The sequence below is a fragment of the Herpailurus yagouaroundi genome, unplaced genomic scaffold, assembly GCF_014898765.1.
Source record: "Herpailurus yagouaroundi ecotype Mexico unplaced genomic scaffold, PumYag 162, whole genome shotgun sequence".
Taxonomy (NCBI): Eukaryota; Metazoa; Chordata; class Mammalia; order Carnivora; family Felidae; genus Herpailurus; species Herpailurus yagouaroundi.
This window is the reverse complement of record NW_024412403.1, coordinates 75361948-75434036: the sequence shown is the minus strand read 5'-3', so window position 1 is coordinate 75434036 and position 72089 is coordinate 75361948. Positions and strand designations below refer to the sequence as shown.

At 47.1% G+C, this 72089-nt stretch overlaps 1 long non-coding RNA gene across 1 annotated transcript; it reads left to right on the top strand.

Annotated features, from left to right (window-relative positions):
- Nucleotides 1-48886: 48886 nt before the first annotated feature.
- LOC121036437 (uncharacterized) lies at nucleotides 48887-55355 on the top strand. Its single transcript, XR_005793357.1, has 3 exons — nucleotides 48887-48997; nucleotides 50561-53968; nucleotides 54800-55355. It is a non-coding gene; the product is annotated as an uncharacterized LOC121036437 (long non-coding RNA).
- The last annotated feature ends 16734 nt before the right edge of the window (nucleotides 55356-72089 follow it).

Sequence of the window (72089 nt, the reverse complement as noted above, 5' to 3'; positions counted from 1 at the left end):
AGGAGGCCAGAGAAGGGGACAGTGGCCATGTTTTGCGGGGCTCTGATAGCTAGGGTATAAGGCTGTCCTTTCTTCTACTTGCCAGAAGTGGTTGGAGAGTTTTGAGCATAACATAGTCTGATTTTTACTGTAAAAGAAGAATAGATAGGGGAGTGTGGGGAGGAGAGTAAAAGTAGGAAGGAAAAGGAAGTGGCTGTTGAAGTATTTAGTTGAGAGTCAGGGGTGGCTGGATTTAGGTGTGGGATCAGAGGTGGAGACATGCATGTACAGAACTGGCCTGTTTACACTCTGGAAACCTCTTGAGACTGGCGGCCGTGTCTTTACCATTCTCTGTCCTTTCTTTTTTCACTCAGACTTCATGAAAGTTAATACCCCTGCTGTTCTATCGAAACTGACCTCCCAGAGCCACTGGTGACCTTTGTTGAGTAAAATAATTCCATTTTCAAACTCTCTTCCCCACTCCTATTGTACTGGAGGTCCTAACCAGTTCAATAAGGTATGAAAAGAAAAAAAAAAAAAGGCATACATGTTGGAAAGAAAGAAGTAAAACTGCCTTTTTGTGAACAAGGTAAACATGTATGTTGAAAATCCTAAGGAGTGTTCAAAAAAACTATTGGAACCAATAAACAAATTTATCAAAGTCACAGAAGATCAATATACAGAAATCAACTGTATTTCTATGTGCTAGCAAAAAAAAAAAAAAAAAAAAAAAACTACCAAAAATAAAACTCCAGAAATTCCATTCGTAGTGCTATAAAAATACTCAGGAATAAATGTATTAAAGATATTTAAGTCTTATGCACTGAAAATATGAAACAGTGCTGAGAAATTAGAGACTTGACTAAACAGAAATATGCCATGTTCATGGTTTGAAAGTCTCAGTATTGCTAATTAGAAAGAACAATTCTCCCCTAAATTAATCTGTAGATTCGGTGAAATCTCAATAAATGTCCCAGAAGGTTCTTTGGTTGAAATTGATAAACTGATCCTAAAATTTATTTGGAATACAAGTGACCTAGATTAAACAAAACGTTAAAAATTTTTTTTTAAGTTGTGGCAAAATACACATAACAAAATTTACCACCTTGCCAATTTTTAAGTGTACCGTTCAGTAGTGTTAAGTATATTCATATTGTTGTGTAACCAACCTCTGTAACTCTTTTCATTTTGCAAGACTAAAACCCTAAACCCATCATACAACTCCCTATTCTCCCTTTCCCCCAGCTCCTGGCAAACACCATTCTACTTTTTCTGACTCTATGAATTTAACTCCCCTAGGGACTTCATGTACGTGGAATCATACAGCATTTGTCTTTTTGTGGCTGGCTTATTTCACTTAACGTAATGTCCTCAAGTTTGTAGCATGTATTAGAATGTCTGTCCTTTTTAAGGCTGACTAATATTCCATTACACATATATACCACATTTTCTTTACCGATTCATCCATCAATAGACATGTAGCTTACAAACCTTGCAGTCATTGTGAGTAATGCTGCTGTGAACGTGGGTGCACAAATGTCTGTTAGGGATCCTACCTTCAGCTCGTTTGAGAATATCCCCAGAAGCAGGATTAGCTGTAGGATCACATCTATTTTTAATTTTTTGAGGAGAAGCCACTCTGATTCCCATAGCACCTACACTGTTTTACATTCCCACAAACAGTGTACAAGGGTTTCAAATTCTCTCCGTCCTCGCCAACACATTATTTTCTGTTTTGTTTTGTTTTCATAGTCGCCATTTTAAGGGGTGTGAGGTGACACATCATTGTGGTTTTGATGTAGATTTCTCTGATGTTGAGCATCTCCTCACGTGTTTATCGGTCATTGTATATCTTCTTTGGAGAAATGTCTGGTCCTTTGCCACAACCCAATTTTTTAAAATAACAAAGAAAACTTCTAATATATAACCTTAAGACCTACTTTAAAGCTACAGTAACTAACGCAGAGTAGTATTAGATAATAACTGACATAGAGGCACATGAAACAGGCTTGAGAGTCTAGAAATACACTCTACGTCAATTGATTTTGATAAAGGAACCAGGATAATCCAATAGGGAAAACATCAGTCTCTATAAATGCTCTTAAAGTGGATAGTCAGTTACAAAAAAAAAAGATATTAACCTTGTTCTTTCCTCATACCATACACAAAAATTAACTCAAAGTGGATCATAGACCTGAATGTGAGAGCTAAAACCATAAAACTTCTAGAAGAAAAGACAGAAGAAAATCTTGGTGACCTGGGGGTAAGCAAAAACTTCTTAGATGACACACAAGAAGTTCAAATCACAAAAGAAGGTCCTGAGTCATTGGACTTCCTCAAAATTTTAAAATGTCCTTGGCAAAAGAAATGGAAAGGCAGACCACAGACTGGGAGAAAATATTAACAAACTCTCTGATGTATTCAGAACGTATAAAGAACTCCCAAGTATAAGAAGACAAACAATGCCCGTAAAAAATTGGCGAAATATTTGAACTATTTCAGCAAGGAAGAAGTGTGAATGGTCAATGAATACATGAAAAATGTTCCTCACTGATCATCTAATGCAAATCAAAAGCACAATGAGATACCATCCTATGCCCACCCAGAATAGTTTAAAAAGCCTCACCAGGGGCGTCCGACTTTGGCTCAGGTCATGATCTTGCAGTCCGTGAGTCTGAGCCCCGTGTCGGGCCCTGTGCTGACAGCTTGGAGCCCGGAGCCTGCTTCAGATTCTGTGTCTCCCTCTTTCTCTGCCTCTCCCCTGCTTCTGCTCTGTCTCTCTCACTCTCAAAAATGTATAAATGTTAAAAAAAAAAAATTTAAGGGGCTCCTGGGTGGCTCAGTCGGTTAAGTGTCCGACTTCAGCTCTGGTCAGCCAGATCTCGCGGTCCGTGAGTTCGAGCCCCGCGTCAGGCTCTGGGATGATGGCTCAGAGCCTGGAGCCTGCTTCCGGTTCTGTGTCTCCCTCTCTCTCTGCCCCTCCCCCGTTCATGCTCTGTCTCTCTCTGTCTCAAAAATAAATAAACGTTAAAAAAAAAATTAAAAAAAAAAAAGAAAAGAAAAAAAAATTTAAAAAGCCTAACCATACCAAATATCGAGAAGGATGCAGGGAAAATGGAATCTCCTTAAACTGCTGGTGGAAACGTGACGTAGGGATAGGCTCTTTGCAAAATTACTTGACTGTTTCTTTTAAAAGTAAACTCATGCTTCCAATATAATCCGGCAGTTGCATGCCTATGGTTTTGACTCAAGAGAAATAAAAATACATGTCTTCCTAAAGAACTGTAAGTACATATCCATTGCAGCATTATTCATAATAATCCAAAACAGCAAACGGTGCAAATGTCTGTCAACTAGTGAATGGACGAACAGAATGTGATATATTCATATAGTGCCTAGTTTCTCTCACCAACAACGTTTTGCCATTCATCCGTGTCACTGCATGGATCAGTAGGTTGTTCCTTTTTAGTGCTTAGTAGTATTCCATCGTATGGATATACCACAGTGTGTTCATCCATGCCTTTGTCGATGAACATGTGGGTTGCTTCCAGTTCTGCAACATTTGATTAAGGCTGTGGCAAACTCTTTATAATTTTACTGGGAAAATTTCTTTTTGGTACAAGTTTTGGGGAACATATTTCTCTTGATTAAATATCTAGAGGTGGCATTCTTTGGTCATAAGATAGATATTTAACTCTGTAAGAATCTGTCACAGAGTTCTTCAAAGCATGTGTACCATTTAACCCTCCCACAAGCCGTGTGTGTGAGTCCCTTCCCCACTTTCCCACCAGCATGCAGTGTGGTCAGTCATTTTGAATATAGCCATTCTAGGGAGCTTAAAGGGCTATCTCATTGGAGTTTTAATTTGCATGTCTCTGATAACTAATAGTGTTGAACACTCTCTCACTTGCTTATTAAGCATTCACGTATCTTCTTTTGTGAAATGTCTGTTCAAGTCTTTCTCTGTTTTGTTGAATCATTTGTCATTGTAGCTTTTATTTGTTGGATAGCCTTGTTGGAGTTTTAAATTTTTGAATTTCTCCTTTTGGCCCCTTCCTTTCCACGTTACGACAACTGCACTGGTTCAGGCCCTTCCCAAGGCTCAACCAAACTGTGACAGGAGAATTGTGACCAGTGCTTTTGACACTGGTTCTGCCCCCCTCTATATTATGTCTTTGATGAAAGGCAGAAAAATCCCTATAAAGCAATCCACATCATCCTCTGTTCCCATAACCCATAGGAAGACATCAGGCCCCTTAAAATGATAATAAAGCCCTTAACATGTGTCCAGACTGACTTCTCGGCCCCAGCCCTCCCTCCTAGTCTCCTAATTTGCAGACTCGAAGAGCTAATCACTTACAATGGCTGTCGTGAACCTTCTCTGTGCTGGGCCTTTGCTTGTGCTGTCCCCTTTATAGAATACCCTCCCCACTCCTCTTTCTTGGACCTGCTCTTTTCTCCTTGAAGAGCCAGGTCAAATAGCAGCTCCTAGGAAGCCTTCTAGAGATCCCCAGACTGAGGTCCCTCCTCTGTGCTCCCATAGCAACAGGGGGTATATCCACCCAGTGACCCCTGGGCTGTGTTGACACCCCCAGCTTCTCTGCTCCTCTGTGGTTGGGAGGCCGTCCTCTTGATCTTTGAACTGACAACCCCGACCTGTGGCAGGAGCACAGCAAATGCCTGCTGAATTCACGGCAATTCATTCATTTCTTAGACAGTGCTATCAAGAAAAACTACTCACATTTTCAACGAAAAAAAAAAAGACGCAGGTGTGTGGAGGGGCCGGCTGGAACGAGGGAGACTTGAACGGCAGGTACCCCCTCTGCTGTGAAAAGCTGGGGATGTGAGCAGGGTGAGGGTGCTGTGCCCATCTGTGGAGTGGTGCCATCTGCCTCATGCTGAAGGAGCCAAAGGTGGCCCGGTGCCTGTGTGCCCCACTCTCTGGCTTCTTGCTCACCACCTGTCACCTCTGAAAGAAACAGCAGAGACTCCACCCCAGGCTGAAGAGCGACTTTTCGGCCCCAGACGAAAGGAGGCTTCACACGGGGTGAGGAGGAGGCTCACAGGACAAACGCAAGCCCTGCAGAATGTTCTAGTTTCCTTCCTTTCCTCTCATCCTTGTGGTCATTGGTGACTCCTGGCCTCCCCGCTGGCATCTAGGACTGTTCCAGTAGGAACAGCTCATCGAACTGCAGTGGGAGGAGGAAAAAGCCAAGGCTTTCAGGCAGGAGGGAAGCTTAGGGGGCCACTCCCCTGGATTCTTCTCGGTTCCTCTCTTCAGTAAGTCTGGTGGGCTTTCTGTCCCCGACTTCCGGCCCTGTGGTGGCAGGAACCTGCCGCCTCCCAGCGAATGCCTCCCGTCCACCTGGGGGCAGCCCTGACCAAGCGGGACCCTCCATTTGGAACTGCGGTCGCTTCTCTGGGCCTCATCCCCTATGTCACTGCACACTCTGCCCTGGGCCTTCCCCACCACATGCTTTCAGGTATGGGAAACCAGCTCTCTGGTCCCCCAAGTCTTTCCTCTCCAGGCCAAAGGTCTTCCACTCCCACCAGTCTCCCCCCCATGTGACATGTTTTCGAGTTCCCTCAGCAACCGCCCTGCGGTTACCATGCCATTTGCAAACCTTCCTCGGTGTCCGGGGGATCCAGGCTCTGACACTTTCCTCAACCTCCTAAGTCTGGCCATCTCACCGAATCAGCTTTTCTGTTTTGTTTTTTTTTTGTTTCCCTTTAGTTGGCCATGCTCTTGGCAAATAGACACAGGCTACGAGCTTGCTCAGCTGCAGCAGCAGAAAGGGCCACGTCCCATTCAGCTCTGTCTCCCCCTACCCTGCCCCAGGCACCCACTACAGCCCTTGGGAATGGGTGGGTGCTGAGGAAATATTTGTGAAAGTGGACTGAACTGAGGGAGCTTTTTGGAAACTTGGAGAAGAGATTATAATCACAAAGACTATAGTCCACGCAATTGACCAGGTGGGTTTTTTGCAAAGGCCTCAGCTCTTGTCACCAACTCAGTCACTCTTTACGGGTCTTTAGGTTGGAAGGAAGGTAGAGAAGGTCCGTTCAGCTGAGACAGATCTGTGGAGTGCCTGCTAAGGGGGCCAGTTTCTATGCCAGATCTTACTGTCCTTTTTCTCAAGGACAGCTCAGGCCCTGCGTCTTGCTTTCTTTATCTCCTTTTTGAAACATATCTGGGGGTGGGGGGCAGGGAGGGAGTTTAAATAAATCAGTTTGGAGAACCCATTCCTGGATTTGGGGTTTACATGTATATTGATGGCCCCTCAGAAAGGCAAGGGGTCGGCATCTCCCTCCCGGAGAGGATGAATATTTTCCCAAGAGATCTGTAGCTTGTCTGATGTAGCCTGCAAGGCCACTGGTCCACCATCCCTCTCCGTTCTCCGTGCCCCCCTCTTTCTGGCTCTGGGCTCCAGACCTTGACTTTCTCTTCAAAATAAATTGCCAGGAAGATTAGCAATCCATGGCAGGCCCTCACAACTTGTGGAGGGGAGGAGAGGCTGTCCCTGCACAAGTCCTGAGTCTGAGGTCAGCCTGTGGGACCAGGCTTGTGGCATTTACCATCAATCTCCCTGGAGACCTCAGGCTTGACTGTCCTCAGGCTTGACTGCACTGCAGGGGCCTAGAGACTCTGAGGAGTTGGGAACAGTCCGCTGATACGGATTAAAGGCACTCGGGTGTCTGGAAGAACTCAGGATCTGAAGACGGGGAAAAACAAAATCTCAAGGCCAGGGTGCAAACTTCAGAATCAGAAATATTCATTTACTTCATTTATTTGCTTTTTAGTCATGAAAGTCTTATGGCAAACACAACCTTCTACTTCTGCAGGAGTAACGAAACCTCAGGCGCTAGAGCTCCTTGTTCTGAAAATCTTTCATTTTTTTTTTCCCCCCTCTAACTTTACGGAGCGTTGAGGAGAGTTACTGAGTTTGTGTGTATACCGTAGGGCCCTGGAGGAAAAGATCTCCCGAAACCTCACTAAAGTACTATACAGTTTTAAGACAAAAAGCCCATGTGATTTCATACAAGCCTTCGATGCTAAGGTTTGATTCCATCCATTCTCTCAGCAGAGCGGGATCTTCCTTCGTTTCTCAGATCTGGAGGAGTGAGAGACCCAGGGGTCTGCGCCGACCAGGATCACTCAGCAGAGAAAAATGCCCTTTGTGACATTCAGGTTACATTTGTCTGGGGTTCCCACACATGTCCATGGAATCTGGAAGATTAACAGTGAAAAATGACCTATTTTAACAGGTGCACGCTTGTGTGTAAGTGGAATTTAGCCGAGCGTGGAATTATTTTAGCATGGAAATAAGTTGTGGACATTGAGAACATCACTCTTTTGACCACACAGGAATCAGACACATGGTCAACATTTGAGAGTTTCTCAGGCCTGGAAACGGATGTATTGCTTGGATTTTTCCAGAGGAAGCTACAATATCACAGGGAAATAAACACTAATGTCTACAAAACATGACTGTTCAGATTCACATTCCTTCTTTAATTTTTTTTTTTTTCAACGTTTTTATTTATTTTTGGGACAGAGAGAGACAGAGCATGAACGGGGGAGGGGCAGAGAGAGAGGGAGACACAGAATCGGAAACAGGCTCCAGGCTCTGAGCCACCAGCCCAGAGCCCGACGCGGGGCTCGAACTCACGGACCGCGAGATCGTGACCTGGCTGAAGTCGGACGCTTAACCGACTGCGCCACCCAGGCGCCCCACACATTCCTTCTTTAAAGCATGTCTGTTTTCTCTGAGGAACAGAGAGCAACACTTTAAATTATTAAAACTGCTTAGGGAAGGTCATTTCAAAGATACCAAATAACAACAGGTAACATAAATACACATTTGTCAGCGCAGTGCTTTTAAAAGGTGGAGTGGTCCAGGGGTGCCTGGGTGGCGCAGTCGGTTAAGTGTCCGACTTCAGCCAGGTCACGATCTCGCGGTCCAGGAGTTCGAGTCCCGCGTCAGGCTCTGGGCTGATGGCTCAGAGCCTGGAGCCTGTTTCTGATTCTGTGTCTCCCTCTCTCTGCCCCTCTCCCGTTCATGCTCTGTCTCTCTCTGTCCCAAAAATAAATAAACGTTGAAAAAAAAAATTAAAAAAAAAAAAAAGGTGGAGTGGTCCAGAGAAAAAAGCCCTTTGGGTCGGAAGGTCACAGGCCTGTGAGAGGCCTGACCTAAGGCAAGGCCTACGCCTTGACATTTTCTCCTGTGAAATGGGGATCGTGAGCCTGCCTGCAGCTCACCTCACAGGCCTTTGGAAAGAACAAAGTAGCTGATGGGTGGGAAGGGGCTCTGTGAATGTCAAACACCGTCCATGTGGGTGACGGCTGTCATGGCCACTGGATCTGTCACTGCCGTGAACGTGACTTGAAGCCGCACACGAAGTAGCCAGAGCAGCTCAGAAGGAATTGTTGAGCTCCAGCGGTGTCTCCAGGAGACAATCAGTTTTTTCAGGGTGACAGCTGTTCTCTTCCGTGACTTGACTTTCTCAAGAATCTGTTCAGGGAATCAGGATATGGGAATCACCACAGTAATCACAGCGTGGGTGGAAACACATTTCCTTAATGGGTGAAGACTTGAAAACCACCTTTTCAAGAGAGCTAGATGATACCTTTTAAATAGAACTTAAATAGCCCTAAAGGTACGAGTTCAACATCTCCATCTTGAAAACGAGGAAAATGGCACCTGTGTGCTCCGTGGGGCTGTGTGTGTAGTTGTGTTCAAGTGGATGTGTATATAGATACACAATTTCTAGGATAGGGGAAATGTGGTCACCATGTGTCCAGTGTTTCCTTGTCTCTTTCTCTTCTGGTCTCTCTCTCTCTCTCTCTCACACACACACACACACACACACACCCCATCTGAGGCTATGGATAAGGTGAAATCGTTCAGAGAGAGAACTGCGTGTACATGAAAGTTGGTTTCTGAGGGTAGGCTTTAAAAAGGAGTGAGTGAGCCGTGTTTGATCAGGGATAATAGTTGTGACTATTTATTTAATGCCTACTATGTGCTAGGCACATGATAAACCACCCATTAAGCTTTTACAACGACCCTGGGAGGTAGGTATGTCTCTGTTTTGCAAATGAGGGAGCTGAGGCTCAGAGATGCCCAAGGGCGCACAGCCAGTGAGTGGCAGCATTGGCGTAGGGCTCTGTCTTGTCTCCTGCAGAATCTGACCTCTCTCTGGCTGGCCCCAGCGGCAGAGGGAATAGGGCCCAGTGCATGAGTCAGGGATCCCCAGCTGTTCACAAGGAACGACAAACTGGCTTCTGAACCCTTGTGCCTTTTTTGTCTGTTTCGAGCGGGTGTAGTTTTTGTGTGTCTTTTCCCCAGGTCACTTCATCTGTAGTCTCTCCTAGTCCGTGTTCCGGTTCTCAGAACTACTCAGCCTCCAGTGCTGCACTACGAACGCACCAACTCCTCTGCCTTCTAGACGCCCCGGCATGCCAGGTTCCCAGGCTGTTTGCAGGGCACATAGCAGGGGGGTGGCAAGAGGGGCCTCGCTCGGGAGCGGAGCCTGTCAGACGCTCAGTTCCTGCAGCAGGGGGTTCCGGGGTCCTGGCTCTGGCCACCAGGAAACAGGGCCTGCTTGGGCAGAGCGGGCAACTGTGAGAGGTCCTCTGGCGGCCGTGTTTATCGTCGCCCAGACTCCCGGGCCTGGCCTTGTCAGCCCAGGCCTGCCCGCAGCCCTGGGAAGTGACAGGGAGGGGGTGGGTTCAGTTGCGGATGAAAACCACAAAACCATGAAAAGGAGGAGCACACATGAAAAGGAGGAGAGAAGAAGAGGCACAGGCCGACTGTCGGTGGCAGGCGTGATGGGGCTTGTCTCCCCCTTGGGGAGATGTGGGCAAAGAGGGCGAGGGCGTCAGCCCCCAGAATGAGTGGCTGCGCCTCTGACGGGCTGCTTAGGAGCAGGGCTTCAGTGCCTGAAATGGTCTGCAGGAACGATGCCTTTGGCTGTCTGGATTCCGGGCAATATCCCCTGGCAGAGTGGGCTGTTCACATCAGTATTCAGGAGTCCTGGGCGCTGAGAAACCTTGAGCGTTGTAAGCTGAGCCCCAGCACATCAATTCCTGTCTAGACTAGATTTTTGGAATCCCGGTTCCCAAGATGAAAGGGTACATTATGAAGACAGGGCATAAATCTACTGTGCCAACAAGACCCACATTCACCTCAGACTATTTACACCTTTTGGCCTTCCTCTGCTCATTGCCTGTCCCACGGCAAGCTACTTTCAAGGTTTGACAGATTCACTTCATACATCATACTTACAAGTAGCCAATCCCGTAGATTTCCATTTTTTGAGGGGCCACCTCGCCCCAGGCTGATTTGCCCCCTCCCAGCTCCCAGCAAAGTTTCCCCTCTTTGGGGGTGCCCGGGTGGCTCAGTCGGTTAAGCGTCCAACTTCGACTCAGGTCATGATCTCCCAGTTTGTGAGTTCGAGCCCCGCATCGGGCTCTGTGCTGTCAGCTTGGAGCCTGGAGCCTGCTTCGGATTCTGTGTCTCCATCTCTGCCCCTTCCCAGCTTGTTCTCTCTCTCTCTGAAAAATAAATAAACATTAAAAAAAAATTTTTTTTTAAGTTTCCCCTTTTTCCTTGGGGCTTTAACGACCCCAGGAACGCCAAGTAAGGGGCGGTGTCCGTCATAAGCATGCAGTGAAACCTGGCTGGGGTGAGGGGGTCACCATGTGTGCATTGCTAGCTCCGTCTCCACCACGCCCTTGGTCCCATGCCCAGCACCTTTGTGTGGCGGTTACTCAGGGATGTGGGAAGCCACCCGAGAAAAGACTACTGACACGGCCCTTTTCAGAACTGCCAGCCTGGGTTCCTTGGCAACCAAAGCTCACCATCTGCCCAGTCACCCAGGGAGAGCACAGAGGTCAGTGAACTTCTGCCAGGACAGACGTTCTGGTGTTGGAAACCAGCCAGTCCCGGGGATCAGGTTCTGCCTCTCATGCAGCCTTGGTCCAGCCTTCCCAACCATCCTCAGGGTCCGTCAACGCTTCCAGCTTGAGAGAAAGAGCCTGGCTCAAGTCACTTTTTATTAATTAATTAATTTATTTATTTATGGGGGGTGGGGAGTGAGGGAGCTCATGAGTGGGTTAGGGACAGAGAGAAAGAGAGAAGGAGAGAGAGATTCCCAGACAGGCTCCACGTTGTCAGCACAGAGCCTGATGCAGGACTTGAACTCGCCAACCATGAGATCATGACCTGAGCTGAAATCAAGAGTCAGACGCTTAACCGACTGAGCCCCCCGGGCACCCCTATCACTTTATCTTTTGAGGACTCCTTTTCCCCATCTTTATCGTGAGAGGATTGGACTGGAAGAATCTTTCAAGATCCCTTCCAGCATGGCCCAGCGGGAAAATAGGATGTGTGGGTTTTGAAATCAGAGACGTCCCGCCTCCGCTGTGTGACTGCAGCCAGGCTCCTGAACCGCTCCAATCCTCAGTTTCCCCACCTGTAAAATAAAGATGAATGACGCCTATTAGCTGTTATTCTTGGTATTCTTACAGCCTTGCTAATAACAGCTAGCATTTACTGTCTGCTTTCTAAGACCTGGGCTCTGCTCTCAGTGCTTTGTACATACTGACTCAGCCAGTTTGTAAGCGAACCTCTATAGACACAAGGCTGAGGGGGGTGCTTCTTCCCCAAGGCCATGCAGTTATCAGGTGCAATGTCTAGGATTTGAACCCAGCAATCAGACCTTAACTATTACCCTCTCTCCAAGAGGAACCTCATAAATGTCAGTTTCTTTCCCTCTCCCTTCCCTCCTTCAGCCCTGCACACTCTTTAATTTGTGTCCAAAAGTAACGTCCACCTATTCTTCATGTTTTCCAAACTACCCTCATCCCACACAGTTGCCTATGGCTCCTGCCATTCCTCCCAGCCCCTGTGCTTCCACATCTGGCAGTGTTCCACTGAGAGGGAACAGCCTGTGCAAATGTCCTGTGGCAGAAGAAAGCACAGAGGAGGAAGAGGCCGGTGGCAGCCTCAGGGAAGCCTGAGCTGAGTAACCTGATGGATCCCAGATACTCTGAGCTTTAAGGACCACATGAAGGGATTTTTTTTTCTGTATGTTAAGAGAAATGAGAAACTTCTGAAGCGTTTAAAGCCAAGGAGTGACATGATCCAGGCTATCTTTTTGAAATGCAATTTTCCTCCTACTAGAAATCTATCTAAGAGCCATCAGTGTCTTCCATTGCCTCTGAGCCAAAGTTTCTCTGCCTTACATTGCAGGCCTCTGCCCAGCATCCAGTGGGGCATGTTTCTGGGTTGGGGTGAGGTAAGGAGCTTCCTGGACGGGTAGGAGGTCAGGGTGGTCTGTAAGAGCCTTCTAGCTGGGCAAGTCCACAGGTCTGAGCCCATCTCTGACCCATTTCACCACTAGTGCTCAGCCCCTCGCCTGTTTCCCACTCTCAGGAGGTCCTCACCTCCTCCCACAAACCTCCAAACTTTATTTCTTCCCAGTTAAACTTTGGAAGTGCTTTCAACCCATCCTGATGAACTCCGGCCTCCACATTTTCAGAGAACTCTACATCCGGCCGCCCAGTGCTAACAAAGATGTTTCCTGAACACCTGCTAAGTGTCAGGCACATTCTGAGAAGGACACACAGCCCTGACTTGAAGGCATGCCCAGTCTGGTGGGGGTGGGGGGTAAGGTAAACTGAGCCAGCAGGTAACGCATCACAGACAGGAGGATGCACAGTGGGTGGGAGCCAGGAGGGGAGCCAGCCTTCCTCCTGACAGAAGGATACAGATTGGCACAGTCAGTCATACTGGGGGTAGCACTCGAGTTAGACCTCGTAGGCACTTCTGGACACTCACACGTGAGAGGAAGGACACTCCAGATGCAGGGAACAGTGGGGGCAAAGGCCAGGACCAGGGCAAGCGCTGTTCGGGTTCAGGAAACTGTGTCAGGGAGCATATATTGGCGAGGGCTCCTGGGTGGAGCCTGGGGGCATTGGGCAGGGTCTTGCAGGGGACTCCTGCTTCATGCAGCGCTTTCCCCTTGCCTCTAAGTTTCTGAGCCCCTACAACACAGGGGCTAGCCCCTCCTCCTCTTACAAACAGGATCAGCACCTGGAACTGTCATCTGAGCAGCATGGATGCTCAGAGATGCTGAGAGAATCTCATGGGCTCTGGGGGAGGAGAAAGAAAGGGGGCCAAAAGGTGGCTGGTGGCTGGGCCCTTCGGTGTTCATCGTGTTCATCGTCTCTGCCTTTGCTCGGGCCATTCCTACCACCTGTGGTTCGTCATGTCCATCACTTCCGCATCCCCACTGTCAAGTTCCAAGTGCTACCCTGCCCCACGTCTTCTCAGGATCCCCATCTGGAAGGCGCTGCTTCCGTTTCGGAACTTGGGAGCTACCTCAGAACTGCCCCTGCCTCTCCTGCACCCCTGGACACCCCCACCCCACACATGACTGCCCCTGTGTTGGCCATTACCGCCCCTCAGAGTGAAAGGTGCTTGAGGCATCCCTCAGTGCCTCTTCCCTCCTCACGTCCTTCACCACCTAACGCGGCAGTCATCACGTATTACTTGCACAAGACACGTGTGCTGCTGAGATAGTGGCTTTAACAAGAGCCTTGACCCCTCCCTGAGCCCCAGGAGCCGCATGCCAGGGGTGGGGGCGGTTGGGGGTGATGGGGGTGAAGTCCTGGGTGGGGCCTGGGACAGCTTCTGGCATTACCTGGAGCTGCACTTGCCTGACTCTGCTGCCCTCGAGAAATGTCTGTGACTTGATGGCTGAGGGCTGATAAGCAGGGGGCTGGGGAGGCTTTGTCATCCGACTCCTCACACAATCAAGCCTGTAATTCTCTGCTCTGAGTCACGCAGGGAGGAACCCCTTCTGCCTTGTGCGTTTTTTTTTTTTAACCTCTCCCACGTGCAGCAGAAGCAGCAGGAGCCAAAATACAGAGCGGCCAGGGAGGGGGGAGAACTCAGTGGGGCCGGAGGAACGAGATAAGCGCTTTCTCTGTAGGATTTGGGTGTATTTGTTTGTTTTCCCTTGGGGCAGAATCTCCTCACCCCCAGTGGTGTTGGGGGTGTCATGTCACCTAAAATCGTCTCTTTCTGCTGATTTGCAAGCATCTCAGCTCCTTCTTTACTGCTTGAAATCATGGCAACTCATCAGGGCTTTATGAGGCATTGATTGCCCATCTCTGTGCCCAGTGGTGTTTTACAGTTTACAAAAGAGTTATGACCCCGACCTACTGTGCCCCTCCAAGCTCATCCAAAGTGCCCAGTGCTCTGGGCTGGCCAGCAGCAGCCACACTGGGCCGCCATGTCTTCTTGTATTCTGTGGACCCATTCCCACTGCGGGCCAGGGTTTTGCTCAAGCTGTCGCCTCCGCTTGGAATCCCTTCCACCCCATTTATTTATTCATTTCTACTTACCTTTTGAGTCCTAGCTGTAGGTTGGCAGTTACCAGCAAAGTGTAACTGCTTCTCGCAGCCGGAATCCCTGCCCCCTCAATGTCTTGCTCTCGTGGAGGAGCTCTGGGCCCCCTTAAAGCACCACCTGGTAGCTGTGGCCAGTGCTCTCTCACACACAGAACATGTCAGTACTGCGCACAGAGACAAGTACCCAGAGACCAAGGGCCCCGGGTCCCGGTCTAGATTGAACCTGGAGAAGAATGCGTGACCGTGGGCCCAGGATCTTCCTCCTCAGCCTCTCCTCTGCAGAATGGGGAACTTGCCCCGAGTGGGGTTCTCAGTTCCCAACTCCTGGGACACCTGTCCCAAACACAGATTGCCAGGTTCCCTCCCCAGACTGATGAAATTAGACTCCCAGAGGGTGCAGCCCAGCATCTGTATTTTAGAAAGCTTCCCAGGCAGCTCGTATGCAGCTTGTGTCTTGCCTGTCTCAGGACCAGGGTTGGAACCACTGCCCTGGAGGATTCTGAACATGCTACAACCCTGTGTTGTCTTGAATGATTACTTTTTCTCTTAATTCAGTGCTCCCTGTACTAAACTACAGCAAAACCACCACCATGAGAACAAGTCTGGTGCTGGAATGGGAAAACTCTGGGTCGTGACTCTGCTTTTGTGTCTCTCAAGGGGCTGCTAGTTTTTCTAGAAATTCCAGGTATTTGAATACACATAACTACCACCGACCCATCTATCTTAGTCAGCCCCGGCTGCCAGAACAAAATAGCACAGACAGGCTGGCTTACACAACACACATTTATTTCTCACAGTTCTGGGGACTGGGAAGTCTGAGATCAAGGTACATGAAGATTTGGTTCCTGATGAGGGCCCTCCTCCTGGCTTGCAGATGGCCGCCTTCTTGCTGTGTTCTCATGTGGTGGAGAGAGAGCGGCTCTGGTGTCTCTTCCTCTTATAAGGGCATCAGCCCTATCAGAGTAGGAACCCACCCTGATAACCTCATTTAACCTTTGTCATCTATCACCTCCTCACAGGCCTTATCTCCAAATATGGATATTGGCAGTTAGGGCTTTACCAGATGAATTTGTGGGGGAGGGCACAAACACTGCGTCTATGGCCGATGCCTTAGAAAAAGCTGAGCTGACCTACGAGGCGAATTAGTGCTAGATAAATTCTAATACCTGTCTTACCCAAAGAGGTCTCAAGAAATAGCTGCTGCTTTCTCCATTTCACAGGTAACTCAGCATTTACAATTTAGAAAGACCATAGTTGCTTCCTCCCTTAGGTCTTTTCTACCTAAGTCAGCTAATATGGGTTTCTGCTGCTTGCAATTCAGAATTTCAACTGATACATATATCACATAAGGAACAGTTAAGGAGCTGTATTTGGTCTGAAGCAGGGAAGTCTCAGGAGTTGCTATTTATCTACAGATATCTGAAGGACTGTCATGTGGAAGAGAAACAGAGCACTTCTGGGTGGCTCTGGAAGGCAAAACTAGACCAATGAAGAAAGCTTTGGAGAGAAATATTTCAGCTTAACACAAGGCAGAACCTTCTGAGCTAGTCCTCGGGAAGATGATGCCTAAGGACAAAGTGGGCTCGCTCTCCGTCATAGTTGAGGTTAGTCAAGGACGCTGTATAGAAAGGACCCATCTGCTAGATAAGGTGCCCCTGCCTTCAAGATATTCTCCATTCTTAATTGCATTTCAGCCCAGTTCAAGTGCCATTTTAGTAATTAATCTGCCACAGGAGGAAAAAAGAAAGGAAAGAGGAAGTCAGGAAGAAAACCATCCAGCCTCATGCTTATTAATTTTTTATAATATTAATTTTCATGATGAGAAGAAGAAAGATTAAACCATCTGCAATAATGAAAATTTAGTTACTATAGAAAAATATGAAGTAGAAAATGTGTGTCACCTATCATCCCGGATACATTTTGGGGATTTACTTCTAGTCTCCTCATTTTGGTATATACATAAAATATTTTGGTAGCAGTTTTATTGAAATATAATTCACCTACCATACAGTTCACCCGTTTCAAATGTACAGTTGAATGGTGTTTAATATATTCTCAGAGTCGTGTAAAGACCACCACAATCCAATTTAGAATATTTTTCTAATCCCTCAAAAATCTTTCCTTTAACAGTATTTCTCCCACTTTCCTCTACTCCCTCAGTTCAGGGAAACCACTGATCTATTGTCTATCTCTATAAATTTGCTATTGGGGAATTTTTATGTAAATTGAACATTATATAAATATAGTATGTGGCCATTTGTGATCAGTTTCCTTCACTTAGCATATTTCCATGGTTCCTCCATGTTTGTAACATAGCTCAGTACTTCGATCATCTCTATTGCTGAAAAATATTCCAGGGTATGGGTATGCCACATTTTTAAATCTATACTTCAGTTGATGGATATCTGGGTTGTTTCTGCTCTTTGCCTATTTATGCATAATGCTGCACAAATATTTTGATACACATTTTTGTATGGTCCTATGTTTTCATTTCTTTTGGGTATATACCCAGAAATAGAATTTTTTAGGTCATATGGTGACTATGTTTAAGCCTTTTTTTTTTTTTAATTTTTTTTTCAACGTTTTTTATTTATTTTTGGGACAGAGAGAGACAGAGCATGAACCGGGGAGGGGCAGAGAGAGAGGGAGACACAGAATCGGAAACAGGCTCCAGGCTCTAGGCTCTGAGCCATCAGCCCAGAGCCTGACACTGGGCTCGAACTCACGGACCGCGAGATCGTGACCTGGCTGAAGTCGGACACTTAACCGACTGCACCACCCAGACGCCCCTGTTTAAGCCTTTTGAGGAATTTCCAGACGGTTTTCCAACAAAGTTGCATCATTTTACATTTCTTAAATTTTTTTTTTCAACGTTTATTTATTTTTGGGACAGAGAGAGACAGAGCATGAACGGGCGAGGGGCAGAGAGAGAGGGAGACACAGAATCGGAAACAGGCTCCAGGCTCTGAGCCATCAGCCCAGAGCCCAACGCGGGGCTCGAACTCACGGACCGCGAGATCGTGACCTGGCTGAAGTCGGACGCTTAACCGACTGCGCCACCCAGGCGCCCCTCATTTTACATTTCTACCTGCAGTGGGTGAGAATTCCAATTTCTCCACATCCTCACCAACACTTGCTGTTAGCAGTCTTTTTTATCATAGCCATTCCAGTGGCCAGAAAGAAGCATCTCATGGGGGTGCCTGGCTGGTTCAGTTGGTAGAACACGTGACTCTTGATCTTAGGGTTGGAGGTTGGGTCCCATGTTGGATGTACATGTTACTTAAAAATAAAATCTTAAAATTAAAAAAAAAAGCATCTTTTTGTGGTTTTTGTTTGCATTTCCTGATGGTTAATTATTCATCTTTTCATGTGCTTATTGGCCATTGTCAATGGCCAATTTCATGGCTTATTGGCCATAGTCATTAGAGAAATATGCAGATCTTTTACCCATTTCTTAATTATGTTGTCTTTCTTATTATTGAGTTTTAAGAGTTCTTTATATATTCTAGATACAAATCCCACATCAGATACATGAATTGCAAAAACTTTCTCCCATTATTTTGGTTATCTTTTTACTTTCTTGACGGTGTCCTTTGAAGTAGAAAATATTTTTAATGTTGGTTGATGAAGTCCAACTTAACCTATTTTTTCTTTTGTTGTGAGTGCTTTTGGTGTCATATCTAAGAAACCATTGCCTAATCCAAGCTCATGATGATTTACCCCTACGTTTTTGTCTCAGAGTTTTATAATTTTCACTTTGCATTTAAGTCTTTGATCCATGTGGAGTTAATTTTTGTGTATGGTATGAGAAACGCGTTTAAATTTTCTATTTGCATCTGGATATCCAGTTGTTCCGGCATGATTTGCTGAAAATATTATTCTTTCTTCATTGAATTTTTTTGGCACCTATGTAAAAAATCAGTTGATCATAAATGTGAGGGTTTATTTCTGGACTCTCAATTCTATTTCTTTAATCTATAAGTCTGCCCTTACAACAGTACCACACTGTCTTAATTGCTGTAGTCTTGTGGTAATCTTTGAAATCAGGAAATGTGGGTCTTCTAATACCCTTCTTTTTAAGATTGTCTATTCAAAGTCCCTCAAATTTCCATATGAATTTGAGGATCAGCTTATCAATTTCTGAAAGAATCCAACTTAGATTTTGAGGGAGTGCATTGAATCTGTAGATCACTTTGGGGAGTATGGTCATCTTAACAATAGTAAGTCTTCTAATCCATGAACATGGGCTATCTTTCCATTTATTTAACTCTTAACTTCTTTCAACAATGTTTTTAAATAATTTTCAGAGTATAAGGTTTTTTTTCAAACATTTATTTATTTTTGAGAGAGAGAGAGCAGAGGAGGGGCAAAATGAGACAGAGACAGGGGATCTGAAGCAGGCTCTGTGCTGTCAGCTCAGTGCCTGATGTGGGACTCAACTCACAAGCCTTGAGATCATGACGTGAGCTAAAGTCAGATGCTTGATTGACTGAGCCACCCAGATGCCCCCAGAGTATAAGTTTTGCATTTCTTTTTTAAATTTGTTCCTACATACATTATTATTTGTGATGATATTGTAATTAAATTGGTTTTTAAATTTCATTTTGCTGAACTCATTTATTCTAATAGATTTTCAGTAATTTCTTAAAAATTTTTTATTTGAAAAATCATGTCATTTGCAAATATCTCCAATCTCAGTGCCTTTTTTTTTTGTTTTCTCCCTTAATTGTCCTGGCTGGAACCTCTAGTGTAATGCTGAATAGAAGTGACAAGAGTGGATATCCTTTTCTTCTTCTTGATCATAGAGGGAAAACAATTATTCTTTTACCATTAAGTATAATATTAACTGTAAGTTTATTTTTTGTTTGTTTGTGTGTTTGTTTTGTTTTATAGATAACTTTTATGAAGTTTACGAAGTCCCCTTCTATTCCTAGTTTGGTGAGTTAATCACAAATGGTGGGGTGTTGGATTTTGTTGAATTGGGGTTTTTTGCATCTACTGAGACGACCATGTATTTTTTTTAAGTCTCTTTATATGGTACATTACATTAATTGTTTTTTGGACTTTAAACCAACCTTGCATTCCTGGGATAAGATAAGTCCCACTTAGTCATGGCATGCAATCCTTTTTATATGTTGCTGGATTTTATCTGCTAGTATTTTATTGAGGATTTCTATGTCATAAGAGATATTGGTCTGTCATTTTCTTTTCTTGTAATTTCTTCATCTGGGTTTGTATTTGAGTAATTCTGACCTCACAGAAGTCGTTGGGAAGTACTTCCTCCTTGTGTTTTGTAGGGCTGCCTTAACAAATTACCACAAACTGGTGGCTTAAAACAACATAAAGTTATCCTCTCACATTCTGGAAGCCCGAAGTCTGAAATCAAAATGCCAGCAGGGTTGGTTCCTTCTACATGCTCTGACAGAAAATCCATCCCATGCCTTTCTCATAGCTTTTGGCAATACTTGGTGTTCCTTGGCTTATAGATGTATCATCCCAACCTCAGCCTCCATCTTTAAATTACCTTCCCTTCTGTGCAACTCTGTGTCTTCTTTTTTTTTCCTATAGCTTGTAAGAATTACAGACTAGTCTAAATCCAGGAAGATCTTTAACTTAATGGTATCTGCAAAGACCCTATCCCCAAATAAAGTCACATCCACCAGTATGAGGATTACTTGGACATATTTATGGGGTCCACTGTTCACCTGTTCCAGTGACGACCAAGCCTTGCAAGGTCATGTACCCACTCATCTGCTCACTCTTTCAAAGGTTATACCAAAAATCGTAGGAGAAAATGGGGATATGGTGATAAATTGACTACAATTTGCCCCAAAGAATAACACTGTCTAGCAGGGCATTGTGGGGCACCAATAACTGAAATATAAAGAAGGAGATGGTAAAAGTCATATTATTTGGAGGCTGAAGGACTACTAGGAGCAACCCAGCAAAGGGGTGAGCTTTCCAAGCAGAGGGCAATATAGTCGGCAAAGTCAGGTGTTAAAAAGCAAGGGCCAGTCATAGATTGCTGCAGTTGAGTTTGACAGGAATATAAGGGGTATGGATGGGAAGAGTGGTCAGCAATGTCAGAGAAGCAGTCATCCAGAGAGTGTAATTCATCTCAGGGTGTATGAGGAAGGGCTGGGGCTTATATGCAGGACCTTGCATTCATTACCTCCAAAACGAGCCTAAAGCTCTATGACTGCAGGTAGGGATCATCTTGAGCTTATCCTGCAGCTGGAATATGTGAGTTGACCATGAACTTCATATATTTTCATGGGGGCGGCCTCTGGAGGTGACTCCCTAGAACCAGTCTAGCTCCCCAGTCTGGGCTCACGCTAAAGCCAACCCTGAAAATCTTACTTCCTCACCTGGCAGGAAAATCCCCGTAACAAACCGATTCCCAAGCTTCATTTCTTCCATGCAAATTTGCCTAGGACAGAATCCTGTCACAACAAACAGAATCGGGCTGCTCCTTGGAGCTCAGTGAATGCAGACCTGGTGCCTTATCTCAGTTTTAGAAGTCATAGTGGCGGAAGTTGTGATGGGGAAGTACGGTTGCTCCGGAACCCTGGGGTCAGCGTCTTGCAGAGGGACCCACGCAGGGCATGGGATGTGGAATGTGAAAAAAAAAGGATCACCCCAGCGAGACTCGAGATTCCGAGGGAAAGAGGTGTCACCTCACCCCACCGGACGTCATCCACGGTCTCTCCTCTCTGAGGAGCAAAGGCAGGGGGCAAAGAGGAAAACAGATTAATATCATAAAAGCTTCTGGGTCTTCAGCCAAGGAACAGCAAGTCCTAAGCAAATTGACACGAGGTTATTTGAAGGGAAGCATGTCGCACAAGCGTAACAATAAACAGCCGTGTTGGTCCAGCCACGCCACTTCTGCCACGGAAGAACAAGCTCAGGAGCAGATCTCCTGGGAGGAGCCCCCTTTGGTGGAACATTTAGACACACAGGAAGAACACACACTGGTGGGGCCTTCCTCCTGCGGCACCATCTGGGTGAAAAGGAGGTCAACATGTGCAGATCGGAAGCGCGAGGTTATGACACGGAACACGTCGGGACTTGCCTCTCCTAAAGCCACAGTTTTCCCAGATTCAAAATGACCAGAATAATAGCCTCTGCCCGCCTGCCCCACCCTTTCTCGTAGTGTCCCTTATCTCATCTAATTCAGTCTGGGGCTCACAGAAAGCCCTGTTGAAACAGGCGAAGAGAACACTGCACCCCACCCCACCCCCACCAACCCCCTGCACCTGGGTTAAATCTCACATGCCAAAATCTCACATGCCAAAAAACATGCACTTTGGCCCTGGAAGAACTGAGGGCTACCATGGACTAGAGCCAGGAGACTTGGCTTCTAACTCCAGCTCTGTCACTACCGTATTTGGTGGCTGGGGGAATGTCTTTTAGTATCTCTGAGCCTGAATTTTCTCTCTGTAAAATAATGCAGCGTTAAATGACATTTGTGCACGCAAAGCTCCCTTAGAGCTGTAGTTCATGAGTCCACTAGCCACAGCCTACTGGCCAATGCTGTTCACAAACTGTTTTTGTAAATAAAGTTTTATTGGAATACAGCCGTACTCATCATTCGTATATTGTTTATGGCTGCTTTCTCACTACATGGCAGGGTGAGGTAGTTAAGATAGATACCAACTGTGTGACCCACAAGCATAACATATTCACTACGCCACTGCTTTAGGCCAACACTGTCATTTTAACAGCAAGGAAGCTGGAGGCATGAACAGGGCAAGCAGATTGCCAAAACTCATGCAATTCAGGGCAGAGGCCAGGACAGCCCCGCTTTCCTGATTCACCTCACCCAAAAATTCACATCTGGCCTAACGCTTTCTGTTCAGTTCTAAATACCAGTGGAAGCTATGTTGGGGCAGAGAGCCTGTGGGGACAGGAGGCAGTTCCCAGGAAAGGAGTCTGTGGGGTTGGGGCAGAGCCTGGAGACTTCTATGGCAGGGGCAGTTCTGGTGAGTCCCGAGTGGCTGGCCAGGACGCAGGTCAGTGTGGGGTTCCCGTAACTCAGGGCCGCTGAGCCGAAGAGCAGAGCTGGGAGGCTCTTTTGAAAGGCAGCAGTACTTCGGGTGGAAATCAGATGACAGCTGGGCTCTGAGATGACATTGTAACCACAGGTCACGGATCTTGGTAAACTTCAGTTGGCTTTTGAACCACAAGAAGACATTTTTTTCTTGCCTCTTTACTCCCTGGCTACTTCCTCCTTCTAGCATTCATTAATCTGGCCGGTTAAACATTGACTCCAAATGCAGCCTCCTCTTGTTTCAAGTCCTGTTCTCCCTGTTGGTTTCAGAAAAAGAGTTCCCACTAAACAAACCTACTTTCCTTCTCTTTCTTTTCACAACCAGAGTCAAGTGATAAAGGAGGTGGGGTCAGGGGGTGCCATGTTTGCTATAAAAGACACACCCTAAAACCTGGGCCCCAGAGGGGAGGACACCCTTCAGATTCAGGCTAGCCATGCTTGGAAAGAAATTCATCAGCTGTAACACATACAAGAGAAAAGCCACTTAATTTAATTAGTGTGAAGGCACATTTTAGAGAAGAGATTTATAAAATGTTGATTTTTCTGGTTTCTCCACCGCTAAGCCAAGTACCAATTCCCTGCTTCTAAACACAAATGCGATTTCGCTTTAATTCCTCCCCCAGTTAAAAGGGAATGGCTTAGGGGGGAGAACCTTGAAAATGAAGGAGAAAACAGAGCGCCTGCGGATGGGGAGCAGAGAGAGGGTCTGCAGGAGGTGAAGGGAAGGACCTTCTGAACAGAAGGGCCTCGGGGCCTGGCATTAACAACGTTGCCACTCCACTTGGAATTGTTAGAATCCTCTGGAATGCAAGCTGCACGCAAGTGGGGATTTTACTCGTTGGCTGTTGGGTTCTCAGCACCTAGAAGAGAGTCTGGCATGGAGCAGGTGCTCAAATATTTGTTGGATGAATGAATGAATGCAAGATTGGTGGTCTGATCAGAGTGGGTGATGGTTCACAGTGGTTCATTCAGAAGCTATTCCCTAGCTGGGACAGAAATCACCATGGCAAACTTCATGCAGAATAAGAAGGACTCTCTCCTGAACCATTAAGATAAGCTCTAGAGAAACATCACTCCCAAGGGTAGTATTTCCACCAAGCACCCGGTGACATCCAGACGATGACCAACATACTCCTTTTGCTGTTTGTGCCTCTCATTTAAGGGGACTATATACCTATGGGAAGTTACATGTAATGTGATAGCACCCACTAACTAGTTAGTGGGTGCCTGTTTTGTGTCAGGCATTTTATATGTATTTTTTTCTCATTTAGCCATTACAGCCTTGCTAGGTAGGTATTTTTATCCCCTCCCCAGTTGACAGAAGAGAAAATGAAAGATTAGTGAATTTGTTCAAGGTCACAGAGCAGAATCTGGATCTGTCCTAGGCTTGTCTGACCCCAGAGAGAGTGCTCTTCCCACGAACCACACCTGCCTCTAGCTCTGTGACCTCCGGGAAGTCACTTCTTTCTGAGCCCCAGTGTCTATATTCCCAAACCCAGGGCACCGAGTAATATTATTTAGAACAGTTTTCTACATGTGCGTCTGTGAAGAGATGACTTCATTTCTCTGTGAGCCACAACGGAATTTTGTTTCTAGAAGTTGAAATAGTAACATGCTGTATCGAGGGCAGCTCAAAACGTTTCCTACCCGCTGCGGGGTTGGGGACCGTCTGGGCTACCTCGCTAAGTCCCGGTCCTGCTTCCTTTTCTGAAGGAAAGAAGATCCCCGCTGTGTTCCCAAGCACCAGCCTTGCCCTTCTGGCCACAGCTCTTCACAACGGCCCCATCTTCTGTTCCGTTTGTCCCATGCGAAAGTGAGAGCAAGAGGACCCCTTTCAGGGGCGCGGGACACAGGGCAGCGCGCTGATGCGGGCTTCCCCGTGTGCTGTGAGTTCTGGTCTGGGAGCAGCCCCCATGGGCACCTGCAGACAAGATACCTTCTGAAGCTGAGTTGGTGGGGAGAGAAGTTGAAACAGGGGAGGCGTCTGAAGGGTAAAACCCTGGGGAGCCAGCCCTGCTGGGCATCTTCATTCACCTGTTGCCCAATTTAGGAGATGGAAAAAGTTCAGATTCTTCGCACTAGAAGGAAGCATGGCAGTAATTAAATACAAGCTCTTCTTAGCTGCAGAACCCAGTGTGTAAAACAAAAGCCTATCCTTCTAGTTAAACCCAGAGGAGTGGGGGTCAGTAGCGTTCTTCTCCCTTGTCCCCTAGGGGTGGACCCTAGGGGTCTCCACAGAGCGCTGTTGGAAATTGTTTCAATCTGACCAGAACCCCGGAATGTTCCACCCGGAGTCCTGTAAGGTGAGTCATTTGTCAGGCTTGACCACCTGGCTGGCAGCAACCCTGAAGAGCACATTCAGGACGGAGCCCCGGCCAGCGAGGCAGTTAGAAAAAGGGTCCAAGTTCGTGCTGGTGGAACACACACCAACCACAGTTAAGGGCCGGGCCCTTCACCGGGGCAGCGTTGAGAGCAGCCCACACGGAGAACAAGGCCGGTAGTGATGCTCCTGCTTTGCTCTCCTCTGGACTTTTGGATGTCTACATCCATTCTCTAACCGTGATTTCCTTCCTATCCTCACTCTTTTCCCTTTACCGTACCTGTTACAGAACTTTATCCAGATGCCCAGGTACTTGGCTTCCGCATTTTCTGTAAACCTACAGCTCCCTCCTGGATGACATCTTTTCACACCCACCCTAGTCCCTGTGAACCATCAAGCTGGGCCGCTGCTAACCGGTCCCCGGGCTTCTTCACTCTCAGGCAGCCCAGATCTACATGTGAGGAGTCAGCGATCCGACCGCCAGCCCCTAGGCTCTCCTTGGCTCCCAGGCCATAACCAGGCGCTGAATGGGACTGGCCCATGGGTCCCGGGCCTGAGGCTCCACATCTAAAGTGGGAGGCCAATAATCAGGCACATGTGTTTTTCAAGCTTGACGGCACATTAGAACCACCTGGAAAACTTTGAAACTATTAAGAAGCCTGAGCTAGGGGCACCTGGGTGGCTCAGTCAGTTGAGCATCTCATTTTGCCTCAGGTCATGATTTCATGGTTCATGAGTTCGAGTCCCATGTCAGGCTCTGTGCTGACAGCTAAGAGCCTGGAGCCTGCTTCGGATTCTGTGTCTCCCACTCTCTCTGCCCCTCCCCCACTTATGCTCTGTCTCTCTCTCTCTCTCTCTCTCTCTCTCTCAAAAATAAAGCATAAAACGTTTTTAATAAATAAATAAGTGAAAGCACTACCAGTCACCCAAAGCCCCCACCCCCATGTTCCTTCAGTTTCTCCTCCCCAGGCTAGTAACACTCTTGTGATCTCTAACACCATATATTTCTTCTGCCTGTTTTTGATATGGTCTGCAAATGGAATTGTGGAGTATGCTCTCTTCATGTCTAACTCTTTTGATTCAATATTTTATTTGTAAGATTCACCCATAGGGGTGCCTGGTTGGCTCAGTCGGTTAAGCATCCAATTCGATTTCTGCTCAGGTCATGATCTCAGGTTCATAGGATCGAGCCCCACATCGGGCTCTGTGCTGGCAGCGTGGAGCCTGCTTGGGATTCTTTCTCCTTCCCTCTCTGCCCCTCCTCTGCTCTCTCTCAAAATAAATAAATAAACTTAAAAAAACAGATTCATCCAGGTTGTTTGGGGGAGCTGCTGTTCATTTGTTTTCATTGCTATAGAGTATTCCATTGTCTGTACTCACTATATATATATATATATCTTCTATTCTTTTTTTAAAACTTTTTTTTCAATATATGAAATTTATTGTCAAATTGGTTTCCATACAACACCCAGTGCTCATCCCAAAAGGTGCCCTCCTCAATACCCATCACCCACCCTCCCCACGCTCCCACCCCCCATCAACCCTCAATTTGTTCTCAGTTTTTCAGAGTCTCTTATGCTTTGGCTCTCTCCCACTCTAACCTCTTTTTTTTTTTTTTTCCTTCCCCTCCCCCATGGGTTCCTGTTAAGTTTCTCAGGATCCACATAAGAGTGAAAACATATGGTATCTGTCTTTCTCTGTATGGCTTATTTCACTTAGCATCACACTCTCCAGTTCCATCCACGTTGCTCCAAAGGGCCATATTTCATTCTTTCTCATTGCCACGTAGTACTCCATTGTGTATATAAACCACAATTTCTTGATCCATTCATCAGTTGATGGACATTTAGGCTCTTTCCATAATTTGGCTATTGTTTTTAAAACTTTTTTTAACATTTATTTATTTTTGAGAGACAGAGAGACACAGCACAAGTGGGGGAGGGGCAGAGAATGAGAGAGTCAGAATTGGAAGCAGGCTCCAGGCTCCAAACTGTCAGCACAGAGCCCAACGTGAGGCTCGAACCCACGAAGTGTCAGATCATGACCTGAGCTGAAGTCGGATGCTTAACCGACTGAGCCACCCAGGCGCCCCTAACTCTTCTATTCTTGATAAACATGTGGATTGTTTGCAGTCTTTAGCTCTCACAAGTAATGCTGCCGTGAACATTCTTGTGCATGTTTCTTCGGCACACACACGCATGCATTTCTGTTGAGTATGTATCTAGGAGAGGCATAGCTAAGAGATGCATACACTCAGCCTCAGTGGGTCATAGCAAACGGTTTCTAAACCATTTCTGCCACGCTGGTGTTTGCAAAAAGTTCCTTGGGTGATTCTAGTGAGTGGCTTAGGCTGGACAATCCCACCCAAGGCTTGCTAAAGAGTGGCCAAACCATTACCCTGAAACCCCTCCTGCATCATCCCCTGATGAGAGGACATGGGAGAGGCCATCACAGTTCCAGGGGAGAGGCTTGTCCTTCTCTGCCCTGGAGGGGCGGGAGTCAGGTGCCACATGCAACTGTGAAGCCAAGTGAGGTGGGGGCTTTCTTAGACATTGGTGTGTCTTCAGGCAAGGACGACTGACACGTCAGTCCTCTGCTATCTGCTTGCTGAGAATTCAATGGCCACCACCATCCAAACGGTGAGAGAATTCTTGGGAGCGCTTAACGCACATCCCCTGAAGGAAAGGGTTACATGTGAGTGTAGGGACAGCGCCCACTTCTTGTCTGGCTGGGGGACTGGGTGGGATCAACAGCGATTAGGCAAGACTGTGGGTCTGTGCCTGCAAATGGAAAGACAGACACCTCCCACCAGTTGCCTACAGCTTTCTGAGTGTGCACCTTGGCAATCCCTGCTCCCAAGCAGCAAGCACAGAGCAGAGGAAGTTCAGCAGCCACAGGGCTGTCCAGTGGCTGGGAAGTGAGGGAGGCCCATCACACAGAGGGAGCTGGGGGTGCAGCCTGCCAGCAGGGCCCTAGTCTGAGGGATGCTCTGTAGCAGCAGAGACCAACGTGAGATTGGATACCACATTCACCCTTTCTTTTTTTTTTATTAATTTTTTTTAACTTTTATTTATTTTTGAGACAGAGAGAGACAGAGCATGAACTGGGGAGGAGCAGAGAGAGAGGGAGACACAGAATCTGAAACAGGCTCCAGGCTCTGAGCTGTCAGCACAGAGCCCGACGTGGGGCTCGAACTCGAACTCACGGACTATGAGATCATGACCTGAGCTGAAGTCAGATGCTTAACCGACTGAGCCAGCCAGGCACCCTTAAAAATGCTCAGTAACTTTTTATAGTGATTACCTGTTGAAATGATGGTACTTTGGAACCATTGGGTTCAATAAAATATATTATTACAAAGTGAATTCTACCTGTTACTTTTTCCTGTTTTAAGTGTTGCTACTAGAAAAGTTAAAATTACGGGGCACCTGCGTGGCTCGGTTGGTTAAGCATCGGATTCTTGATTTCAGCTCAGGTCATGACCTCACAGGTTCGTGAGTTTGAGCCCAGCCTCAGGCTCCTTGCCCTGACAGTGCAGATCCTGCTTGGAATTCTCTCTCTCTACATCTCTCTCTGCACACTCTCATTCAAAATAAATAAATAAACCTAAAGGAAAAGAAAGTTTTAAATCACATGCATGGCTCACATTGCATTTCTTTTGCACATCACTGCTCTAGAGCATTACTCTAGAGCTCAATGGATGGGCAGAATGTCAGTGAACATTTGTTGAATGAATGAAAGAAGGAAGCCAAGGTGATCTGAGAGCAAATCTCATGTTACTCACCTGCTGAAAACCCTTTATTGGTTCCTCATTTTTGGCTAGACCAGGTTTCTGTTTTATGACCTGACATTTGAAGCTGTCATGTCAGGACCTGCTGCTCCCACTGGTTTCATTACCTGCTTTTCCCCACCCATGATATACTATCTTTGCACATGGGTCTCCCTCTGTTGGGCTGCCCCTCTTCCACCGTGTCAACTGGTAAGTTCCTAGGCATTTTTCTTTTTGTTTTTCTTTTTAATTTTTTTAAAATATAATTTATTATCAAGTTAGCTAACATGCAGTGTATACAGCGTGCTCTTGGTTTCGGGGGTAGATTCCCGTGATTCATCGCTTACATATAACACCCAGTACTCATCCCGACAAGTGCCCTTCTCAATGCCCATCACCCATTTTCTCCTCTCCCCCCACCCCCCCATCTTCCCTCAGTTTGTTCTGTGTATTTAAGAGTGTCTAATGGTTTGCCTCCCTCTCTGTCTTTTGTGAAGTTTCTCAAATTTCACATATGAGTGAAAACATATGGTATCTTTCTCTGACTTATGTCACTTAGCATAATACCCTCCAGTTCCATCCATGTTGTTGCAAATGGAAGGGTTTCATTCTTTCTCATTGCCAAGTAGTATTCCACTGTATATATAAACCACATCTTCTTTATCCATTCATCAGTTGATGGACACTTAGGCTTTTTCCATAATTTGGCTATTGTTGAAAGCGCTGCTATAAATATTGGGGTACATGTGCCCCTGTGCATCAGCACTCCTGTATCCTTTGGATAAATTCCTAGTAGTGCTTTTGCTGGGTCATAGGGTGGTTCTGTTTAATTTTTTGAGGAACCTCCCCACTGTTTTCCAGAGCGGCTGCACCAGTTTGCATTCCCACCAACAGTGCAAGAGGGTTCCCGTTTCTCCACATCCTCACCAGCATCTGTTGTTTCCTGAGTTGTTAATTTTAGCCACTCTGACCGGTGTGAGGTGGTATCTCAGTGTGGTTTTGATTTGTATTTCCTTGATGATGAGTGATGTTAAGCATCTTTTCATGTGTCTGTTGGCCTTCTGGATGTCTTCTTTGGAAAAGTGTCTATTCGTGCCTTCTGCCCATTTCTTCACTGGATTATTTGTTTTTCAGGTGTTGAGTTTGGTAAGTTCTTTTTAGATTTTGGATACTAACCCGTTACCAATATGTCATTTTCCTAGGCATTTTTCAAGGCACAATTCAATGTCATCCTTTCAGAAAATCCTTCCCTACCTATAGGCAGAACCACCTCATTTCCTGGCAGAAGGACCAGTCCACTGTGAGGCTCATTCTTCTTGTGTTGAATCCCATCAGATCACTGCCTCGTGTGTGCATCTTTACAGTCTATCAGGGCTCCCTGAAGCTGAGCAGGTTTGTGTCCTGTTGGTCCTTTACTCTTCACACCTAACATAGTCTGTGGGTTGACTGGTTTCAGCTGCTGTGTGGTTCTTACTTGGGGTTTGGTTATCGTCAGGTGGAAGCCAGGACTGGGACCATCTGAAGAGTCGTCTGGGCTGGGTGTCAGAGATGGCTTCTTCACCCCCATGCTTGGTGCCTCAACGGGGGTGGCTGAAAGAACTGGGCCCTGGCTAGACAGTCCTCTCCATGTGACTAGTTCAGAGTCCTCATAGCGTGATGATCTCAGGATAACTAGACTTCTGGAATGCAGGGCCTTTCCTCAGAGTGAGTGTTCCCCCAGACCCAGGCCACAACTGCAAGGCTTCCTACAACATGCCGCAAAAGTCAAGCAACATCGTCTCTGCTGCGTGCATTTGCCCTCGGGTTAGCCACGGGGCAGTGTGGATTCAAGAGGAAGGGAATTCTCCTGGCCTTGGACGTGCGCAGTTCATTTGGAGACCATCTTTGAGGACCAACTGCCACACGTCTACTCTGAAACTTAAACCAGGAAGGACAAATGAAACCCAGATACCTCGAGGATCTCCGAAAATGACACTGGGCAAAAATCAATACTTAATGAAAGGATATATGTTTAAAGAAAATACTTTCAGTAGGGCTTTGGGCCTCAGCTGTTTATCATATTCTACACCATATACCACACAAGTCATCAGGGAAAACCTCCAACACTTTGGAGCAAACATTTGTGAGTCTTTACGAAAGCCAGCACGCTTAAGAGTATTAGAGCATTCAATCAATTGGAGATAATCCATAGGAAACTTTTGCTTATTTGCTCATAGGAAACTTCGTCCCCCCCCCCCCCCGCCCCCAATAAGGCACTTACAGCCTTTGGTACAGAGTATAAGAACGTTCAGCTCTATTATTTACAGCAAAAAATTCAGAGACAACTTTGATATCCAGTGTAACCATATGGGGGACCATTATACAAGCATTAAACACTGCTTGACGAATTTTAATGGCAAAAGTGAAAAATTCATATGCAAAACGATGCAAAAAAGATTCTAATTATGTTTTAAAATGTGCATGCAGAAAAAAAAGACTAGAAAGGTAGTCATCAAGATTCCAGCAGTGACTAGAGCCACCTAGCAGAGTCATGGAAGTGTTTTAAAGTTTTCTTCTTGTGTTTTTCATGTTCTGCAAGTTTCATACAGGGAGCACCTACTATTTTTATAATCAGGAAAAAAAGTAAGAGTAAAATGAAACTCCACCGGGAAGGTAGGGCTGCAACACGGCTCTGCGTTTCCCCACGTCCTTTTATCCCAGCTCTTCCAGAGATCCGGATAATTATCCCTGAAAATAGTATCAGTATGATCCCCTCGAGGCCTTATCAGCTACTACGTTAGAGCCGTATGGTTGTGCGTGTTACTTAGGGGGTTGGACAATAAGATGACGCCTGTAAAGCTTCAGGATTTACAAGCACTTTCTTATATCCTACCTGAGCCTTGCAGAAGTCTGATGACCGAAACAAACCCAATCTCTTCATCACCGTTTGGCCCATGAGAAAACAGAGATTCAGCAAGATAAGGTCGCACACCAGCCCAGGGTCACACAGACAGTCAGGATTCAAAGCCAGGTCTTCAGGCTTTACACCTGTGGCCCTCATTGCCAGATCGGGGTTCCTTTTCTATGTGGCATGTACACTCCCACCCTGTGATAAAATTCCAGCCTCTTGAGACCACGTATGTTAAGGCGAATCTCTTTTCCTCATTTCCGTTTCCAAGGATCTTCGAGGCAGCTCTAATGTCTCCCCTGAGTCGGGCACAGCTTGGGTTCTGTCTGCTCTCGCTCAAGTGGCATCGCTTGGGGGCCACCCACCGTTTTAGAATCTTAGAATTTCAGAACTGGAAAAGATCTTTAAAGGTCATTCGGCCCAAGCAGCTCCTGCCAGCCTTTTACAGACACCATCTCATCTGAAAGCTATGTCCTTCCACAGTATTCCCAAGGGGGTGCCTGAGGCCGGGACAGGGTGATAAAGGTGCCCTTTCCCCTATTGAGCCACCAGACATCTGCCAGGTTACCTTAATTCAAAGGGGAATGTCAAGGCTACAAAGTGCAAAGCAGAGTGACTCAGCCCTCTAACAGGGACATGGTGGAAATATCTGAGGGCTCCAAAAGGAAAGAAAACCAAAGGCCAAACTCACATACAGAGAAAGCCAACTTAGAATAAATCGCACAGGCCAAGAAAAAACCCATGGGAAAAAGAAAAGAAAAAAAAAAATCTCTCTCCCAAGAGAGCTCTATTGTGTGTGCTCTGGGTCAAAAGAGCCTCACTGTGCAAAGGGGCTCCCCCACCTGCTGGGACTCTCCAGAATGACTTCTTTTTCTTCTGTCTGGGTTCAGCAAACTTCCTGCTTCCTCTATCCCAGGCCAGTGAGCCCCTACTGCACCGGTCAGCGAGGGCGATGCGGCTTGGCGGCCGTGGTGGCTGCTCGCTGGGCACTGGCACGAAGTGACTCAGTAAATACCACAGCTTTGATAATTCCTTGCTTCACTAGTCTCTTGGGATTCTTTCCATCTGCGTTGAGAGAAGGAAGTTGCACTTCCCTCTGCCCACAAATTCAGATGCTTTTATTCTGTTGAGGACTTATATAGATGGGTGCCTATTTCTAACACCAAGTAATATATTTTAAACAGGTGGTGAGCAAAATTTCTAAAAAAGAAAGTCCTTCCCCACCCTCCCCCCACCCTCCAGGAAAGCTTTGTTAATATAGACTTTTAGAAAGCAAAACTTCCTTCGGGTTTAAATGGAAACACTTTAGGGGCTCCTGGGTGGCTCAGTCGGTTATGCATCCGACTTTGGCTCAGGTCATGATCTCGCGGTTTGTGAGTTTGAGCCCCGTGTTGGGCTGTCTGCCGACAGCTCAGAGCCTGGAGCCTGCTTTTAGATTTTGTGTCTCCCTCTCTCTCTCTGCTCCTCCCCTGCTTGCACTCTGTTTCTCTCTCTCTCAAAAATAAATAAACATTTTTTTAAAAGATTTGAAATGGAAACACTTTATGTTAGAGTCCCTTTTGACCAGAATGGCTTATACATATGAACAACTATTAAGCATAAAAAAATCCCACAATTGTTTTCTCCTCCAAACAAAATTCTTTTGTGTTCATAAATGTGTTCACCGTGTCCATTAGGGAGCTTGCAAAGAGATCCACTGAGGCCATATCTCTTTGTTTCTGGGATTCCATGTAATCATTTCATGTATCAAAAGTAATTCTCATTAGATATATGTATCAAAGAACTGTAAACCTCGGTCCTCAGAGGTTACTTCACTCCACCCAGCTGATGTCAGAATCTTTCTCAGGCTGTCTTGAATCAACTGTATGTCAGGTTGGTGCATGCTAAGAATTTGGATGACATTCACATTTAATTGTCCCAACAACTTGCATGAGAGATGTGTAATCTCCAACTTCAAACGATGAACCCAAGTTAAGAGAGGTCAAGAAATCTATCCAAGGTCACAGAGCTACTTGATAGGAGAGCAGGACAGAAAGGCTCCTGAGTTCTTCTCCATCAGGGGGTCATTCACCACTGCTCCAAGCCTGCACTGGCCACAAACTCATCTCCCTAGGCAACCCAATTCCACTTTGAGGCTGTTTCTGTCATTTTATTTATTATTATTATTTTTTTTAACTTTTATTCATTTCTGAGAGAGAGAGGCAGAGTATGGGGGGGGGGGGTTGGGGTGCAGAGAAAGAGGGAGTCACAGAATCCGAAGCGGGCTCCAGGCTCCAAGCTGTCAGCACAGAGCCTAACGCGGGGTTCGAGCTCACCAATGCTGAGATCATGGCCTGAGCCGAAGTTGGACGCTTAACCGACTGAGCCACCCAGGCACCCCTGTTTCTGTCATTTTAGAGAGTTCTTCCTTGTACTGACCTGAAGCCTGCCTCCTCATACCTCCTTGTGGCTGAAGCCACACCTGGGGCCAGAGGCAGAGCTATCACTGGGGATGTCATGCAAAGGGCATTCTAGGAGATGTAAACGGGTGCTCCACTTACTGGGAAGTATTGTTTCCAAACTCTGAGTCAGAAGAAGTTGAGTGGGCACACAAGGAAGTGTTATCCCAGGGCAGTGTCATGGCAAGCCCACAGCTTCTGCACTGCCAAGGACAAGGAACTCTGGGTCTTGAGAAATATTGGGGGATGGTGAATACAGGAGGGGAAGCAGACAGTAGACCGTGACTCCCATGCCACAGGCTCCTTCATAGGAAGACTGTCAGCTCAGGAGGGAGACACACACTCTGATTAGATACAAGCTCAATTTCCCACTGTGTATCTGTCTGTGAGCCATCCTCGGGTTCTTGGATGGCAGTGGCCTGGAAATACAGGCCCACAGAGGTCGTGATTCTAGAAGGGCTGTGAGAAGACCTCCCCAAGTTCCCCAGCCATGTATGCACTCTGCCTGCGCAGCCCTTTGTATGCATCTCTTTACGTTGTCTCAGCGCGAGGTGTTTGCTTTAGTCTCCCGTCTAGACCGCGACCTTGCAGTGCAGGGGTTAACAAACCACGGCTCAAAGGCAAAATCTGTCCCTCCGTCTGCTTTTGTAAATAAAGTTTCACTGAAACACAGTCACGTCCATTCACTTGGGTATTGTCTGTAGCTGCTTTCTCAACAATCGCAGAGTGGAGCAGTTGTAACAGAGGCTCTATGGGCCACAATGCCTAAAATATTCACTATTTGTCCCTTAACAGAAAATTTTGCCGAATATTCCAGAGACCTAGGGCAGGGTCTTGTTCATCTCCGTATCCCCCAAAGTTCTGGCCATCATTTCTTTATATGTAAAATAGCAACTATACCTTTGTCACAGAGATATAGTGAAATACAAAGGAGATATCATATTTAGGGCTAATACATGTGGCATAGGACAGATACTCGATAAATATTTAGTGAACAAGTGAAAGAAGTAGAAGGTCAATCCACCCCAAGTGAAATAATGGGTGTGAAAGCACTTCCCACACCATGAAATGCCCTGTAAGAGCATGGTGGGTTACCATCACTGATGTCAAACACAGGAATGTTCTGAAGCAAAGCCTGCCCTCCCCCTCAGGCTTCCCGAATCCTGATTTTATGAGTAAAAGCTCACCGTCTTCATTTAGCTTGATTCATATTTTTATGTAGCTCCTCTCCAACCCCCTCTTTTGACATCTCCCTCTTAAGTACTAATCCTTATGTTAGATCTGGAGTTTCTTAAATAAGAGCTACCAAATATTGACAGCTGTGTGGTGTTTGTACCGGACCGGACTAGCTAAGCTCAAACAACATTTCCCAGATCTCCCTTCCTTGCATGGCCCTCCTTCTAGTTGGCCATACAACTAGCATAAGAGAAATTGGCATGAGACTCGGAAGGCAGAGTGAGGGAACAATCATTCCACTTGAAGGTCTCTGTAGGACCTCCAGTGACATTACAGGGCACTCCCTTGTTGTGGAAAAGGACCCCATTCTGCAGCCTTGCGAGCTCCTGCTGAGTCTTGCGTCAGGCATGTGGGCAACTCCATGCTGGGTGGCATGTAGGCCACCCACATTGTCAGGGTTAGATGTGGGGAGAGACAGTCGTGGGTCCCACGTTGTCCTTGCTCTGTCCTGCTTCAGATCCGGCTTGTCTTCCTGACTGGCTGCCTTGTGGCAACTTCAGAACCACCAAGAGACACAGAGACAAGAGTCTCCCCCCAAATTCTTCACCAGTTGCCCCTTGTCACCCCTGATTAGTAACTTCTCTCTTCCAGACCCTTCCTTCCACAGCTTCTCTCACAATTATGTAAAGTCTAGTCCCTATAAGAAATCCTGCGTTTTGTGTGTTTAATTTTTTTAAATGTTTCTTTATTTTTGAAAGAGACAGAGATGGAGAGAAAGAGAGAGAGAGAGAGAGAGAGAGAGAGAGAATGAGCAGGTGAGGGGCAGAGAGAGAGACACACACAGAATTTGAAGCAGGCTCCAGGCTCCGAGCTGTCAGCACAGAGCCCGACGCGGGGCTCGAACTCATGGCCCATGAGATCATGACCTGAACTGAAGTCAGACACTTAACCGACTGAGCCACCCAGGTGCTCCAGAAATCCTTTATTTTGGATCATTGAGAGTAGCTTTGCCTCCCTGATCAAAGTATGAGGAAGGGAGTCTAAAGCCTGGGTTCTCTGAATTGGTCCTGGCATTGTTTTCTAGAATGCTTACTAGCATCTCCGCTCTGATTATATTTAAAGGCGTTAATGATCCTGATGCCAATGATAAAGGGGACACTGGTAGTGCACGGTAGGCAGTGGCAAAATAGCTACTTAAATTCTCACCTACAATACTCATAAGTGCCTATAGAAAGCAAGGCCTTGGGTGACCAAGTAGTTGCTGCCATAGAACATTTTAGTGAAAATAAGGAGGAAAAAGGGATCGGTAGGTAGCTTCTAAGTGTGCCGGATAACATGGAGAAAGAAAATTATGATCTTGGGGTGCCTGAGTGGCTCAGTCATTTAAGCGTCCGACTTAGGCTCAGGTCATGATCTCACGGTTCGTGAGTTTGAGCCCCGCGTCAGGCTCTGGGCTGATGGCTCAGAGCCTGGAGCCCACTTCGGATTCTGTGTCTCCTTCTGTCTGCCCCTCCGCTGCTTGTACTCTGTCTCTCGCATTGTCTCAAAAATAAATAAACATTAAAAGAAAGAAAGAAAGAAAGAAAGAAAGAAAGAAAGAAAGAAAGAAAGAAAATTATGATCTTAGGACTTTAAGTTCCCAGCTCTAGGTCTGGCTAAAGAAAGCCCATAGCTCCTACAGCTACAGGGCCAAGATTTCTCAAAATCAAATTTCAAAGTCTAATCTTGGGCTTCATAATGTGAATGGCATTAAGACCTCCTAGGATCTCTTTTGTTAAGGTTAGCATACTGACTGGGAAGAAGTAGGACCCTAAAGATTGGGATATAGAAAGATTCCGATGAAGCTGAAGGCTTGAGGTCAGAATTTTGCTGAGCCTTCTGTGCCAAGAGAGGCAGTACTTCCTCCCAAAACGAAGGGCAGTGTCTCTCCTCTTCTGAAGAAACCTTCATTGGACCTGAACCAGGATCAAGGACCTAAGACGCCTTGTGGAAAACTACAGGTTCTCCTCGGGACCTGTCGCCACCCCTCTTAGTGCTTCTAGACTTATCCCTAGGGTTTCAACAGGTCCCAGGATTATGGATTAAAGTGTGAGTCGTGTGAGTATGTCACATACCACAAAGAATTGCCACTTTATATTCATAGAAACGTGAGGAACAAGTTTAGAAATGGATCTTGTTGATGTTGAATCTGGGTGGAAGGAATATGATGCTGGATCCAGTGAAATATATCAATATAGGGACACTGAGCGGAGATTCTAAATTCAACGTGTTACTGTGAGTAGCTTAGAGTGACTCTAATGGTTTGCTTGGTTTATTGAAATAAAACCTACCCCCAATGAAGGCTTATATCTAGTGCAATTGAAATACTAGAATTTTCTTGTTATAATATAAGAGAAAGGTAGCCAAAGGCTTATGGAAATCAGAACACTGGAGTAGATGTATTATGTGAGACCTGCTTACCCACCTTCTAATCATGTCCCTAGGAGGGTCCAGAGGACATGCCCTTCACAAAGGCTTTGTGATATGGCATGCACACTACAGAGGGGTGCCCCAGGACCTTTGAAAAACCTGTGGTAGCTAACAACTGTTGACCAGGAATCACATTGGTATTGCTTCCATTGGAGTAAGCTCCAAAAATTCATAGAAATGATGGGACACCCAGGTGGCTGAGACCAAGTGTAAGACACTTAATCACCGGAGACAAGACGGTTACCATAATAGACGGCAAAGCTAAAGCATTGATCAGAATGGTTTGGCTTGCAACCTGCAGAAAGCTCTTTGGCTTTGGCTATTTTTTTAAGTGTTTATTTATTTACTTTGAGAGAGAGAGAGAGAGAGGGAGGGAGAGAACGAGCAAGGGAGGGGCAGAGAGGGAGAAAGAGAAAGAAAGAATCCCAAGCAGGCTCCACACTGTCAACGCAGAGCCCGAAGTGGGGCTTGAACTCACGGACCATGAGATCATGACCTGAGCAGAAATCCAGAGCCAGAAGCTTACCCAACTGAGCCACCCGGGCACCCTGGCATTGGCTATCTGATCACAGTGTCCTGAAAATGGAAACTGATGAGTGGCCCATTCAAGTCTTATTCGATTTGTATAAATCGAAAGTTCTAGGTCTGGTGAATAGACATGACTTGATCACAGTAGAGAGTCATGGTCCCCTCAGTTGATTCCCAGACCTGAGCCAGTTCTCAGTCCCACTGCCATTTAAGAACTACGACTCAGCCCCACATTTATACATACGTTTTCTAGCTTTCTCCAAAAGTACCTGAGGGCATTTACCAGCGTGGCTTTGTACTGGGAAAAGGAAAGTTCCCACACTTTTCAGGAATTACTGGGCATTGTCTGTGAGCTGACACTCATTTTGAGAGACTGAAAGTGCCCCTGTGGTCCACAGTTAGAAGAGGGGCCTATGAGAGTCAAGTGATCCTTGGGGTTTTGGCTTGGGTCCATCCCACAGTGGGCTCAGTGTGGGGTTATACCCTGTGGTAGTTCCCCCAGTTCCAGAGTTGATCATTAGGGATAGACATACTCAGCAACTAGCGAGCTCTCCACACTGTTTTCCTTATTTATGGAATAAGGGTCATTATGGTAGGAAACGTCCCATGCAAGCCAGTAGAATCATCTCTGCCTAGAACAGTTTAAATTAAAGAAACACCACATTCCCGGAGACATGGCAGAAATTAGTGCCACTGTCACCATGGACTTGAAACATGGAGAGATGGTGAATCCTGCCGCATCTCCACTGAACTTGCTTATTTTGGCCTGATAAGTGGATCTCGGAGAATAGAGCTGGATTGTCGTAAACTTAATTGTTGGTAGCCCCACCTGAAACTCCTTTTCCAGATGTGGTTTTATTGCTGAAGAAAATCAACACAATCTCTGGCACTTATGGATCTGGCAAATGTTTTTTCTGGTTTGTTTTGTTTTGTTTTTTCCTCTCTCTCTTTCTCTACCTCTTAATAAATACCACCACCTCTTAATAAATACCACCAGGAGCAGTTTGCTTTGAGCCAGCAGGCCTAGAAATATACCTTTGCTGTCCTGCCCAACTGCCGTTAGGAGAAGTCACAGCATCTGGTCTCTCTTACCACTGAGGAAATGGCAGAATGCCCAGGGAACCTCTGGGTGTGGGATGCAACTGTTCATCATTTGGGCATGTTCCTTCAACTCCTTTGCTGAGGAACCCAAAAGGCTGCCACTTTTGAGTGGGGGCCAGAAAATGAGGAGACTTCGCGACAGACCCTGAGCAAGCTGCTCTGCCACCTGAATGCAACGTATGACTCAGCGGGTCCATTTGTGCTAGAAGTGTCTACGGTAGATAAGGAAGCTCCATGGAACCTTGAGCGGGTCCCTGTAGATCAGTCATAAAACGGAACGTTAGGATTCGAAAGCAAAACTAGGCTATGCTCTGCAGATAATTATTCTCCCTTTTTTAAAAAAAATGTTTATGTATTTATTTTTGAGAGAGAACACGAGTGGGGGAGGGGCAGAGAGAGAGAGAGAGACACAGAATCCGAAGCAGGTTCCAGGCTCTGAGCTGTCAGCACAGGGTCCAAAGCAGGGCTCGAACCACAAACTGTGAGGTCTTGGCCTGAGACGAGGTCAGACACGCAACTGACTGAGCCACCCAAGTGCCCCCAATTATTCTCCCTTTAAGAAAGCTTCTACCGGGGCGCCTGGGTGGCGCAGTCGGTTGAGCGTCCGGCTTCAGCCAGGTCACGATCTCGCGGACCGTGAGTTCGAGCCCCGCGTCAGGCTCTGGGCTGATGGCTCGGAGCCTGGAGCCTGTTTCCGATTCTGTGTCTCCCTCTCTCTCTGCCCCTCCCCCGTTCATGCTCTGTCTCTCTCTGTCCCCAAAATAAATAAAAACGTTGAAAAAAGAAAAATAAATTTAAAAAAAAAATAAAAAAAGAAAGCTTCTACCTTGCTCTTGGTCCTCACAGGGACAGAATGCCTTCCATGGGCCACCGAGTTACCATGAGACCTGAGCTGAAATTACGAACTGAGTTTCGCCCTGGTGAATTCATCAAAATGCAGAGCCTCACAAAGACTGCTTTACCGGTGTCCCTTTGTGGTCCCTGATGGGTGACTTTTCTCTGATCCTCAAACTATCCCCTTTCGGATTGTCACTTCTCCGGTTTCCACAATTGTGATAGTCAAAGCCTGTTATAGATCCTTTATTCTGTATCACTCACAGTGGTTCTGTTTTCCTAATCAAACCCAAACTGGTATCACTGACTATTATATACATGATCGTGTTTACTTTTACAACAGCTCTGCCTGACAGATTTAATTTCCTGAGTTTTACCAGCGAAGAGGCTGGGGGATGAACCATTTGCCAAGGTTCTCATTCCGTGAGCACTAGAATGAGATTCCACTCATGCCTCTGGCTAATTCCAGAACCGTACCACATTGCCACCTTTGGTGCCTGGGAGGAGCATAAGGTCTTAGCCAAGCTGCAGCCGGGTCTACCAGCTTGGGCCTGACTGGGCTAAGTTGTTTTCCTAGGCTCTTTTGTCAATCCAGCCAACAAAACGTTGGGATCTTCCCATTCAAGGGATCCTTCCTCTTTGTTCCCTGTTTGGGTTAATATCGAATATTGAAATATGTTTAAATTATGAAATATTTCCAATATATGGAAATGTCCAGAAAATAATGGAGCAGACGTTCTTGTACTCAACACCCAAAACTGCCATATTTGCTTCAGCTCAATTTTATTTCTTCTCCTAAAAAATATGGTTGTGTCAGCATTGTTTGCAAACACCCACCAATACAGGAATGGATAAATAATTGGGATGTTCAAATGCAAGTGAACACATACTATCAATGTATATGGAAATTAAAATTAATAAGCTACATCAATATTTTGAGGCGAAAAGACAAATTGCAGGTGGAAAAGAACAACATAATCGTATACACGTACATTTTTAAAACCAATGGACCCCCCCCAAATCCGCAGTTCCAGTATCTGAAACTCTTTTCCGGAGCTGTTCTCTCAGGGGCTTCTAACCAGCCTCAGTGCACCCTTGATTCTTTCCACCCTCACCTCTATTTCCATCTCAAAGACTTTCCTGCAATACCACTTTATCCTTGACCTCTCCACCTCTTGGCATGAGCAGGCCACCCCAATCAGCCTGCTCCTGCAACTCCATTTGGAGATTTATAATAATCTTTTGCATGTGAAAGAAAGCACAGTTGTGGGTCTTTCCCTGAAAAAGTAACTCACTGTACTTATTTACAAATATTATAGTTCTTTTGGGGCGCCTGGGTGGCTCAGTCAGTTAAGTGTCCGACTTCGGCTCAGGTCATGATCTCATGGTTCATGAGTTCGAGCCCCACATCGGGCTCTGTGCTGACAGCTCAGAGCCTGGATCCGCTCCAGATTCTGTGTCTCCTTCTCTCTCTGCCCCTCCCCTGCTCACACTCTGTCTCTCAAAAATAAATAAACATTGAAAAAAAATTTTTTTTAATTAAAAAAAACACAAATATTATAGCTCTGTAGACCTGAAATTGATCAGGTAACACACTGACCTCTGGTTATTTGTCTGGGATGCCCTTCAAACCCCTTCAGTCAGCAAACACAAATAAGACTGGCTATCCCAGGTTTGGCGGTAGTATGGAACAGGGTGGGCATTCTTGGGCCCTGCCGATGGAAGCGTAGACTGGTGGAGCTACTCTGGAAGACGGTTTACTGCAGATGAAGCTACGGCTACTTTTGAGGACCCAGCAATTCCACTTTCAGGAAAATCCCAAAAGAAATGTGCACACACGGGTAAGAATGTTCCCCGCAGTACCACTCGGACTAGTTCCCCAAAAGAACAACCCAAATGCTCATCAAAAGTCAAATGTGTAAGTAAATCGTGGTAGATCTTTATGGTGTGGTGGTGAAAATATGCAAACTGCAGGCTTATAACCAGCACGGGGGGTTTTGTTCCCAATGTTGAGAAAAGGAAGCCAGACACGGGAGAGTACATGCATTTGATTCCATTGTATGGGGGTTAAAGACAAATAAAATCTTGGTGTTCAGGGACTAGTGGTGCAAACTTAAGAGGGAGGAGGAGAGAAAAACAGGGAGGTGGTTGCCATAAAAGTCAAGACAAAAGTTATTTTTGGTGGAAAAGGCGTAACAGGAAGGGGCTCTGGGGTGCTGACAATGTTCTGTCTTGCCCTGAGTGGTGATTATGCAAACATTCATTTTACAATGGTTTCTTTTGCTGGTGGGCTTCAAGGACTTTTTCTGTATGTATCTATGTTGTTTAATGGTTTTTAGACCCCTGCCTATCATAACACTCTTCTAATTTTACAGTCAGAATGCAAAAAGAGGATCTGCAGGATTTTTTTTTTTTTTTTTTTCTGTGAAACTTCAAATTCTCAAACGCCATCCTGGCCGTGGTTCCCCCGTAAAACTTCCATTTGCTACCCAAGAAACAACACTTACCTAGGGCTCCTCGTTTTCAAAACAGGCATTTTTTTTCAAAGAAAAAAATCCCTTGACGGAATTGTCACATGTGTTACCATATGTGGAAGAGGAGAAGTGGGCAGGGAACCCCACCCTCACGAGCAAAGTGATGTACCAGGCACACCTTTTCACAGTGCAGCCTGGTTAAATTCCAAGTCACAGACCGTTGGGGACCCCAGGGGATAAATGACACCAGAAAGTGGTAGGCCTGTCAGTGATAACCAACAGACTTAATGAGCAATGTGTGCACTCCCTTGTACAGAAGAGGAAACCAAGGCCCCGAAAAGTTGGTCAATTTCCTACCGAGGAAATTGAAAACCCAGACATTGGACAGAGGCCCTCTGACTCGAGAGCCCGTGCGAGTAACCACCAACCACGGTCCATCCCCCAACCGCTGTCTGAATTGGGGATCTGCACGTATCTGTGCAGAACCTTGAAATTCTCCCTCTTCTCTCCCCATGGCTAAACATTCCTTGTCCTTGGCTTCTCATTTCCTCATTGGCCGACCTCGTTCCTCACCCGGTTTGTTGCAAAAACCCTCTTACCTGTTCCCTCTGCGTCCCAATGCGGCCAGGCTGTCCACTGTCTGCCTTGCCAAATCCAGCCCCTCCCATGACTTAGAGCGCCCTGCACGGCCTGGCCCCTGCTTTTCCTTGAGGCCTCATCTCCTACTCATTTCTTCTCATACCTATCTGCCAGTGACCCCAGGTGTACTCACTGTACTCACCACAGGGCTTGTCTCTGACAGTCTGTCCCTCCCCTCCACCATCGCCCCAGCCCCATTCAACCTTCCAGACACAGTACAAGCACCAGCTCCTCTGGGAAGCATTCCCTGATGATGTCCAGCCAGAACCTGTCTTCCCCGATTCTCTGAATCTCTCTTGTCATCTTTCTCAGCGTCTGCCCTGCCTGATATTTGCTCAGCTGTCACCCTGACTAGGCTGTAAATTCTTGAGAACTGGGACTGTGCCTTACTTACCTTCTGATCCCCGAAGTCGGGCATAGAGCCTAGCGTATACCAGCTCTTCGATTAGTATAAACGGATCTGTTTTGCCCACCTAAGTCCGTATCCAGTGGTGAGGACTTCCATGGCCCTATGGCATTCTCTCGTCCTGACATTGTGGCCTAGTTCCTCCCCGAGCAAAATGGCTACAGCAGAAGGTGAATGGAGTCTTTCCCCAGCCAGAAGGAGACAACTGATACTGGAACAGCACAGAGGACTATTCATCTGGGGTGCAAGCCTGGCTGGGTGCCCACCTGAAATAGACTCTCCCTGTCCCCGTCTGGGACTCCAAAGACTCCGCCAAGGTGAATCAGGACAAGGAGAAGTGGAAAATTCCACATTCGCAGTTCACTGAGAAACTGGAACCAGAAATCAATGTTTCAGACCCAGCCTGTCTTGTTTTCCCAGACAGGACTCCCCGATCTCGAGTCTGCCCTGAAAGGGGCTGTAGCAGGAACAGCAGAAGGCTGCCATGAAGACTTTCATGTGGCTTTCACGGCTACGAAAACACCATCTCCCTCTGGATGCCTTCAGAACACAGATTCATTGAGAATCTGGCTTTTCTTCCAGGCGGGGCATGCGGACTATTTTTCGAGGGAAAGCACATGCATAATTTTTGGAGAAATATACATGTTTAATTTCCTTTAAGCCCTTGAAGCTTTCTTCCTTAAATAAATCATCCTACATGATCCTGTGACCTGAGACCTGGAAGTGGTTTTGTCCTGGCCTCAAGCCACGGCCTCCAGAGAGAGGGACTCTGTCCTATTTGGACGCCCACATGAATACACACGATGCTGCCTTGTTCTTACCCAAATGGGCTGACCAGATGGAGTTGCTAGAGTCTGTTATCCGTAGGACTTTTCAAGAGCTGAGCAGGACCGTCAACCTGCCTGCCTGCCTTGTCAATGAAAAGGCACAGGAAACAACTATGTTGCGAGACATAGCGAGATCTGCAAGCCAGGCAAAGAGATGCCGTGTAAGCCTTTGAGAAGCCCAGCAGCCGAATTGGCAGGCACAGAAGAAACTGTCTTCGACAAACCTCTCAATTTACAGAGCACATCACAGACGTCCACAGAGGAAAGTCCTGTCACCAATGTTTCCCAAGGACTGCTTGTGGAAGATCACCCGAGGAACTGCTCCCAAGGGCACTTCTGGCCCATCCCAGACTCAGAATCTTGGGGATTGTCCCAGGAGCCAGGGGCTTCAACCAGCTTCCCATGTGATTACGATGTGCCCTGGAGTTCAGGAAGCTGTGCTAAGCGCTCTAGCCTTTCTGCCTAGACACGGCCAGGATCTCACAGGCCTCAGCTGATCTTTTCATCTGGCTCTGTTTGCCTGTCCCTCTATCTACCATCAGTCCATCCTGGGCTTTCTTGCCTCCTGACCACCTCTCTCCTCCGCTCCCCTCCTCCATCCCCCTATCTAGGGCATCCCAAGCTGCCAACATCCACCCCCCCCACCATTTCTAACCCCAGCTGAACAGGGGCCCCAGAGAAGATCTAAAGCTGTCTCCTCCGGCCCTGCCCCCCATCCAGACATGATCCTTCCTCTGGCTCCCCCTGTGCACTTAGTGATGACGTTATTCATAGAAGTGATAGCACCTGCTGTTTCCGGAAGCCGGAAGCACTGGGTGGTCTCCAGAGGGGTTTGTAAGATGATAAGGGCTTTTGAACTGGGGGACTCGTTCAAGGCTTATTATAAATGGAGTCCGCGGATTATTTAAAAAGAAATAACCATTTTGCCAAATGTGTCTGCTCACTTCTGGTGTGTATGGTTTAGAACTTTGTTAAATTCATGCAGTGAAGCTTTTGTTGTTATAGTCTGTTCCGTCCACCCACCCACTTGCAGCCATCAGATATTAATTTAAGTAAAGGTCGTTTTGAAATTCCTTCTTGAATGGGTGATACTTACTTAGAGGCAGGCCTGTCTAGCCCTAAAGGAGGCACAGAAGAGGGATGGAAATACATGGCTGTCGTAACCTGGGCCACGTTCCTGCTTCACCTCTTACAGCTGTTGGGCCTGGAAAACTTTGCCCAGGGCTTCAGTTTTCTCATCTGCAAAGGGACCATCGCATCTACCTCACAGACTAGGCGCTATAAAGCCAAAAACACCATGCCTGAGGCTGACACATAGTGAACGTCCCTCTCTTGTTCCTTCACAAACTGCTACTTTAGACCGTTCACTGCAAAATTTTCTAGGCCGGATTCCCTGTGTTCTAAACTCTTCCTGGTAGCCAGAGGGCCCTTCTGGAAAGAACTGTAAGTTGTTCAAGAGAGAAGAATAGTTTCTGAGTCATTACCATTGAAATGACCATATCTCAAATAGGTACTTAGGATATAGCCAGTCATGGTCACCTTAAGAAGGATAAGCACCGAACTATCCGATTTAGACTAGACAACATCCAAGGTTCTTCCCATTCTCATGAGGCTGTGATAACAAATTTGACTTGGCATTCAAGGCCCCTCGTGATCACAACCAAACCTGTCTTGTAGACTCATCTAACATTATTTCTCTCAACCCCAAAATTCTTCCAAGCCATGGTATTTACCATGTCCCATAAATGTCCTACCCCTTCCTGCCACCAGACTTCTGATTCTTCTACTTTCCATTTCTCTTTCTTCTTTCCCATGTTAAATCCCACCCATCATTGAAGGCCCTCTTCCATCAAGTCTCTTCTGCCTCCCCAGCTGCGGTTCACCCCTCCAGCCTTCCATGTGCTCTTCTCTTAGGGTGCTAATATTAAGCTGCCTTGTGTTCCGGACATGTGGGAACACATTTTTACAGACTGGGGATCCTTGGAGAGAAGACAGTGCATCTCAGTTTTTCCTGGAAGGCCCCCGGCACCTGCTGCATGGAAGTTGTTCATGGACTGTTTATTGGATTGAGCCAAAGAACTTCAAGGATTAATTCACGTATGCTAAACTTTGGTTTGAGTATTTTCCTTACTTAGGTCATGTTGGCAGCAAGGATCAGGTACCCTATCAAACAATTTCGAGTGAAAAGAGAGGTTATTGAAAGGATACAAGAAACTGCTACTGGCCTCCAAGGACAGGAAGGGGGTAGTAGCACTGGCTGGGTCACAAGGGAACAGTAAAGTCTCCTCTCTCTGTCCTTCAAGGGCTACAGGATCTCTCGTCTCCAACTCTTTCTGCGTGTCAACTCTATTTCCTTCTTGGCAGACTGGACCTCTCTGTAAGACTTATTTTTCTCTCTTGCAAAATTTAGGCTGGCATGTGACTTCTGCTTTGTCATGAACAGTACTAACCACTGTCCTGATACCTCAGGGTCTTTCAGTTCAAGCTTACTTTTAACTTGAGTCTCCAGGTGTCTTAGCTCAAATTCTTTCAAGAAAGAAGCTAATTGGCTTGGCCTAGTCTGTAACCCAATGTCATGCATCCATCCCTGAGCCAATGACCTGATAAGGATCACTGGTACATGATACCCCATATGACTTCCCAGGTCCCCCCCCCCCTTTCAGCAAGAAAGGAGTCAGGGGAGAAGGTTTCATTGTTTGCCAATGGCAGGCCATTGGTTGGACTGTCATCCCTAGGTGAATCTAGTACAATAATGTCTATAAAAAGCAGTGAAGGATATAGAGACTACATTATATATCTTCAGGGTAGACCTACAGGTCAAAGTGTTGGCTGTTCCCTGATGGTTTCACAGGAGACCCTCAGATGTTACCAAATATGGATCTCTGGAGGCGTGGGAGATGAGGACTACATTCAGGTTGGCTCGATCTCCCCTAGAATCTTCTACTTGCATTTCTTTTCCAAGAGACTGATGAATGGAGTGGGCAGACCTGCCTAGATGGATATTTCTGGTCTGCCTTCCCAATAGTCAGCCAGCAGAAGTGATGCTGGTGTTGCCAAGATGAAGAACCAGGGAAAAGGAAGAGAGTGGAGGCGCAGGGTAAGGAGCCAGAGTCATACTCACTAAGTCATGGAGAGGACTTTTGAAGATGGAACTGAATGTCCGTTAAAGCAGATTCAGGCTGGTGCCTCAGAATGATGCTTGGGCACTGTTTTTTAGTGTTCCTTTCAGATCACTCCCTTCAGCATAAGCCAATGTCATGGTATCTCCCATCTAAAAAGAATCCACCGTTGACCCCTTTCATCCCTCTCCATCTTCTACCTCAGTATCTTATTCGACTGACTGTAGTTCCCAAATTCACACCACCTCTGCCCACGTTGCCCACAGAATATGAGGGTCGCTTCTCTGCCACAGAAGCCTGGGGAGACCCAGAGGATGGTGCTTCATATGAACTTCTAAATCACAAACCACTGCACCTGCTGTTACTGTCTTTATTGGCTTAAGCATTGAAAGACTAACTTAGAGCCAAGGGCAGAGGGGAAACATTGTCCTCTTTTCTTCCATCTTTAGGGGACCTTACCCACCCTTCAAGACCTCATGTGAACATCTCCTCTACTAGGAAGCTTCCCTGACTTCACAACCAAAACAAACTTCTCACTCCTCTGGACTCCACTATCCCCTTGTTTCCAGCAGGAAGGTAGCGCTTTTCATGTTCCTCTTGGGTGTCCCTGGGTACGAGTGCTCCTTGAGCACAAACCTAGGTGCTCCTCATAGGAAGAACCACACAGTGCCTGCATCTTTGTGGGTACTTGACACCCACCAGCCTCTGAGGATCAGTCAAAGGAAGACCTAGGTTCTTTCTCCTACTTACTCCTTGCGGGTTATTATGCAAGACTCAATCTCCCTAAAGTTCAAAATGCTCATCTCCAAAACAAGGGCAGAAATGATCTTCACCCTGCTTACTCAAATCCAATGAGACGAGTGGTGGTGAAAGTTTTGCAAGTCCTAAAGAGCTGTAGAAGTATGTGCAGACGGTTGTCAGTGCCTACCGCACTGTTCTCAGGGAGAGCCTGTGGACCTGGCCTAAGATGTAACAGCATTACATCCATGCGTGTTTCTGCTTCTACGGTCTAATTACAAACTGTGAGTTGGCCTTAACCCTGCATACTGATGCCAGATGCACCTGCCAGATGCCTGTGTGGATCCCTCCTCCATCCAGGGTCCTAACCTCACGATGGCACCTGTAGATTCACATGAGATGCCTAAAAGTTGCAACAGGAAGGACAGAATTAGAGCCATTTTCTTAGGCTTCCTGCAAGGTTTATTTTGGTGCCCACCCACAGGGCACTGGGGTGTGAAGCAGTTTCCTTTCCCAAGCCATTCATTCATTCATTCACTCACTGTTTGGTACCCTCCCTCGTGTAAACAAGCAAGAATCGCAGAATAAAGAGCGATATGAGCACTGACAGGCCTTTGCAAAGGCTCTCAGGGGAGCAGATCTCCCTGCAGAGGAGAAGCACCTATGTCAGACTCCGGGGGCGGGGTGGGGGGGGGGGGAGAGAAGCTCCCTATGGAAGGTGACACCTGAGCTGACCCTTGAAGAAAGGATGAACCAGATGCCCTTGAGGACACTGGGGAGAGCCTTCTCTGCCGCAGGAACAGCTCGTGCAAAGCCTGCAGGTGAGCCCCTGAAAGAACAAGTTGTTCAGAGCAGCTGGAGTATATAGGCTGAAAGCGGTGTGCGGGCAGAGATAAAGCCAGAGCAGGATACGGTGGAGCCAAGCCCTGGCTTAGGAGCTATGCAGAAAGATGCTTGAAATGCCACCGTTAAAACTTGCTGGCGGCTTAGTTACCCGGAATGGGTCTAATCCACTGCTCTTCCTCTTTCACCATTCATCAAGTGTCCCTAGCCGTCTGCCTCTGGCCACAGACCAGCAGGAGCCTTGGCTGGGCCGCGTGCAAGAAGCCCAAGCCCGGAGCCAGGCCTGGGAAGATGCCTCCAGCGTAGGCAGGCTCGGCTGCTGCTGCCAGGGCATCCGAGCGGGGCCCAAAGACTGGCCGGGAGACCAGCAACCCACGTTGCTTCCCAAGCCTTCGAGCCCTTCCCTTCCGTGGTTAATTTTCACTTTTCATAAAGATGTGTTCGTTTAGGGCACCAGGAGGAATGCCTGATGGGGAACACATGCTTCCCCAACGGCGGCCGCTTTGATTCGTGCCCAGGCAAGGCTGCACACATCTTGCCGGCCCGAGCTTGCGTCGCGTGCCGGGAGCCCCCTTGCCACATGAAAGGCGCAGCGCTAGTCCCCTTCCCTGAGGGGCAACTCTGGAGAGTGGCCGAGGCACCCCCTCCCCCGCACAGCAGGCGCACACTCGGCTTCCAGCAAGGGGCCTGGGGCCACACAAAGGAAATGGCAAGACCGTGAGTCACCCAGGGACTCTGCGGCCGCCTGGGCTGCAGGCCCACAACAGGACCTTTGTGCTGAGCTCCAGGAGGATGAGCAGGACAGGCTGCAAGGAGGCACACGTTTCAAGGCGCTGAGTAATGCTTGGGACAGGGGAGGACCCTCGGCTGGAAGCAGACCGACTTCCGGGGCCCCACCTCTCTCCAAAGGCATGGGTGGGGAGACATCTGTCACACCCCCGTGAGGGTGCATCCTGGTTTGTGGAAGTCTGTCTTCTTCACAGTGGTGTGAGGGGTTTGAGGCCCAGAGCATATCTGTTTAGCTCCCCAGACCTACCATAGCCCCTAACACAGCCTTGGGTTTTTGCGATGGATGGATGGATGGATGGATGGACAAATGAATGGAATCACTCATCCACACAAATACGTGTGAGGAGCTGTCCCAATGCCCTCATTTCACAAATGGGGAAATGGAAGCCCAGAGTTGGGAATGGACAGAAGCCACGTCCCACAGTGGATAAGTGAGCCCTAGAACGTGGGCACCATGCTGCCGGGCCTGCTTTCCTCCACTGGGTAGGGAACACCTGGTGGGGCATGACTGATGTATGGGCAGAGGTCAGGGGGAGAACCCAAAGACAGCCACAGAGGACAGGGTCGGGTGGTAGAACTACCTGCAGGGTGAGAGAGAGAAACCAGAGAAATAGGAGGCAGGGTTCCAGGCCTTAAGGCGACCACAATGTCTTGGCCTAGGAAGTTCCTAGGGCTTATACAATATGGGGAAAGAATCGGCATTTGTCTAGCACCTAGTGTATATCAGGCATGGTTATTTAATCTTTACACAGCCCTGAGGAAGGCATCATTACGGATGAAGAAGGTGACCGGGGCCTCGTCTCTCTGCGACAGTCGTTGCCAGCTCCATGAGGATCTCAGGAGTGGCGGTCACCTGGTGGGCCCCTGTGTGACAGGACCGAGTTCTCAACCCGGCAGACCTAGCTATTCCGTAATGTCCGTGGCCTCGGAAGGGGTCGGCGTTTCAGGACTAACTCGCATCAAACTCACACTCCGAGTCCGACATGTTACAAAGCGACTAGGGTGCCGACGGTCTGAGCTTTTTCTCCCTGCGAGAAGGTGAGCACCAGGAGGCAAGCAGGTTGCCTGGGGACACGGAAGCAGACCACAGGCTTAGAGCCCAAGCCGGGGAGCTCTGATCACCGAAGGCCCTTGTGTCCACAGTGGGGTGGCCAGCCACGAGCTGCACATCTGAACTCCCGAGGCTACGTGTGCCCTGGCCAACGTGTACAGATGTGGCCTCCCTCTGTGGCCTTTTCTTCCTTAACCACCATGCCAGCCACACTGGCCACACTCCTTACATACAACAATCTTCTTTCAGCAGATTTCACAATCCAGCGAAACAACAGATTGGTGGAAAAGTTCAGACCAGCACAAACAGCCGCACTCTGGAGACCACACCCTGGATGCCCTGCTGAGATTCAGAGCGTCCACAAGTCTTTGGCCTCCTCTCCACAGACGGTGGCATAGGGCAGATGCTGTCCTCACGTGGCAAGAATCATTCCCTTCCCCTGGCCTTTTCCAAATCCTTAACAAAAGCTAATTTTAATTGAAGGACGAGGGCACCAGACTCCCACCCTCTCCAAACTTCCTTAACTACCCAGTTTAAAGAGGAGGAGTTTAGAAGACGTTCAGTAACTTGCCCAAAGTGACAGAGCTAAGAATTGATGGCATAAAGATTCAGACCCACTGTGTTAGGTACTCTTCCCCTTAAGACTATTAACCAGAAGGCTTGCTAGGCACCAGGCACACGTGCTCAGAACTTCACACGTTTCTTCACATAATCGCCACGGCAACACCAGGAGACTGCCCTTGTCTTCGTTTTGCAGGTGAGGGTTGAAGGGCAGAGCGGTGAAGAAACGTGCCAGAGCCACAGGGTCACACAGCTATTAGATTCAAGAGCCAGGTTTCAAACCAGTCTGTCTACCTCTCCACCCAAGCCCTTGGCCACCCCACTCCACGGCAGAGCAAAGCCCAATTTCTGCAATAAGTCAGCCCCACGGTACCCCCCGGGTGCCGCCCTGGGGAGAAGCAGTCTGCCCTCTGAGTGACGAGGAAAGGGAGCAGCAGACCGGTCCTGGGCTTACCAAAGTCCAGGGTCACACCCTCCACATTGTCAGTCTAGGGATTAGGTTTGTATCAGTTTCCCAGAGAGAAACAGGTTCAGGCGGCCTGACTTCGGATGACTCAACCCCCAGGGGTCTGAGCCAAACCCAACTAATTTGATTCACCTGTAAGATACCCGGGCCAGGAGGTTGTGGTCCAAAACCCTGGCTGTGCAGTGAGACGCAGCTGAGTCCGAAACTCTGTCCACCATGTCTGAGCCCTGAGACTTTGGACATGTTACTCACCCCCTTTGAATCCTAGTTTCGGCCTCAGAAAATGGGGGAAATAATGCCAACCTTGCCCAAGGACCGCAGCTTAAGCAGATGTGTGTGAAATTCTCAGCATGGTGATTGACAGTAGGAGCTCAATAAGCGGTAATGCTTCTGATTTTCATTATTATTGTTTGAACACTGGGCTTGGCCTCCTGATAACCCCCACCCCCACTCAGTGGGAAGGTCACATTGTGGGAAACAGATCTGAGCCCAGAAGGTTGTTAGGTGAGCCCAAGTAAGAGGGTAGGGCCTGAGCTCTCAGCCCAATAGAGGGACGAGGTGCTCCCACCCTTTCCTCCCAGCGATAGGGCATTTCTGTTTGTACGGCCACCCAGTGCTGGTTTGTACTCGGAGCCCCCTCTACTCCCAGAGTTGCTCCTCATAACAGAGTCTCCTGTCTGGGTACTTCCTACCCACTGAAAAACAGCCCGATGCCACCTCATCTTCACAGCCCCTGGTGGGTCAACTCTTGTGCCCCCTCCAAGGCCCTGGCCAAATACACTTCCCAGCCTCCCCCCACTCCACCCTGCCAGGCAGAGGGAGAGCAGTCACATGCTGATCATGCCACACGCGCAGTCCAGGCCCTGGGACCTAACAGTAGAGGGCACAGAGGCGGCTCTTCCCTCTCTGGAGCTTGCGGTCTAGTGGGACAATAATCAAAGCGAAGAAATAAACCAAATCATTCCAGCTTCTGGTAATTACTAAGAGGGAAATAGCCAGTGCGATTGATAGACACTAACTCTGTGGGCGATGGGGTGGTCAGGAAAGGGCTTTCTGGAGAGCTGTCATTTACCCTGAAGCTGGAAGGATGAGATGAAGCGAGCTTTGCCAAAAGCTAGGAACAGAGGGTTCCCGGCATAAGGAACAGTTCTTCCCTCCCAAGGAAGGAAAAAATTTGGTGTGTTTCTCAACGATCAGAAAATCAGGCTGGAGCAGATGGAAGGGGTGGGAGGAGGCGTGGCAATCAGATACGGGCAGAGTCCTGACTCCTGTGTGCCTCCAGCCGGATGTGCGAGAGCGGCAGTAAGGCTTGCTATTTATTGAGCAGCTAGTATGTGCCAGGCAGTGTGTAGGCACTTTCCATACACTCTCTCACTGAATCTTCATTCTCCCTGCCACCCCTCCCAGGACACGACATCCCTACTCGTGCTCTCACCCACGTCTTGCCGTACCATCAGTATTTCTCTGCGGCTGTTTCCCTGCCCACTCTCCCAGCCTCCCCCCTCCCACCCCCCTGCGGCCCACCACTAGACTGCAAGCTTTTCTGTAAGCCACCTCGGGACCCCAGCACACAGCACTGGAACAGGGCGCTCCCGTGTCTGTGGGGTTTTCAGCATAACTTGGGCAGTTGCGGTTTAAGGGGTCAGGAGCAGACATTGACGCATTTCAGATGAAGGCCTGTGATGATTTAAGAACACCTTAGCTGCCTCAGTAGCACGCTCAACTCAGAGGTATTATTCAGGTCAGCTAGTTCCAGAATGCTTTACATAAGGGGCGGGTCTCACCTGCCTGCCCCCTGAGGGAGTGGGATGGTCTAGATAGGTCACGTGGACCATTCAGAGGGCGGCAACGAGTCTGTACCATTCAACTCATCATCACTGAGCACCTGCTATGGCTAGTCCCTGTCGCAGATGCTCTGTTGGACATAAAAATGAGTGCAAGGTCCTGTGCCTCCAGTCACTACACTGCAGGGCTGACTGTGCGCAACACCTTCACGGAAGGACAAGCAGCACGGTGATGGGGAGGTGACCGACACAGCTGGGGCCGGATCACAGAGCGCCTCGAATGCCAGGACTTCTGCATGTAAGTAATGGAAGAGGAGGGAACCCAAAATGCAGCTTTCATTTTTAGTCTTTTTTGAAAGCAGGAAGTTGTAAACAGTTGTCTTGGAAGGGCCATTCTGGGAGAAAGTGAAGAAAACACCCAACAAAAGGGCTTGGAACAATGAGCAAGAATTGTGTCAAGAGAGAGGCACGTGTGTGGGGCACGGAGAAGTTCACTTCAGCCCTGGTGTGAGCAAGCCCAGGGGCTGCAAGAGAGGGAGGCATCCGAGCGAGGTGCTGAGGTACAGGTGGCAGGGGCGAGGGAGGGGCGTGGGGGGACGGGGGCCAGACTGTTGCTGCGGAGATGTCTGTCCGTTTCCCCAGACTCCAGAAACACCAGACAACTGAGATGTCACGAGGAATGGAAAAATACTGGCCTTGAGTTAGGATCGGGCTCCAATCCCATCTTTGGCACAGATTAGCTGTGCAACTTGGAGCAAGTACTTCGTTCTCTGAGCCTCTTTTATCAACTAAACAATGGGGATGCCAACCCACAAATCTTGGATTGCAAGAGAGAAAAAAGATGAGTGAAGACACTTTTTCTGGAATCTGAGAAGCCAGGGCCCTTCTCCAGGTGGTCCGTCCGTTGGTCAGTTTACCGAACAGACACTTCTACCTGGAAAATCAGTCACGTGCTTTTCTGTCTGACTTGGAGGCAATTTTGGAATAGAACAGCCAACTGTATGACTGCCACCCTCACACTGAGCGGGGAGGACAGACAAGCATAAGGACCCAGAGGATAGAGACTACACCTCAGGAAGACAGAGAGAGAGAAACTCCCTAGGGATAATTATTTCCTCTCCATCCACAGGTGTACAGAAGTCCACAGAAGATACCAGAAGTCCACAGAAACCATGAGCCTGGGCTCCCACAACACGAGCTGCTGGTTTATTTTGGAAAGTGACACCAAGAAACAGGACTGAGAAGCTGGGGAGAATAACCAGGGAAGGGAGGAGCCAATGCCAGGGTCAGGTACTGGCTTGGTGGGTCTAGTGGAAAACCTGCAGTGGAAACCAGGGACCCCTAATGAGCTCCAAAGGAAGGGTACGTACTTCGCCACTGGCTCTCACTGATCACAAGATGCCCCCTGGGTGGTTAACTCCCTCCAGCTTCCAGTGTTCCACAAATGTCAGAAGAGCAAAACAGCTTTTCTCAGGCACTCCACCTGGGGGTGGCAAGAGGAGCCCTGGGCAGGAAGTGAGAGAAACAAGGTGCTGGAAGCAGTTGTAGCTGGAGGCCAAGGTCTGGCTGGAATGAAAGGTGGGCTGAGGGGCGCTTGGGTGGCTCAATCGGTTGAGCTTCTGACTCTTGATTTGGGCTCAGATCATGATCTCACGGTTCATGAGTTCAAGCCTGCATCTCTCTCTCTCCCTCTCTCTCTCTCCCCTCTCCCTAAATAAATAAATAAATAAATAAGTAACTTAAAAAAAAAAAAAAAAAAAGATGCTCTGAAAGGTGTTCCATTCATCAAGTTAGAGAAGTCAACTCTTAGCAAACAATGACGGACCCGCCCAGTCAAACCTGGACTCCCAACTCAGAGATGGAGAACTGGTCTAGTTTTATGTTTAATATTTTTAGAAGATTCTGGAAAGATAATTTAGAAGAAAAGGAAGGAAGGAACTAACGAATGAAGGAACAAATGAACAAAGGAAGGAAAATCGCCAGAATTTCAGGCAGATGCAAATTTGTCATCTTCCTTTGTAAAGAAACAAAAGAGGGGCGCCTGGGTGGCTCACTTGGTTGAGCTTCCGACTTCGGCTCAGGTCATGATCTTGCGGCTTGTGAGTTCAAGCCCCGCGTCGGGCTCTGTGCTGACAGCTCAGAGCCTGTGGCCTGCCTCAGATTCTGTGTCTCCCTATCACTCTGCCCTAACCCACTCACATTCTGTCTCTCTCTCAAAAATAAATAAACATTAAAAAATTTTTTTAAACAAAATAAACATAGAGTTTTCTTTTTGTATATTTAACTGCGGACTAATTCATGCTTATAATAAAATATTCAAGCACTTAAAACAGAATATACAAAAGTATGTTTTTCTCCCATCCCACATCTCAGTCTCTCACCCCAGGGGCAATTACTGTTAAAAGTTTCTTATGCATTCTTCCAGAAATATTTTATGCATAAGTGCGCGTATCTGTATTTCCTGTTAAAAAATCACAATTTAAAACACACGCACTGTGGACCTTGCTGTTTTCATTTTCTTCTACCTCAAGGGTGGCTTCCTATGAACATATGTAAATCTAGCTCGTTTAAAAAAATTCTTCCGGGGGCGCCTGGGTGGCGCAGTCGGTTAAGCGTCCGACTTCAGCCAGGTCACGATCTCGCGGTCCGGGAGTTCGAGCCCCGCGTCGGGCTCTGGGCTGATGGCTCAGAGCCTGGAGCCTGTTTCCGATTCTGTGTCTCCCTCTCTCTCTGCCCCTCCCCCGTTCATGCTCTGTCTCTCTCTCTTGCAAAAATAAATAAACGTTGAAAAAAAAAATTAAAAAAAAAATTCTTCTGTAATTCTCTGTTAGAAAGCCTTTCATAATTTTTTGAACTGGTCTTCTTTTGATGGACAGGTAGTGGGCTTTTATTATTATTATTACTATTATTTGTTTTTCTCATGGTTACAATGACCTGCTGAATATTCGGTGTGTGTCCTTCTCTGTGCACACCTGTCAGAATATTTGAAGGATACGTTTTTACAAGTGAAATTAAAAAAAACAAAACAAAACACAGTTAAACTTTTAGTAGAGATCGCCAAGTTGTTCTTGAAGGGTTCTTGCAGATCTGTACTCCTATCCCAGAGAGGAGACAGTCTGTTCCTGTCTCCACGTTCTCAATGCTTTGTGACGTTTATACATCCAGTAGGTAGAAAAAGGAATCTCCTTGTTATTTTCATTTGCATCTGTTTAATTATGAGTGACAGTCAACGTTTTATCCAGTACTTATAAGCCTTTTTTTTTTTCTCTCTCTCTGGCACCGTTTAAGAGCCAAAATAATGAACATATGCATGTTCTGTGTCGAAGCTGTGCCTGAATGAATCACAATTAATCTAAAACCACTGGATCTGCAACAGACATGGTGCCAGATGTGGGATGACAACGGGCGGTGGCGGGAGGGAGGGGGAGACCAAGACGACACAGCCCCTGCCCGCAGTACTTACGGCCCTGGTGAAAGGCATCCAAATAAGCCAGCAATTGAAATAATGTGCTTAGTGTCACAAGGGGAACTAGAAAGTGCCACCCAGCAGAGGTGAGTCATCTGACCTGCACCTTTCAGAGGAATGAGGGGGGATTTAAAAGTTCAAAAGACAAAGGGCAGCAGGACAGCAAGTGTGAAGGCCCAGGTGACAGTCGCTTTAGATGAAAGAAATTCCGAACGGGCGAAAATGGGGGGTGGGGCTGGGCGAAGAAGAACGACCAAGAACCAGCCCAGCTTTTGCCAGGGACTGAGGAGAAACACAGACTTCCTATATATAACGCGCTATGTTTTTTGTGAGAGGGGGAGAGCCACACATAGGGCCACAGATCTGCAGGGACCAGTGAGCCCAAATAAGCTGATGGGGGCCCGGGGAGGGAGGCAGTCCTCTCACCACAGCTACCGGTTTGCTCCTGCTCTATCCCCACTGAGGCCAGAACATGGCTGACTTTGAGGAGTTCACGCATGTACTTTTCACCGCCTCCTAAGGAAGGCCTGGGACGTACCAGGAAGGCCTGCCCATCAGAGAAAGTCATTGCCCTCTTTCCCGTTAGGTAGAGCAAGATCCGATCCTTCAAACATGCACAGCACGGTAGCCGTTCACAGTGGCCGTCTATACAGCATTACCTTGTTGGGGACAAAGATACTTCTAAGAACCTGGTCACCTGCTAATCACCTTATGCTCTGTGAGGCTCAGGAGGCAAAGAAGAGTGAGACTCCCAGCCACCCTCGAGGGCCCTACACAAACACCTTCCTCACTGTGCCAGGCCAGACACCCATGCCAGGCCTCAGTGAGGATGCCTGCCCTGGGTTGCCCTCCTACACAGACACCCTTCCCCTTCCACTTGGGCACCAACACCAAGCACTGGGACACCCTTTGCATAGACACCTCAGGTTCTGACACCTGCATGAGGCCACCCTCGTATACAGAACCCCCCTCACTTCACTTAGGGTCCAAGCCTCTGTGCCAGGGTGGCCCCCCTCAAGAGACCCCCCCCTTCCGTGGCAGAAGCCTGACACCCCACACCGGGCCTCCCTTCCGCAAGGATACCTTCCTCACCACACTTGGGCTCTGACACACATGGGGCCACCCTCCCCTGTGGACTTCCTCCCCACTCCACACGGGCCCCAGCCTCACAGTGACCCGCCACCCCCTGTGTGAACCTCCTCCTCTGTCTTGCTCTGGGCCACCGGGGCCCCTCCCCATTCGGGTGCAGACACCTACCTTACTCCATCTCACCTAATGGCTTCTGGACAGAATTTTCTGAAAAGGAAAGGAAAAGGAGTCCCAAATCCCCCAGGATTACTGAATTCGCCAGTTCAGCGAGGTCTTCGCTGGGTCCCACCGGGGCTCCGCTGCCTCCTATCTCATTTCTGTGCCATTTTTGGTGGCCTGGAGCTCTTCGAGGGCCGAAGCCTGGTGGGCCCTATTGGACAATGCTCGCTGCTCACTGCTCTGTGTCCTCACTCTGTGCCCAGAGGTTCCAAACAGTGCTGCTTTGGCTCCGTGTTTTAGTTTGGAGTCCAACACTTTGGCGGGGAGTTCCTCGAGTGGCCCTGCTTGTGCCGTCCTCCCCCATCGAAGCTGGTGACAAATACCATGATGCAGGTATGACCCCTCCCCTCTTCCAGCTTAGAATTTATACCACCAGACCAAGCTGGCAAGGCCCTGATCCCTATCCTCTTAAAATAAGTAACCTCCCATGAGGCTCCTAAGGCCCTGGCAAGAACAGACTTGTTGCCCATTGCCATACACTCTAGACATTTCTAAACCCCAGCCATGGGCACAGCGTGGGCTCACACTGGACCCACTTTAATTATCTGAACATTCTGTTCTTAGACTGTGTCCCTCTGCCCTCAGTGTGCTCCGTGGACAGTGGGTCCTTGTTTCGTGACACAGCCATCGACTAAAACCCTTGCAACGATGAGGGTTGAGGAGCTGGAAAATCTCGTGGCCGAGACAGACAAGGGCCCAGCTGCTAAAATTCAAGTCCCACGTGCAACCCCAAAGATAGCCTGGAGCTCGTTTCCCTCCCACTTACCTTAGCCTGTAGCCAGCCTGGAGGAAGTTAGAAGCAGTTTTCTCATTTTATGATGAGATAAGGAAGAGAGACAGAGAGGTTTGTCAGACTCCGGCTATGTCTGCAGGGAAGGCTGGGAGACCCCACTGCTGAAATGTACAAACGGGACCAGACTGAGTCTTGGAGAAGCTGTCATTGGCCTGGATAACCCAACCCTGCCTTGCTTTTCACCTTCTTTTTAAATTCCTGGATTCCATCGCAGAGAGGGCTGTTTGTAGAAGAGAAGAGGTGACAAGAGAAGGCGCTCTCCCAGTTTACATGAGGGCAGAGAAGAAGTGCCTGCTGCGGAGGAAGGAGGCGAGGTCCTTGCCGACACAGATGGTGTTGGAGAGCGTGGCCCAGCCTCGTCCTAGCTCGTGGGCAGCGCCCCCCACCCCCACCCCAGGGAGGATTTACCCCTGTAGGGACAGTCCTACTCTCAGTCCCACCAGCGCCCTTCAGTCCCACGAGTGCCACTGCCACACCAGACACTACAGTCCTGGCCCAAGGAGTATAAGGAAGTGGGGAGAAGGAGGGGAGCCTCTGTTCTGGGGCATCCATCTGTGGGATCCTGCAAAGTGTGGGCCACCTTAGGCAGTAGTGGCCGGTAGGGCGAAGGACACAAACACATTCCATTGTGTTGCCCGAGTGCCGTCCTGCCTCCTACCACATCATCACCTAAGCCCGCACAGCACCAGCCCATAGAACTGTCTGCAGGGACGGACTTGTCCCCCGTGCGTGCTGTGCGGTAGGGTGGCCATTTAGCTGTCTGTGACAACTGAGCATTTGAATGGTGGCCACTGCGGCCCGGTGGAGTGTATTTCCATTTGAATTTAATTCTAATTAATTGATACTCACATTCACGTAGCCACGTGCGGCTAACGGCTACGGTACTGGAGAGCGAGCCCTGGACCATGCCCTGCTCTGCTGGGTGCCAGCATCTCACGCAGGCTTCGCCAGTGGCAGCCTGAATCCCTTGGGGGGCGCCCAAAGGGCAGTTTGTGGAGGAGTGGAGAACACCTCTCGCCTGTACCATGCTCTGTTACAGGGGTACCAGATAGTGCTGCTTCTGCCTCTTTGAAAACCTGGCTCTTTGTGTTTCATTACACCTCCTGACCTTCCTCTGGGCCTGTGTGTCCTGCAGGGTCTGGGATTGGGATGCAGTTTCCAGAGATCTGTGACTGGAGCTTCATTACTAGCTAGACCGCTCAGCCCCGATCCTCTTTGCTCAGCAGACGAACCCCCTCCCCCTGCCCCAGGAGCCTCTCAGCTCCCTGCTACGACCCTGGCTTTAACCGGCTTCTTCCTTCAGGAAGCACAAACTCCTGAGAAGACACAGAAATTGTCAGCTCGGCAGAAGTACAAATAAAACCACTGAACAGATAAGGACAGCAATGGAGAAAGCAATTTCCTCTGGAGCCGTGGTCCTCAAAGTATAGTCTGCAAAGCAGCCCCATCAGCGTAGGCTGGAAACGTGGAAATACAAATCCTCAGTGCCCAGACAGTTGAATCAGAAATTCCAGGGGTGGAGCCTGGCAGTCTGTGTGTTAACAAGCCCTGGGGCACTCCAAAGCCCTCTCCAGTGTGAGAACTGCAGGGTGGTGGGTGGGGGCAGAGGGAATAGGGCTGACTTCTGGGAAGTCTCTGGAAGAGCTTGCCCTGGGGCGTGCAGGGAGGGACAGGGTGGCATGCTGAGACCCAGGACCCACGCCGCATCCCGCAACCAGTGTCCAAGCCCAGCAGACCTTCTCATGTATGTTAATCACCTTGAAACCAGCATTTTACTGATGTTAGATTGTTTAGGCTACAAGGCAAAGAATTCTTCAGAGTTAAATAACTCTGCTCTCTGTTTTTAAAAATATTCTTGGGGCACCCAGGTGGCTCAGTCGGTTAAGTGTCCAACTTTGGCTCTGATCATGATCTCATGGTTCGTGGGTTCAAGCTCTGAGTCGGGCTCTGTGCTCACAGCTCAGAGCCTGGAGCCTGCTTCGGATTCTGTGTCTCTGATCTTTCTCTGCCCCTCCCCCGCTCACACTCTGTCTCTGTCTCTCTCTCTTTCAAGAATAAACATTAAAAAATACTTAAAAATATTCCTGGTTGGTCTTGATTTTGTGTTCTAAATTTAACTAAGGATTATCTTTAATACTAATTTTTGAAAGCTTACAAAATTTACCTGACACACTCATCCAACCTCTTGTACTTTGACTCCTTCAAAGACAACATGTAGCTTTTAATACAAAACTTCTACTCAAAGATGGATAGCTGAGACACCACTTATTTAAAAACGCTCTTGTCTTGGACATTTATCACTCTATCAATGTTATTTCCTCTGTAGTTCATCTCCCTACCCTTTTCTTCTGAACCTCCACATATTTGCTGGCTTTGAACACGGACACCAGGTAACCAACTTTTTAAAATTGTACACAGTTAAGGGTAAAGCACTAAGCAAGAGACTTTCTGCCTTACGCACGCTTTCACGCATGGACGCTACTCTGAAATTTCACGGTTTAGTGGAAAAAAGCACAGGTTTATGGTCAGACAAATTAAGGTTCAATCGTAGCTCTACCTCTTACTAGCTTGCCATTAAACCCTAAATCTGCCTTTCCTGGGCTATAACATGGAACTAAGGATGTGTTGCGGGGGGGCAGGGGGGAGGGGTTGAGTGAAATAATCATGTGTGAAGTAGCTGGCACTTAATAAACACTTACTATTTGTTCTACCTTCCTCTCCTTCTTTGTCGGAATGCAAAGCTCTCAGGATCTGAACCAGACTGACCTGAATCCAGCACAACCATTTATGGGGGGCGTGACCCTGGGTAAATTATTGAACTTCTCATGTCAGTTTCCTCATCCTTAGGAGGGAGGTGGTAAAGATAAGACCTCTCTCATAGAGTTGTGAGGATTACAAGTCTTGATACACCCTAAGTTCATGGAAGAGTGCCTGGAATACAGTGAGCACTCAACAGAGGGTAGCTGGTGCTACTATTTCTCACAGTTCTCAACTCTTGTGAACAAGTGACATTGTCAGAGGGGTGACCTACAGATAAACCAGCCTTTCAGGGCAGCCGTCAGCTTCTGAGCACCGCATAACTGTTTCCATGAAATAAAGACTCATGTTCCTTCCAGAACATTCTTATCATTCCTTGATTTTTTTTTTTCCGTTTTGTTCTGATGGGCTTTGATAGTTTGCTAGATCTATATCACATGACAGTCATTTTTGCTACCAAGTCTTCTAAATGATTTGGAGAAAATTTTTTTTTTAGGGAAAGGGAACCAGATCGGCCAACTGCTTGATTCTCTCACTTCGTTCCCTAAAAGATTCAGGATGACAAAGCCCAAGAGTCAAATTTTATGCTCATCCAGTATTTTCTTTTTAGATTTTTATCTAAAAAAAAACTAATGGAGTCAAGTCACCGAACTAAATAAACCCAGCATTAGTTGAGTGGTTTTGTAGGTATCCATACTGTTCTTCTGAAGGAAATCCTGCTTTTACACTGCAGCATGGGCTATTTTGACAGAAAATTGTAGGGGCGTTGGATAGTTCCTGCCTACTATCTCTTCTCTACTATCCTACTTCTAGGATAGAAGTACTGTCCTACTTCTCTTACCTGAGGTTGAAATCCAAGCAGTTCTCCACGGAGGTGAATATTCTCCAATAATAAGATTATGTTCCCAGGAAGGAAAAGAATTTCAACCCCTCATGTCAGAATTCTAGAGCCTCTTGTCTCTTGTTCTATCACTTAATCCTAGCCTTATCTTTTTTCCCTCTACCAAAGCAAGTCCCCTAACCGTGGCCCGCTCGTCTCTCACCTCTTCATGGGGTGAAGATGGTCACACTTCCAGATTCCTCCACTCCCTGCAGGACCCTTCTCAGGACAAACTCACCTGCCCAAAGCTGCTCAACACCACCTGATGGTCTTAGACTTATTCATAATACCCATACAATACCTTACTGATTTTTTCCAAATAGAATTCTCTGTTGGTGGTTCTCAACTCTGCCTGCGCATTGCTAAATGCACACACCAGGCTCCACCACCACATCAGCTGAGCCAGATTCTCCAAGGGTAAGGTCCAAGCATCAGTGTTTTTCAAAGCTTCCAAAGTTCAGCAGGGCCTGAGACTCACTCCTCCAAATGGATGAAGCCTCAGTGAGCCCTACTGGCTCAGAACTGGAAGTAGAATCCATGTCATTTGACTCCCTACCCTGAGGTGTAATTGACATAGGATAAATTGCATATATTTAAAGCATACAATTTGATGAGTTGAGACATATGTACACACATGTGAAACCGTCTCTGGAATAAAGATTATGAACACATCCATTGCTTCCACGAGTATCCATGTTCGCCTTTGTAATCATTGCCTCCCCCTTCACCTCACCCCAGAGTCTCTGGGCAATCACTGACCCTGCTTTCTGTCACCATAGATTAGTTTGCATGTCCCAGCATTTTATATGAATGGAATCGTACAGTAGGTACTCTTTTTTTTTTTTTTTTTTATAAATTTTTTTTTTCAACGTTTTATTTATTTTTGGGACAGAGAGAGACAGAGCATGAACGGGGGAGGGGCAGAGAAAGAGGAAGACACAGAATCGGAAACAGGCTCCAGGCTCTGAGCCATCAGCCCAGAGCCTGACGCGGGGCTTGAACTCACGGACCGCGAGATCGTGACCTGGCTGAAGTCGGACGCTTAACCGACTGTGCCACCCAGGCGCCCCAGTAGGTACTCTTTTCTGGCTCCTTTACTCAGCATGATTATTTGAGGTTCATCCATGTTGTTAATGGGAATCAATAGTTCATGTTTTAAATTTCTATATATTATCCCGTTGTATACCTATGCCACAATTTTTTTACCCAATCATCCTGTTGATGGAAATCTGAGTTGTTTCTGGTTCTTGGCTGTTACAAATAGAGCTGCTATAAACATTCTTGTGCAAGTGTCTGTCTGAATGTGTACGTCCATTTCTCTTAGCTGGCAATGGGAATAACTGGGATCAAATGAAAGGTGTTGAGTTTTTAAAAATAAGCTGCCAAACTACTTGTTTTTCAAAGCAAACTACCTTTTCCAAAATAGTTGCACCATTTTGCATTCCCACCAGCAGTATTGAGCATTCTAATTAATTGCTTCCCATCCTTGCCAATACTTGGTTTGGCCAATCTTTTTCATTCCAACCACCCTAGTGGAAGGAAGGCTCAGGGTATTTCACTATGATTTTATTTTGCATTTCTCCGACAACTAGCGATGTTGAGCATTTTCTCCATGTGCTTACTTGACATCCATTTATTTTCTTTGGCAAAATATCTATTCAAATCTTTTGTCCATTTTTCATTGTCTTCTTATTGAGTTTATAAGAGTTCTTTACATATTCTGAATATAAGTCCTTAATCAGATATACATACTGTAAAAATATTCTTCCAGTCTGCAGCTTACATTTGCGATTTTGTATTAGTGGCTTTTTTGAATAGCCAAAGTTTTGATTTTGATGAGATCCAAGCTCTTATTTGTTTAATTTTTATGGTTCATGTTTTTTTGTATCATATTTAAAAAATCTTTGCCAAGTCTAAGATAGCTAAGATTTTCTTCTGTGTTTTCTTCTAAAAGTTTTGTAGCTTTACCTGTTACGTTTAGGTCTATGATTTAGCAGAAGTGAAAAAGCCGAGACTTGTGTGTTTGAGTGACTTGGCCAAGGTGACATGGTGAGTCAGACCCCAAACTGGCCCATGTCACATGACTTCTTGTCCTGAGTACTTACTTTGTATCTAGTTTTGGACTTAGTGATAGAATTGAGTTTATCATATTTTTTTAAGTTTATTTATTTATTTTGAGAGAGAGAGAAAGTGCTAGTGGGGCAGGGGCAGAGAGAGACAGACAGACAGACAGAGAGACAGAGAGAGACAGAGAGGGAGAGAGAGATAAACCCAAGCAGATCCTGAACTATCAGTACAGAGCCTGATGCTGAGCTCTAACCCATGAACTGTGAGATCATGACTTGAGCTGAAGTCGGATGCTTAACCGACCAAGACACCCAAGCACCCCTGAATTTATCATATTCTTAATTCATAGGTGCACCATCACCAGCAGTCCAAGGCTCCTAATTTTAATTAGATTCTTATTATTCTTATAGCATTGGCTATTTCTTATTATCACTGAGCCCAAGCTCATAATTTTACATTTTGCTTCATCATACTAGGGCTCAGTCTCTAAATTCATTTCCAAGACATCTTTGCCAATTGGATTCCTGGCAGGTTCTGCCAATGAGACCCACTGGTTGGAGATAAGAAGGCAGGAGGAACAAAAGAGCTCCCTTCCAGTTTTCCAGCTCTGGTCAGCCCCTCCCCCACCCCCACCCCCACCCCACCCCCATCAGCAAAGGAGAACCACAGCTCTGGCTCCAGCTGCCCTCTGCACTCCTGACACCAGCCATCAGCAGGAGCTCTGCCCCTACTTCAGTGTTCTGAGCACTATACCCACATGCCAGCCATGGGGTTCCTTCCTGTGAACTCTTGGGTCTAGTAACACCATCTCTTCCCTTTTGTTCTACCCGTCTTAGACGTAATAGGTTTTCTCTGCAGTTACAACATCTTGGGGCTTCCTGTCTCATTTATTGGCCTTCCAATTCCTCTTGTGATCAGTCCCCTGTATTAAATCCTCTCCGTTTAAAATACCTAAAATGGCTCCTGTTTTCGTGACTGGACATGATTGATACATCATCTCTACTTCTTGCTGCTACTTAGCCACCTCACCCAGGGTGCTCGGTATGTATCTTTGGTTGTGAATGAACCCTTGTAAAATACAGAGTTGTTTTTCTGTTGTGATTTTAGTTTATATGAAGGCTATTGTGCTATATATCTCATTCTGTTTCTTTTCTCTCACCCAAAACCATTTTGCTAAGACCGATTCATGTTGGTGTTTAACTTACAGTTCACTATTTCTAATTATTGCATAATATTTCTTAGTGTGTACCCACCTCATTCCATTTATCTATTCCCCTGGAGATGGTTTCTGAGATCATGCCGAACCCCCTACTGCTGCGTACAACTTGGACTTGTGTGAGCGTTTCTATGGCATTTAGCCCTGGGGTGAATGAGTTGGCCCTACATCACATGCTTTCTTCGGTTAAGGACATACTGTCCACAAAGGCCATTGTCATGGCTGTACATGTAATGCTGCTGAGTGCTTATTTCCTCCCAGCGTCACCAGTATTTACGACCTGATACTCTAGTTTTTGCAAATTGAGGGAGCATAAATACGATTTTGTGATTTTACTTTACATTTCTTTATCAGTGAGGCTGGGCATCTCTTTGTGTCCTTGTTAATCTTAAATTTTCCCTTGTGTGACTTGCCTATGCACAGCCTTTGGCCATTTTCCCACTGGATTCCCTATATTTTCCTTGCCGGTCTTCAGGAGTTCCTTGTCTAGTCTATTTACTTACATGAACTTCAGGCATTGCAAATACATTCTCTTCACCTGCTGCCCTTCTTTAATCTCTGTCTCCTGTATCCTTTGCTGAACACAAAATATTAATACTTTTGTAGCCAATCCATCGGTATTTTGCCCTAAGGTTTGTGTTTTTGTTTTCTTTTTTAAGAGTCCTTCTCCATCCCAAGTTCTCAAATATATTGACTTTTCTTCTATAGCTTTTTTTATAGCTTTATATTTTGCCTTTCCCATGTACGTCTTTAATCCATCTGAAATTCACCTTTTACGTAGCATAAGGTAAGGGATACTAACTTTATTTTCCTTCAGAGAGTGACCCATATTCTCAATCCCGTCGGATCTACAGATAAAAAGGCCTTCTTCTTTATGATAGAATTAAATCTCTACAATAAACCACCCAAATTCATGATTTATCTCAATATTTTAAGTGAGGTGTGACCAAAGTAGAACCATAAAAATAGGAAAAGGAGATGACCGTGTGGTTCCAGATTCCAGCCCCAGCTTGTTCCTTCCATCCCATACAACCCCTGTCATCTCTCATTACCCTCCACTGAGGCTCTTGACTCTTGCCAAATGTACCTCTGGTTGTCCCCTCAGGGCTCCTCCCTCCTGAAGACCTGCCTTCACACATGCCACCCCTGTGGAATGCCCATGCCAGACAACTTCCTTCTTCCCCGTGCCACACTCATCCTTCTGAAGACTACTCATGGGAATCTCTCCAGACCAAACCCTTTCAATGCTTCATTAACACTGAAATCTGCACTTGGCCCTAAACATCTTGGGCTCATTAAGCTCAGGGTGTGTGTGTGTGTGTGTGTGTGTGTGCACGTGCATGCACGTGCATGTGCGTGTGGTCATAAATATCTCCTGCTTTTCATACTTTACAAAATTCTTTCACATGCTCGTTCATGAATCCTATACAGTAGGCAGAGCAGGAAATGTTTTTCCCATTTACAGATGAGGAAACTGAGGCTCAGAGAGATTAACTCTCTTAAAATTTAGGGCATTTACTTAAGCCATGCTTGCTGTAGAAATAAAGAATGGTTGGGACCCAGATACCAGCTTTTCTGGTTCTAAGTCCAGTAATCACCCAATTAACATATGCTTTCTTAGCTTGGGCACAGAATCTATCTCTACAGTTAGATGGCTTGGGGTTTGAATTTCCAGAAAGACCTTGTCTCATCTGGTTCCAACGAACTGCAGGCACAGAGGCTATTTTGCTTGGAGCCTGGTCTTGAACTCCTGCCCTTTTGCTTGGGGCACTTACACTCTGCCTAGCCACAAAGCAGGGCCTCTCTTATACTCTACTCTTTTCATCCTTGTCATAGCATTGATCACAGTTACAATCCAATTACTCCTGTGCCACTGTATTTAACACCTGCCTCCCCACAAATTCTATGTCTTGCTCAGAACTGTATTCTCAGTGCCAACTTTTGTATTCAAACAAGTATCTGTTGAACGTATGAATGAATGAATGGGTGAATGAATGTTTCCTGTGCCTTCTCAGCCACTGCCAGGGCTCCTGTGCTGAGTGAACCAAACACCCGAATTAGCAATGCTGATACCCACCCGACTTCAAGCTCTCCTACCACCCAAGACCCTTATTACAATATACCCCTTCCAGGTGGGCACCTGCATTTGCCATACACCTTCAGGCTCAGCAAAAGTCTAGCCCAGGACCAATACTACAACCAAGACATTTCTCGCAGCCCAGGTTCTGCCTGATCCCAGCCTGCTCTCCCTTGCTGGTCCTCCCTCCCCCAACTCCGCATCTCAGTATACCAAGGCTTCCCAAACCAGAATCCTTTGTGGCTCCTTCTAGAACCCAGCCTCATGGTCTGCACAAAACAGACTCTCAATAGATGACGACAAATAATGAGTTCTTTATTCATCTTGGCAGTCCGATTTCTAATCTGTCTCATAGATATGAATGGAAAACACAACTGATTGGTAAGTAGGAAAAAATGTTTCCCACTTCCAGTAATGTGCCTACCCCCACCGATGTTCAGAAATGTCAGCCATCAGAGAACAACACACCAGTGGTAAACAGTATCTCTCGAATGATTACTCTGGAAAGAAATGTGGCACCAAGCACCCCATAGGATGCGAGCCTGGTCAAGAGAACTGCTGGAATATTCTTCCAGAGCACCCAGGTCCTGCCCAGGTGAACTTTCTATTAGGGAAACTAGAGGCACCTGGGTGGCTCAGTTGGTGAAGCATCTGACTTCAGCTCAGGTCATGATCTCACGGTTTGTGAGTTCAAGGCCCTCATCGGGCTCTGTGCTGCCAACTCAGAGCCTGGAGCCTGCTTCGGATTCTGGGTCTCTGTCTCTCTCTGCCCCTCCCCTCCTCGTGCTCTGTCTCTCTCTGTCTCTGAATAATAAATAAACGTTAAAAAACATTTTAAAAAAAATACAGGGAAACCAAATACTGAGACACTGAGACAGGTACTGGAAGACACACACACTCATACCACACACTCACATGTGCACACACATACTCACATGTACGCACATACAGAATTAATGCAGAATGGCAAACTGGTCTGAGACGTACGATTTGGAGTCACACGGAATGGAGTTCAAATTCTGCGCCTGACATTTTCTAAGTAGTTTATCTAAGGTAAATTACTTTTCTGACTGTTTCCTCATCTATACACTGGGAGAATACTACTCACCTAAGGTTGTTGCAAGGATTCAATGAGATAGATAAGGCTCTAGGAATGCAGTACGAGGCAAAGGTGTAGTGGCTGTTATGAGCATCAGAGCTGGCTTTTGGACATTTCAAAGCTGAGCATGTAGATGTCGGGATGATGCAGCATAGAGATGACAGGGAAGGGATCTGGGGAAAGGTAAACTCAGAGCTAGGTTTGGGGAAATGGGAGGAGATCGACTTGGAAGAGAGACGTGAAGAGGGTGTTGGAGGTGGGAACGGGGGCCCATGAAGACATAGTGAGGAGCGGGCTCAGCCACAGGGCCCAGCTCTTGCTGTGGTCACTGCTGAATAGTCCCAGGGGGCACTCTTGCATTGCTTCCGGCTCTTACACAATTCCTTACTTGAAAAAAAAAATAACAAAAAACCTTTCCACTTAAGTAGCCTTGGATATCTTGCCCAGCGGCCTGTGAGGCTCTGTGGGGGGTGCCAGGCTGACTCATGAAGACACCCTGCCTTTGAACACACCCTCCAATCCAGCCATCATCTCATCCTGCTTAAGGCTCAATGACACAAAGCTCGATAGTGAGGTCAGTGAGTGGCAGATATCTCTAAAGTTCACAGGGAAAGGCGGTTCTCATCTTGTCTCTTCATTTTCATCAACTAGAGCAAATCTTTCTGGGTCCCAAAGTCGTGCTTGCTTGGGGAAAATATAGTATTTAAAGACTTGCTCTTCCAAATGTGGTCCATAGATCAGCAGTGTCAGCATCATCTGGGAGCTTGTTTGAAATTCTGATTCCAGGGTCCCACTCTAGATCTACTGAATAAGAACCTTGGGGTGGGGAGTTGTTTCTAAGACCTGGTATTTTTTTCTTGTTTGTTTGTTTATTTATTTATTTTGAGAGAGAGACACAGACAGAGTGTGAGTGGGGGAGGGAAAGAGACAGAGGCAGACACAGAATCCGAAGCAGGCTCCAGTCTCTGAGCTGTCAGCTCATAGCCCGATGCAGGGCTGGAATCCACGAACTGCAAGATCATGACCTGAGCCAAAGTCAGATGCTTAACCAACTGAGCCACCCAGGAGCCCCAAGATTAGGTGTTTTCAACAAACTCTCCAGGTGATTGTTATTCACACAGAATTTAAGAAGCACTGATTCAGGCACAGTTTAGACACATCAGCCTCTCTTGAGCTCACTTGCATCACCTACTCGTCCCCATGGGATTAGGAGAAAGACTACTTCTATTCAAGGGAACAGGAAGTTCACTCTTAAACACAGTTGCCAAAGCCTTTGTTCCAAAATATAGAAGGTTTTTGGAGAATTCCACGTGGATCAGGCAAGAATCGTCATAATATAAATTGGGCTTTAGAAATGTAGATATTTGGACTGACCTACTATCTCAGAATTCTCTAACTGAAAGCCAGAGAAATGCAATCTCACTATCTTAAACACAAAAAAGTTAGTAGAAGACACAGGACTCCTTACAGAATCAGAATCAGAAGAATCAGGCTAGAATGGCCAAGCAAGACTAAGGCAGGCCCTAGGTAGCAGAAGCTAATGGACAGTCTGGATAGAGAGCTGCTGCAAGGATTAAGTGACTTCAGTGGCTTTCTTGAGCTGCCGTCTGTCCTTCCAAGAGGCAAATTCCCAAGAAAGACTGATTGGTCAGGGCACAGTCGCACGCCAAGCCCTGGCTAGTGGAAGGCAGAGCGCCTGAACTGATGACTCCAACACTGCATACGATGGGTGCTGGATGGTTCCTCAAAGCTCAGTCAGGTCCAGCTCCCAGACACGAGTGGATGAAGCAGACAGGCAAAACAATGGATGCGTCCTGCCTCCCCAGGCTGGCTGGGTTTGACTGGACACCAGCAGGAGCCATCCAGATGTGTAAACCTTTATCGGAGAGATGAAAGAAAATGTGAAGCTTTTCTCAGGGAGTCTGGGGGAGTTCAAAAGCTAGGAAAACAAAGTGAGACAACAGCATGACTAGGTGTAGTTGTGAAGGCCAAAGAGAATGACCCTAGGTGATGGCTTCAAGAAGCCCAGCTCCTGAAAGCTGCAGAAACAGATGCACTGCACGCTCTTGAGACAGAAGGAGGGAGGCGCAAGTTCAAAGAGGTGTCTGGGGGTGCCTGCCACAGAGAGTGCCTGAGTCCCTGCCGAAGCCCCTGCCGGGAGAGCAGGCCTCTCCAACACACGCCTGTAATCTGAGCATCCAGTAAGAGAGGACATCATTCCCCCCCCTCCCCCCGCCAACCAAACAAGGGTGTGGTGGTTCTGGGGGGGGGGGTGGACAGGGGCAGGGAAGGAGGCCTGTGGGCTACATTTGGGCTATAGGTGTGTGCAATGTGACAGCAAGGACCCAAAAGAGGCAACCTTACTTATCAGAATGTTCTAAAGACCACCCCCCACACTACCAGTGTGTAAGAGCTTACAGACCTTGATGTTTTAAATTTTTTTTAAGTTTATTTATTTGGAGAGAGAGAGAGAGAGAGAGAGAGAGCACGCACACGTGGGGAAGGGACGTGACAGAAGGAGAGACAGAATCCCAAGCAGGCTCTGCACCATCAGCTCAGAGCCTAATGCAGGGCTCAAACTCACAAAGTGTGAGATCACCACCTGAGCCAAGATCAAGAATTGGATGCTTAACCGACTGCACCACCCAGGTGCCCCCAGACCTTGATATTTTTTAAAGAGAAATGTTGACAATATCCACTTCTATCATAAGATAAAAGGCAATCACAGCTATCGAAACCCAATTAAAGGCACTAGA